We start from the raw sequence: 72089 nt of genomic DNA on the forward strand, positions 1-72089 counted from the left end.
TTTCTTAAATTAATTATCACACTTAGTTAAAGATTAGAACACACCATTCTAACTTTACAAAAGTTTGGTTCAAGTTATTACTTCAATTTTCCAAAGCATTATAAGACATTGAAACAACTTCAGCAGTTATTTACAATTAGGATTAAGCCCATATAAAATCCTAAATCTTAAAAAAAAGAAATCTGAGAGAGAGAGAGAGATTGGCACCCCGACTTTTACTCATTCTCAACCATGGACTTATTTTCTATTTTAATTGGGGTGTAATAAGTAAAAGTTGGGGTGCCAATAGTAGCTCTCTAAAATTATCCTTCCCTTGGGGCTTTCCCAGGTTTCCTCTTTTAAGCTCACTCTAGTCAGTAGTATTCTTTTATTTTAATTATTTCAATCTGCCGTCGATTGTCATCTCTGATTATTCACCTTAGATACCGCACAAATAAGAAAAACTGATACCGTATCCATTATGCTTTATACAAACTTTTAGATACATGTTCTTTTATCTCATAACATAGCATGTACTTGTGGGATTTGAGTTACTGATATAGATTCAAGGATTTCCTTGAAATTGGGTAAGGTTAATCCAAGCCATCTTTTACGGGACTATGACAATGATCTGATCAAAGGTCTAGATAGATTTTCAATATTCCATGCTACCTGCTAATAATAACTTTTGACTGGACGTACCTTGTTATGAACAAGGGGAGAATGGTCAGCAAACCACGTATCCTGTCTCTCAGTTTGGCAATGAGCAAAACATGAATTTATGAATAACCCATTTTGATTAGACCTTGAGAAACCTTTAACGGCTTCGAGCATTTGATTCCTGAAGCCTGCTTCGTAGAAGAAGAAAAAAAGGAAAAAACCCAGACAAATTTTCATAACATATTAGAAGTCAAGGATTCAGAATGGGATTCAAAGCTCAACAAAAAGTACTATTTTTTTTTTACTAGTAAACAAAAGATAACTTTATGAAACCACCTTGCAGAAATTGGATCTGTGATACAGAGCAATGTGCATGATTTAATTTACATTCATGCCAGTAGCCACGTGGATCAGCTGAAGGTGGAGCTAAACTGGCCTGGAGCTGATGGAGGAAGAAATTCCAATAGTCAGTCAATTAGGTAAATCCAAATATTACTACAAATGTGGTGTACCTAATAATGTCCCGCAATATGGAATTTCATGCTTCTCAACCATCCATCATCAATCAAGGTGGCTCACATGCAAGGGGGTGGACCATATAACTGACGTGCCTCACCAGGGAGGATTTCACCAGACACATTTCTCTTCTGAACCATTGGTTTCAAATCTCGGTTTGACATCTAGTCTCGTCCATGGACGAGACCAAGGTGCCTAGGACAAGTCAACTTGTCTTGGACGACATAAATCCTTTAACTCGGTTTACAATTATTTACTCATGTATATTTCTATGAATATAATTATTAAAAAAAATTGTAAAACAAGGTCAATTAGAAGATGTTTAATCATAAAATCATATTTTATTTAGATAATATGTATTTAAATTATAAAAGAAATTAATTATTTTAATTAAAATGTATAAAATCTCTGTTGACTTGGCTGAGTTTACTGATTCGGACGAGATTTTCAAAATCTTGGCCGAGTCATCTTGTTTATCTCGCGAGATTCCACACAATTGAGATGCCTTGTATATCTTTCTCATTAATGGATGATACTGAGATGACTCGCATGAGTCATCTCGGTATCGGATGAGATTTAAAACCATGGATCAAACCCAAGATGTGGCCCACCCATGACTGTTTCAGATTCCTTGCATGTGCAACATGTGGTGCCATGACAGATTGGAGAAACTTAAAAAAAAACTTCCATGTTGCAATCCAATATTATATGCTTGCAGCACATTCACATAATCAGGTGATTCCTAATTGAGGGTTTTAAAACAATAAATTTTACCTGCCATGCATCATAGGCTGCATTCAAAAGAAACATTGGGGTCCTAACGTTGGCAATCAAGTTCTGAGGAAAGAAGCACTGAAAGGAGATAAAAGAAAACAAACAGAATTTTTTAAGTGTGAGATACCGAAAGGATTCATAATTTACGATCCTTCTTTCAACTATTATAATTATGTATTTGTGGAATAGAAATCTAGGGAAGGGAAAAGAATTACCGAAGTTGGATCCAGGTGGTTTCTACATGTCCATGGCAAGTTCTTTTGCACACCCTGCAATAATTTAAATAATAAAAAAAAAATCATCCATGAGAATAAATGAAAGGCGTGTTAGGCAGGCTAAGAAATAAACCCAAAGAAGCAAGGTTCAGAAACCCAAGACTTGACTGGCAGTTGACAAAGCATCTGTTGACTCAAAATGTAGTCAAGGATCAAGTTTTCTTTTTTAGAAAAGCTTATGCCATAACTTACTCACTACTATAATTAAGTATAGAGCATTAAAGAATATTCATGGATAGTCAACCGATTTTCGTCAACAGTTTACGGAAAACCAGTGTTACCTCTTAAGTTACCAATCAAAAAAAGTACCACCCCTAAGTTCACCTAAATCTTGACCGAGGCAAGTTGAACCTGCTCTTCTTTTTTTGCCAAGTTTGCAAACATTGTTTGCTTCTTAACTTGTACAACATTAAATACATAAAAAAATAAAAATAAATAAAAATGCAAGATGACAATTTTCCTGGTGCAAATGTGACCCATCAATGATATGTTCTAGTTTGGAGGAAATATGGAAGCATCAAGAACATGGAACCTTTTACCAATAATGGTGTACCACCACCAATACATGCAGGGTGCATGGAAGGGGTGAGCCCAACTATCCAAAGTGCCCAAGAAAACATACTAATTCAGAAAAGTTGACCTGACCAGGAAAAAATATAATTTTTTAATATATGTAAATGTTTGTGAATGGACAGAGAATGTGAAAAATTTATGAGGAAGATTTCAATGGACCAGATTGGAAGAATCACTGAATTAGGATAGACAAGTAAGAGATCTTGGCAGGACATTCCTTTTTTTTTTTCTTTTATTATAAATGAAAAAAAATTATTAAGAAAGAAGCAAAATACAAGAGGTTGAGAAGGCCGTGCTCAAGCAACAAAAACAAGGAAAAGAGGGGGAGAAGATTGCACAAACAAACAACTAACTAATGACAATGTAACTGTTTACCATCTAAAGGCAAATTCTCTGAGAATTACCCGGGAATTCTTTGAACATCATATTCTTTAGAAATCTTTTGCATCAAAATACATCATATTCTCTATATATCTTTTCTTCAGATTGTTATAGCACGAAAAATGGTAGCTGCCACTGTTTTAGTTCTATCTTATCAAATGAGAGAAGTACTGTACAACAACAAAAACACAATGGAATTACAATTTGATAGAATACCTGTAAGTTTACAACACCTCCAAACATATTTCTTAGGGTATGCCCTCTAGATACGTCAATCCTACAATTTCGAACAGGATTAACACATGTAAACAAATGAACCAAGGGAATATAACTCATAGATGGAAAGTATGTCGTTAAAAATTATTGCATAAAGGGACATCAGTGTTTACGCATCAAGGAATAGTCCACCATCACTCAGGCACTTGACTCTGGTGGTTCTTGGAAATAGTTCCCGAAACTCATCACAGTGCAGGATAGATGCTAGACCCCCAGCAGAGCATCCAGAAAGAAGAGCCTGAAACAGAAAATGATCAATTGATTGCTAGAACAATGAAGACTATGCAGAACAAATTTTAATCCATAGTAATTACAAAACCTGGTTAGCATAACGCATTCCCTTCGACATTAAATCGTCCATGCCAGCTAACCAGATACGTTGTCCTCGAAAATAAAGTTGTGCAGCCTACAAAAGGAACAACAAATGGCACATAACTAGCATAAAGATAAAACTTTTGGAATAAATGATGCTCTATTACCCATTCAAAGACCTGGACAAGTTGATTCAACTAAATCAAATAAGCACCCATTTGAGTAAAACATGCCAATAGAATAACTGTGAATAGCAATAAGTATTCATCTAATTTCTTCATTTTCTTAAGTTTTTTTTGAAAAGTATAATATATTGATAAAGAGAGGAAAAAGTACAAGGGGGCTGAGAAAGCCTCCAAAAGAGAAAGAAAGAAAACTTAAGCTACACTATTCACATAAAGATTGCCATCTAAAAACAAAATCATCAAAAGTTGTCCCCACGAACTGAATGATCTGTTTAGACCACAAGTATAAAAGACCCAAAATCTCCAAGAAGCATGCATGAGAATTACTAGTCTTATTGTTTTTCTTAAGTTTATCACTATATCAACCAAGTTTTTCTTTTAAGTACCAATATATCAACTTATACTCATTTGATAACATGTATCAGCTTTTTTCCTTCTGCTTTTTTGGATAAGTGAGTTTTGAACAATGATATCAGAAAATCAGATGATGCCACCACCAAGGTTTGATGTTCTAACTAAGCAAAATATTTTTAAAAAACTAATCATGTGATAGATCTAGTACAATGGTCTGTAATTGATGATGAATGTGAACTGGAAACAAACTGGGAAGTAAAATAGTATTACTTATTTAGAATTTTTGGCTTGTGATCACACAACTCAATGCGCATTGAGTCATGAAGGAAGAATGTTACAAAAGTAAGATGAAAAAATAATAAATTTTGCCGAGCATACAATAAAAGTCTTTGATAAATTAAGAAAGCAGAGGTGTTTGTGCTTTTATAAGTTGTAGAGTATGTTATTATTTAATTCCACCTGTGTAGTGTTTCTTTTACACTAGTTTCCGGCTCCAAACCCATATTATAAAGGAGCGGGGTTACACCAATTTCGCATCAGGTGTAGAAATTACACCATCTCATAACATGAATCATGACCCTTCATTCAGTCAATCCCATACTTTGGTGTAAGGCCTTGGTGATGATCAGAGGTAGATAATGATTTGGTTAGTCAAAATGGTACAAGTGCTAACAAGTCCAAGAAATAGTATTCTATTTTATTTTAGTTCCTAGGAGATGACATAATCTATCAAAATCACAAAGAAATCCATACCTAGGGGTTTGTTGAGAAAGCCGAAGAAGTACCAACATAAAAGAACCTTATAGACCACAATGTGTATTTCTAGGAGTGTGATGACATTAAGTCATTCGGGAAAGCTAAATCTTCACTAAAAAGATCATATGATAACTAACATAGAAGTAGTTGCCTTCGCATTAATTTAACCCTATTAACATAGAAAAAAGTACAAATGGACAATATTTCCACATACCTTGTCTTGACTATCACCGCTAAAAGATGCACCGTCACAATATCGAAGCTTAACTCTATTCCAATTGAAAAAATCTGCAAGCATTAACATCCCATCCGGAGTAAAGAAATAAGTTACCAAAAATGCTGCAAGGAAACAAGAAGAAGAAAGTAATTGACTTATATCATTGGAGAATGAAGAATGTAGTATGAGAGAAAACCAGGATTTTGTTCAGCTTTATTGCTCAATATTCCCGTAAATGGTATCTGCTTTTCCATATAAATGGATGATCCGCGGCGAGTTTTTTTGCGGTAGACACAATTTCTAATGGTATTACACCAGCCTCCTCCCTGCCATCAACACAATAATGAACTCAAGTTTGCACTCAAGAAAATGCATTTGCGATGGATACAAGCAGCTTAACCGATTCTGGATGTTTTCAGTCTTTAAATTGGTAAATATCATATGGAGAAAACTATTAAATTTATATACTCATACTTTACATGCATAGGAAAAGATGTTGACACGATAATTGACACAATGGAGACAATATGGACGCTAATAACATGCCATTTAGTTTCTCCATTTCACTACAACCAGTACAAGGCCTTTTTTTTTTATAAGCTTACTAGTGCAATGGTAAATTCAAGGCTTACAGAGCTTGAGAACCATGAAGCCACCCAAATTCACATTATAATAGTAAAGATGAATGGCATAAAACAGACCATGAACCATGAGAGAGAGAGAGAGAGAGGTCTCTTTTAATAGGCAAGTCATGGAGAGTACATACAAGACCAAAAATCATTTCTGCTAATAGAAGATCAATGTTACAAAGTACCATAAAGGAGAAAACAGGTTTTCAACATTAACCTGAAACAAGAATGCAACTACAATGCTTTAATTTAAGAGTCCAGCATTTCTTTAGTGTTGCCTCACTCACCTCCAACTGGATGAGCCAACTATTTGCCCCTGATCCATATCCACGATGCAAGTGGTAACCGGGTAGAGTTCCATCCAGACAAACTACATGCATCAGAAGACACAACTAGAAGAATTACAACTCACTATTCTCAAACCACAGATATTATAATTTTAAAACAGCATTTACCACAAATTTCAAGCTCAAAAAAAGATTCACAAAGACAAATAGGAGGTCCATGAAGTTACATTAGATTGAACTAACCACACCACATAGCAAAAGTAACAGTAAAAAGATATAAAGAACAATATCTCACTAAAGAAACAAAAAAAGCAGAAATACGAGAATCAGCTTAAACATCCTAAGCTGACACAGAACTTAGAAAATATATCCTCTGCATTATTATAAAACCATAAAGGGGTGGCAATTGAGGTGCAATTAACACCAATGTCCTAGTATGAAGAGAATGTAAATGAGTGCATATAGAAACATCAGAATGCGGGGAAAGAGAAATGAGAGTAAAATCCAATTAAATTAATTAATTCATCACTATCCAACACAAGTATAACAAAGGCAAGCCTGTTAATAGCAATAATAATCTATTTTCTTATTTTTTTTATTTTTTTTATTTTTTTTTTATAAATATAAATTTTATTAATGAAGAAAAGGAGAAGATGAGACTGAGATAGCCCCCAAACAACAAGACAAGAAAAAACAACAAAGAAAGAAAAAAAGAAAGGGAAAAATACACGCCTGGCAGGGCGCTACGAGTCACAAACGATTTCCCAATTAAATACAAAATCTTGGAAGCACACTCCCTCAAAGTCTTTACTGAACTTTGACCAAAAGAAAAGAAACCCCAAAATCTCTAAAATCACTTTGTGAGACGAGCTCTCCTTGCTATGGAACGCCCTGTTGTTGCGCTCTCTCCAAAGACCCCAAGCAATGGCAAAAGGAAGGATAGCCCAAAGATGCATTTTTCTAGAAGAGAAGATATTCAAACTCCAACCCTCTAAAAGCACAAAAAAAGATAAAGGAAGAACCCAATCCACCTGAAAACGAGATAAGAAGAACATCCAAATAACACGAGAGAAAGAACAATGAATAAGAATGTGGTTGACAGACTCCCCGTCCCTCAAACAAAGATATCAAAAATTTGGGGTGATCCACCCCCGACAGATCAAATTATCCAAGGTGAGGATTCTACCCAAAGAAGCATGCCATAAAAAGAAAGACACCTTAGAAGGAATAAGAGCGGACCAAATGACAGATGGAGAAAAAGAAACCTCGCACAACGGAAGCAAGCAATAATAGAAAGACTTGACAGAGAACTTCTTATCCTTAGCCTTGAACCATTCCCTTTTGTCCTACTCGTTCTCTCTGAATTGGATCGAATTAAGGAGATCTAGAAGATATGTAATCTCCGTCAATTCTCAATCATTGAAATTCCTCATAAATCCCAGATCCCAAGAATCCGTGTTTCCGTCCCGAATCAGACACTGTCTTAGTGAGTTATTTTTTTTCAAAGAACAAGCATACAAGGATGGGAATTGAGTAGACAGAGATGAAGTTCCGCACCAAAAATCTAACCTTGTCCCCCAACCTAACCTTGAATCTAATCTCCTTATCAAACTTATCAACACCCTTCAATATACCTCTCCACAAACTACACCCGTAAGTTCCTCTAGCCTCATCACTATACCAACTAAACCTCTTCTCTCCATATTTAGCCTGAACCACCCTCTTCCACAAGTTGTCTCTTTCTTCCCCGAATCTCCAAAGCCACTTACCCAGGAGAGCTTTATTTGTTAGTCTTAGCCCTCTAATCCCCAAGCCTCCATTCTTCTTTGGAGTGCACACCATCTTCCAATTCACCAAATGATACTTTCTACCACCATTATTATCATTCCACATAAAATTCTTCATGAGTCTTTCAATCTTAACTTCCACCGATTTAGGCAACGAAAATAGGGATAAGAAGAATGAATGAATCAATGGTAAGTTAGTTACAAGAATGGATAAATGTCAAAAAGAAAGAGACACAAACCTGCCACTACATGACTAAAATTAAAATAAATAAAATAAAGAGAGAAAAGCATAGATCGCTTTTGAATCTCTTCGAATGCATTGGGACCTCCAAACCCACTTCGATGGTGGTCAACCTCCTAAGCCAAAGGGAAATTCTTTGTTCATTACAATCTATATTATATATTCAAAATAAACCCTAAAACAATAGGCTTTACATGCCAATGAGAACCCAACCCAAATAGGAAATAAATTTTCTACTAAAAAAATAAGAATGTAGCATCCACCACTCTTGGAATCAAACTTGCCTCCTACCTAGTCCCTTGACATTGTAAACACCAATAGAATTGATTTTCTTTGCAACATTGATAGCAATACTTCCTATTAAGCATTGCTAGCCTCAATTGATTCTCTTCTCAACATTGTAAACATGTTTCTTTTTTTTTAAATAATTGACTCCACCACATAGAATATCTAAAGGAACCTAGATAAAAGAATTGCAGACCAAAACCATATACTTTATAGAATGCCAAATATTTGTTGCGTGTCACAGCCATCAACCAACCACTTAAACCAAAGCCAAATCTTCCTTCATGCCAAACCCAACCAACTCTACTTGCTAATGAGAACCCAACCAAATATAGGAAATTAGAATCCAACAGTAAATAAATAAATGCCCTAGAACCAACCAAGTAAACCAAATTTTCTACTAAAATTTCAAAACTGTAGATTTAAAAAATAAAAACACCAAAAATACAAAAATAAAACCAAAAGTCCAATATATAGAGAAAAGGGTGTGGGTAGAAACATCAAGATGAAGGGGAAAAACATGGGCAATATCTGGATTTAGATAAAGTTATGCCCAAACCACTCAGAAGCAACTAACTACCCTTGCAATGATGAAACAACAACAACTTAAATCTCAATGAAGAAAACAATAAATAAATAAAAATGAGAGCAATAAATATACATATATATATATATATACCTGCTCCTTTTGCAGCAGCTCCTTGAATGAGAGTAAGACCTACCATCAAAGGGCTACTGCCATAACCCTCCAAATAAGAGACTTCTGTTACATTCAAATCCTCAAACCCAGACACCAATCTGCTCAAAACAACCAACCCAAAAGCTAACAAAAGCTTCATTGTTCTCAGCTCCTCTCAAATACCTGCCTCAATCTTCAGTCTTTACTTTCTGCTCTACTCTGACACCTAAATACAAGAATACATAGGCCAAGAAAATAAAAATTAAAAATTAAAACTAAGTGCCTTAAATAATAAATCATGAAATGTTAATCAAATATCATTATCATTAGATAACGTAAATCTCAACGAATGCAAAGAAAATCTTACTGGAGATCTATCTCTCTCCCTCTCACTCTCTCACCCTTTGAGCAAGAAATAGAAGGAACGTAAATTCATAAATACATTCACAGTGCACATTAACACTGTCATTAATTATAAATGGAATCTCCAGCTGATAGTGACACAAATAAAAGTGAGAATTCTTATTTCTTAAATGGCATCATTTGCAAGCAAATACTGTTGTTATCTTACCCATGTGCCACTTTTCTGTTTCGTAAATGTTTCTACTTTCTAGTTTAGTGGATACGTTTCTGCATCAATTTTGAAATTATTTTCCCTTTTTTTTATTTATGGAATTACCATATGACAGTGACACCCGTGAATTACAGCTGTTTCATGGAAACCCATTTAAGATTTCGACAACCCAAATTAAGAACTTGGAAGTATTAATAGCACCGTTTCCACCCCTAACTTTAACTAGTGCGTTTCAAGTGTTTATGTGAATAAATACAAAAATAAAATAAAAAATAGTTATTTTATTACTAAATTAATTTAAAAGATTGTTAAAATTTTTAGATTAATAATATTAATTAAAAATTTTAAATTTTAAATTATGTTCGGAATTTGGATAAATCTTAATGCGCTTAAAAATAATTTATAATAATATAAAATAAATAGTATATCTTTAAACTTCCCTTAATAAATAATAAAATGTGCCACTAAAGTTCATAGTTTTGACGAAACCAACAGATCATCAAGTGAATAGCATATGTCCTTTCTCTAGTTTAATGTTTAATGTAATGGAAACACATTTTGTAATTGAAAAAAAAAAAAAAAAAACCAAACTAATGTATATTTGTGCCAAAAATACTCCATGACAAAAGAATGTAATCCAAAGTTACATCTGCAATATTAAAAAAGAGTAAATCAGTTGCCTTAGGATACACAAGTAAAATATTTATGATTATACATATTCCGAGGCAAATGATCTATGGTTCTGTGATGGGGCGTGTGTTAGATCGAACATTAAAAAATCATTACACATTAAAAAAATTAATAACTAATACAAATTCATATGAACAATACGTATCCTTCTCTCATTATAACAGTGAAGATGAGCGGCCCTGATTGGATTGATAGGTCATCTACAATTTTCATGAGGCTTCAGTATGGATTGTCTATCACCTATTGTTTTGTAATTAATTTAGAAGTGTCAATGGATACCCATTTAATCAAATCAAATAAGAACTAAAATTAAAACCAAAAGTCCCAATTTTGAATCCCTTTTAATTGGAATCAAGTAGAGTCCAATCTTTAAAAAAAATCAATTTTCTCTTTTTTTTATAAATTGAGTATTTGTGGGTATTCGGTTAGAACAAAATACATTTAATAATTTCTCAAAAATCTGAACCAAAACAACACAAGGACTTCATCTTAGAAAACCTTGCCAAATAAAGTATGGGTTAAGCATGAACTTTTGGGGAAAAAATCAAGAAACTCTATAAGGAAAAAAACAAGGGAGAGTCAAAAATTATTTCCATATTGTGAGTCAAAGATGGTGATGTTTTTAGAAAAATTAAGGATTTTTTACAAGAGATTAGAAACAACATATTTTTTACTATATCTTGTTAGATTTTTTTGGTATCTAATCCATCAAAAACTTAGGACTATCTCAAATATAAACCAAAATCCAGAATGTTATCTCAAAATAACTAATAACTAAATACTAAAAGTGAGACCACTGGGAGGTGGTCCTCAAATATGTCCAGATGCTACAATAATATTATAACTTGATAGAACAATTTGTGAACAAAAAGCCTTCCATATCGCTAACCAATTGTGATAAATGGAATTCCCATGGGGGTTGGCTCAATAATAAAACTAGCGATAGGGATTTGCTCCGTCTAGTCAAGTGTTTTAAATTGAGTGGCCTCCTAACTTACTTTGTTGTATGTTGGGATGTCTGTGGGGTTGAAACCTGCGACCATAGGGATTAGTCCCATCCCAAGGGATGTGGGGATACCATGTGATATCAAACGTATAGAATGTGACAAATTGAATTAATAACCAATTGAAATTGGGTCTTTTGCCATTTCTTTTTCTTTTTCTTTTGGTGCCAATTCATTATTTATTAAACCAAGATGTTCATTTTTCTCTTGGGTTGGTTTTATAATGATAAATGTTCGAAGTTGAAGATTTTAATAGGATGAAAATAAGTAGAAACTGAATTAGGATTGTGCGAGAAATTATTGTTTACCCATTCCTCCAGTTTCCTTATATATACTTGGGTGGACAGTTATGAATTGGATCGTTATTGCCTGATTCATGACGGCTCACCCACTAGCCCATGCAAAATTGTGATTAATTGTCTCAAAATTTTGAAGTGGAATTTTATTAGTGTAAAGGTCAAAATTTGGTGTTGAATCGTTTTCTTGAGTCGACTCAGTCGACTTATGTCCTTCAAATTTAGCCCGATAGGATTTGAATGAAGTGTTAGTACATGAATTTGTTTCTCTAACCGATATTTGCCAAATCCAATATAAAAGGATGTGGGTTAATTAATTGGTTTAGTTGAATTCCTTCAAAAGGGTGTCAGCTGTTTGGCTAACATGGCTGAACTCCTACACTTAAAGAGTGTATAAAATGGCTTGTCCGAGCTCCTATGCATAGACTGTAGAGAGTTCAGATGGTTTGGCCTTCAGTGTTCAGCCCGAACTCCTTACATGACAGGGTAAGGTGTTCAGCCCGAACTCCCTATGCAAGGGTGTAGTGAGTTCGACTAGCATGGCCTAACTCAATGTTCGGCTCAAACTCCCTATAAATGAATGGGAGAGATCTCAATTTGATTGGCTGTGGTCGAACAACTTTTAAAAAGTGGGTGCATGGCCGAACTCCCTTCAGAAGGATGTAATGAGGCCGAACTTCCTACGTTGACTTCGGCTAGCTTGTCCAAACTCCCTACACATGGGTGTAGTAAGTTTGGCTAACATGGTCTAAGACTTTAGGCACTCGTGCAGAGGGTTCAGTTATTGATTCTTTGTGGATCCCGATGAATTTAAACATTAAATCTCAATGTTCAAGATGTGGGTCATCTCTTTCTAAGTGCATTAGGGCCCATCTAATAATTGATTTTGATCTCATGCAAAGGCTTGAAGTATCCCAATCGGACGGTTGTTGTCGGATGGCTTTAATTGGCACTCACTTGGATCCCAACTAATAAATTAAATTTCAATGAATGTAACTAAAACGAAAACAACACAAAGAGTGAAAGAAAGAGTACAAGAACAAAATTGTCTATGGGGTTTATCGTGAAATCGCAGTTTGTAGAAAGCTCCAATTACAAATTTTGATCTTCTCCAGTCTTTCATTTTTTGGTCTTACTTCCTCTACCCTCTAACTCCATTTTTTCTTCTCCCTTCTTCTTTTTTACATGCATCCCTCTTTAAATAGAGTATAAAAAAAAACATGTTAAAAGAAATCCTAATTCCTTTAAATTGCAATTATCAAACCCACATACCTACAATTAAGGTAACTAATCAAAGGATTCCTTTCAATTTAGGATTATCATCCTAATCAAACAAGATCCTGATCTTTGCCATGTTGTCGATCCAAATAAGGTAACTACTCCCACACTTGTAAGTTGTAATTGGATCCATATATCCAAATTAATTTCCTAAATTTGTTCAGCATGTATTTTTGTTAATTATAGCAAGTGTATTACTATTTGAAATTTTTTTATCCAACCTCTGATATATATCTATATATATATATATATATATATATATATATATATATGGGTCCCGTTCGGCGTCACTCAATAAATCAGTTGTTTTAACAAACGTTTTCAAAACCGTTGGATATGAAGCAAACGAGCGCTTGAGATTAAAAGTTGCGTGTTTAAGTTATATTTTAAACGATATTTACAGAGACGTCCTCCATCTTTGTAATAATTAGTGCTACCCCCCTATATTCAATTAAAAAAAAAAACAGAGAGTTGAACTCTCTCGCTCTCGTCTCTCACTGAAACCCTTCCTCTCTCTCACCTCTCTCTCTCGCTCTCGCTCCGCTGAAACTCTCCTCTCTTTCCCTGCAACTCCATCGACGAAAACCTCTCTCTCCCTCTCTCTCTCTCTCTCTCTCTCTCTCTCTCGCTCGTTCGTTCCACTGAAACCCTCTAACCTTCCAATACGTTGGCTTAGATGAACCAGACAAACCAATCATCCTCTCATGGATCTCGTCAAACCACACCACCATACTCCCACCTCGTCGAGCCTTAGTTATCACTCGATCCAATAACACAAACCACGAAATCATCGTTGATTTATCGACCCATTCGATCATCTCCGATCAAATCTATCATGGATATGGTTACCCTATGTTCACCTCCGGAGAACAACAATAGCTGCGGCCGAACTACCGCTAACATACGCGCCATTTATAGCGTCCGTTAGCAAAAGAGGGCTTAAGTTAGAAGAAGTTGTTTGTGGTACTTACAGTATTGGCTGGTTTGGAGAGAACAAGGTTAAGAGGGAGGTGGCACTAATAACGCCAAACATGAGGGATGGCGCTGTAAATAGCCCATAACTTATGAGTTAAACGAAACCGACAATCTCGGCCGTCCGATTCAACAATATCCAACGGCCGGGTTACTTTTGTTAAAACTACTGTTAAAACTAATGCATCCGAACGCCTCCCTATATATATATATATATATATATATATATATTATATATGGGTCCCGTTCAGCACCTAAGCTTTACCACACATTTTAACAAACATGTTTTGTCTTACATGGGTTAGAAGTTTTGGAATGGGCTGATTTTTGGTGAGGATGATCTCTATGGTGAGGAGATCATCCTCACCAAAAATCAGCTCATTCCAAAACTTCTAACCCCATCAAAAATGGTTTACAAAAAATGGACGGTCCACGATTTTTCAACGTGTAAACATGGGGCTAAACATTTCAGAATGGGCTGATTTTTGGGGAGGATGATCTTCTAATCATAGAGATCATCCTCACCAAAAATCAGCCCATTCCAAAACTTCTAACCCATGTAGGACAAAAAACGTTTGTTAAAGTGTGTGGTAAAACTTAGGGTGCTGAACATTTCCCTATATATATATATATGGGTAGCGTTCAAGGGCAAACTTTTTAGCAAACTTTTTGGCAAAACATTTTTCAAAACATGGGTTAGAGGTTTTGGAATGGGCTGATTTTTGGTGAGGATGATCTCTACGGTGAGTAGATCATCCTCACCAAAAATCATCCCATTCCAAAACTTCTAACCCATGTTTACCAGTTGAAAAATCGTGGACCGTCCATTTTTTGTAAACTGTTTTTGATGGGATTAGAAGTTTTGGAATGGGCTGATTTTTGGTGATGATGATCTCCTCACTGTAAAGATCATCCTCACCAAAAATCAGCCCATTCCAAAACCTCTAACTCATGTTTTGAAAAATTGTTTTGCCAAAAAGTTTGCTAAAAAGTTGGCCATTGAACGCCCCCTATATATATATATATTGGAACAACTTATGATTTGGCTTACTAGATAATGGCTTTCACATAAAATATAATTATTAGATAAATGGGAATCTTACTTATTTAAAAAAATATATATATTTATAATATTATTAGCATAAGAAAGGTAAATAAGGGCTGATTATAATTCCTGCCGACAAATGGTATGGCAAACCATTCAATTGAGATACTTTACGAAATTAAATAATTTCCAAGTTGAACAACTGTTCCAAAGAACAAAAAGCCTTTCCCTTTCTTTCTTGTTTTCAAACTCTTAGAGCTGTACATTGCTTTTCACATCATTTTCTTTGAAGGTCCCACCCTAACCATTACTATAGGAAAATAACAGAAAAAGGGAAATTACTTAAAGAACCCTCACAAAAATGATGTGCAAAGTAATGTACAGTTCTAAGAGTTTGAAAACAAGAAAGAAAAGACATTTAGTAAAAATTTTCTTTCTTAATGGTCTCTTATACTATCGAGTTCATAATTTTTACCGTCAAACTTGACGATTCTTTATTTAATATCAAGTTCACATTTTTCACTGTCGAACTCACCACTATTTACTTTTGAGTTCACCAATTTGTATTTGATGTCAAACTCGACGCTTTTTTAATTACTATCGAGTTCACCTTTTTAAAAAATAAAAAGTGGTGAATTCGACACTGGTAAAACCCACTCATGTCCAATTTTCAAGTTTCAAGTTTTTTGACTAAAATACATGGAAAGATCAACTAAAAACTTGAGAAAACGATTTGTTTAAATGATTTCGACCCAAACGAACCATTATTGATTGATTTTCATCCAAAAGCTAAGAAAAAGTGAAAAAAAAAAAAAAAAATCCTTAAAAATAGTTTCTTCTTCTTTCTTAAATCCTTTTTGGTGGAATGGAATCTTTAAAACTCAATTGAGATATCAAAAATCCAATTTTTTGATGAAAACGATGAGTCCCAACAATTAAGGCATTCCATTAATCATGAGAAATGTAGGAGATGAGTCCAAGGACCACCTAAAAAAAGTTTACTAAATGTCCTAACAACCAGTGAAAACTTAGGGACTATTTAGAAAAATTTCCCTCAACGAGGGTCCTTTAAGTAATTTTTCCACAAAAAAGAAAGTGAAAATCCTCAATTATATCATCAAAACCATAACATTAGCCTTATACTCTACCATGTGTATGTATACTCATTAACATACTTCTAAAAATGGTAGTTGTAATGACATTTTCTCATGATAATGCCCCGAAGAACTTGTACCATTATTTTATATGTATGGTAAAAACCCATTATCAGTAATTTTTAAATAATACATAACTGATTAAGTAATTTCCTCTATAATTTATGTATTTTCGTGTATATATCTACATGCCACTTATATACTATTGGTTTGCCTGCTAATTTGACTAAATTATATATATATATATATATATATATATATATATAAAGCAATGGTTTTTCAAAATATGGGTTAGAGATTTTGGATTGAGCTGATTTTTTGCGAGAATAATCACTATGATGAGAAGATCATCCTCACAAAAAATCAGCTCAATCTGAAACTTCTAAATCCATCAAAAGTGATTTGCAAATTATTGGCAAAAGTTGGTAAAAAATCAACGGTCCACATTCTAAATCACTTTTAATGGGGTTAGAAGTTTCATATTGGACTGATTTTTTTTTTTCCGGATGATCTTCCCATCATAAAGATCATCCTCACAAAAAATCAGCTCAATCCCAAACTTCTAACCCATATTTTGAAAATTTATTAATGTTACATTATTTTTACATATGTTTTTTGATGTGTCCCTTGATCCGTTCCATATATATATATATATATATATATATATATATATATATATATATATATATAGAGTTCTACTATAGTATTTGAAATGATCAAAATAAATAATTAAACATACTGCAAGAGCCCATAGTTTTGAGTAATCTTTGCCTAGCCGCATGTATCCCTTCTCTAATAAATTTAAAATAATTCATTCCTTTTTCTTTTTTCTTTTTTTTTTTCTACAATATGTGTATTACTGGGCGGTAAATATGTTTGGGTCCAAACTCATGAGGTGAGCCACAATTTTGGAAGAATCATATTGATTACATATCCATCCAACATTTGACTAGTGGTAATTCTTTATTCTTTCATGGGAAAAAAGGTTAAGTATATTGTTTTTTATGTATCGTAAAATGTTTCAGTCTTCTTTATTATTATAATGAGATAAAGCGGAGTAAAGAGGTTCGACACCAAAATATGAGAGACCACAAATGCTCTCATATTTCCATTTAATCTTCGGAAAATTATTTAAAGCATCCTGATGGAGGGATTTTTTATAATTAGTCCCTACATTTTAGGACTTCTCTTTCTAGTCCATTTAATAAAACTCTCTTTTCTAATCCATCCTTCAATCCTGCGCCACACATTTCTTATAATTAAAATGTCGAAATTGCCCTTACCATTCGAATTCACCATTTTCATCCAAAATAAATAATTTTTCGACATCCTAGACGAGTTTCGGAGACTCTATTCCGATGGAAAGAATTTGAAAATGAAGAAGCTTTTTTAAAATTTGTGTAAAGAGTTAGGGTTTTTTTTTTTTTTTATTTTTCCTTTTTGGATGAAAATCAATCAAGGATGGTTCTCTTGGTTTGAAATCATTTACACAAGTCGTTATGTCAAGTTTTTAATCGATCTATCCATGTATTTTAACTAGAAAAATCCGAAAAGACAAAAATCAAGTAAGTTTCACTAGCATCTAGCTCATCACTTTTTATTTCTGGGTTCAATATTTTTGTTGTTGAGTTTGACATTTTTTTTTTAAATTTTCAAAATCAACAAAAAAAAATTGGTGAGTTCACCACTTTAATTTTTTTTTTTTTTTTTTTTGAATCTCAAAAATTCATTCTTCATTGTTTTTTAAATTGTCAAAATTGATCACAATTTACATCTAAATGTTCAAAATTAGAAGTATATTATTTTCATTCGTCATTCACGATAAAAAAAAATTGTAAAAAATGATTGGAATCGCAGTTGAAAAATATAAGTATGTGAAGAAGATGAAAAAAGTACAGTTTAGGTATTTCAAAAATATTATGACCTGAGATGAGGTTGAAGGACCATTAAGAAAAGAAAATTTTACTAAATGAACTATCAAGCAACCATCCAAAACTTAAGGACTAATTAGAAAGAAATCCCTCTTCAAGTAATTTTCCCTTCAATCTTACTATTTATTATCAATGTCATTTTCACGAAAAACTTATGAAATTACAAAAGTATCTCTTTGTTATATTATCTTCAAAATTATCTTAATTAATATTTTAAATTATAACACGACCCTTACAAAAATTAAATTATTCCTAAAAAAAATTCCCTTTTATTTCAACCATATGTTTGATAGCGAGATCGAAAGATGATTTGAGGTTCGCAAAAATCCATCCACTATGGGATGAATTTGCTTCACAATCATGAGGACCCAACATGCTAATTAGTCAACCTGATATTATTTCAATAATAGAGAGAGATTAATAAAGCAAAATTTGATGAGATGAGATATAATTGGACCTACACCCATAAGAACGCACCTTTCAATGCATGGGATGGGCTGTCTGTCACACACTATCTATCACCCAAACCACACCACACCTCACCTTACTATTTCTGCTTTGTCCTCATTTTTATATTATTATTCTAGTCCCTTTAGATACATGTCCCACAAGCTCACTCACTCACTCACTCTCCTTTGCACAATGTGACCCACCAGTCAACATTTGATTTTGACCCTCAGTTGGTGAACCTACACATCACTAACCAGCCTGGTTTGGAATATCTATCCATTTTATTTGGTTTGATATTTATGGACTCCAAGTACACCTCGGGCCCATACATAAAGCCCATGGTATATATGTCCCAACAATCATACTCCTTGATCAATGAACACCAGCACATATAACGTTTTAATGGAATGATATGTAGATATGTGAAGAAAGTAGTCTTGAAACAGGGGAGGGATGTGAAACTAATCTATAGCTATCTATAATAAAAAAATAAAAAAGTCCCAAATATTATTGGTCTAAGATAGGGGTGTCAACAGATCGATTTTGGTTATGTTCCACATATTGCCCAGAACCAATTATGAAAAACTCTTGCAACTAGAACCAACCCTACATATACCTATTACACATCGGGTACTTGTTACCCAATAAGATATAAGATAGACAATTATTTCTTAATGAAAAAAAAAAAATTAACATGTAATTCCTCACTCAAATAGTAGATACCAATGTATAATTCTTCAAAAAAAAAAAAAAAAAAAAAAATTTGGACATCCAAAGGAGACCCAATTCTCAAAAGGACATAAAGATAGACTACCCAAAATAGAACCAAAAATAGTCAGGCTCATGATGGTAGACCCAAAAATTAATAATGATTTCAGATTCATCGGATAATTTGTAATCAGGTAACTGGGTAACCATTGACACCATTAGTCTAAGGTCAATAATTGTATTCCTTGATACAATTGTGAAACACTGCAAAAGGCCACGTGTTGCTAAAATATCACACCGTGAATCATCATGACTCATTGTGTGTGATTTGGAACAAATGACCATATACTAAAGGACCAATATACAGTAAAAAAACATTTGAATAAAGATACCATTATGTGAGTAATCATCTATCGTAAAATTTAATATGTGGGTAGTTAAATTATGAAAATAAAACATTATGTTTCTAAAAAATTTCACACAATTATCTCACACACATATGATAGAGATAAGCTAGGTGCATCATAATAATGTGTATGACATGCACTCTATCAACACACACACACACACACGCACACACACACACACACACACACACACACACACACATTCTCCAATCCATGCTGCAACACCATAAGTCCTTTACAGTGAGAGCACTTTATGTGCCTCAGATACACCAACTCCTTGTTCTTTGTAATAGTACCCCTTATGTCATAGGAGTATCTTGGGAGGCTTCCTTAAAAAAAGGTGATCCATTCAGAGCTTTCTCTTTGAGTTCAGAGTCAGGGATGTCTGTCTTGTACTTGTACCATGAAGCCCAGAATAAATAGTTTGCAAAGTTAAAACAACTAAGAATGGCCAAGAACCAATAAAAGAGATCCAAATTATTCTTGTTCAAGTCTTGCCCATGCAACCACCCTTGTTTGCTTTCGGCAACCCTCTTTGTTATAGAGTTTATGAGGTCAACAAATACACTACTCAAGAAGTAGCCCATTGACACTGATAAATAGGTGAAAGAAGTTGAAAGTGATTTCATGCCTGAGGGAGCTTCCTTGTAGAAAAACTCCAAAAGCCCAACAAGGGTGAACATGTCCGCGATTCCAAAAATGGCATATTGAAACGAGAGCCAAAAGAGACTTATGGGCTTAGTTGGATACTTAATGGCTTGGTTCTTTCTCTTTACTTCTACAATTCCGGCTACACCCATCGAAATGGCTGAGAGAAAGAGCCCAACTCCGACTCGTTGGAGTTGTGTTATGCCAGACGGATGGTTTGTGATTTTCCGAGAAAAAGGGACGAAAATGAATTCGTAGATAGGTATTAGTATGGACATGAACAAGAGAGGAATAACTGGAATGGAAGCCGGGGGAACTTTAAAAGAAGAAAGATGGAGGTCCATGAGGTTTCCTTGTTGTACTGAGAATGTCTGCAGTTGTGCTAAGCATGTGTTTACTAGGATGGTGCTGGCAATGATGGGCAACATCCTTGTTAGGATCTTGACTTCTTCAACTTGGGTCACTGTGCAAGCTTTCCATGGCTCTGGAGTTGATGAGTATTGGCAAGGAATAGCAGCTTTGTCAAGAAATCTGATTCAACAATTGGACCATAATTAGAATTTGACATTCACATACAAGAACATATATCCTGACCAAGTGCCCATAAGCTATATGTGTGTTCAATAAGGTAGTCTATTGTTGAAAACAGAGTATTTTAGTTATGTAGATTGATGGACATGTGGCACATGGTCATCTATCTGGACCACAAGAATGAACGTAACCATCCAATCAAGATCCTTTATATGTATGTGTCACATGTCATTAAGAACACATCTACTTCTCAATTCAAATAACATTACCTAAATTGTTTGGTATGTGGAATTTTTTCTTCATCATTGGTAGTTTCTTCACTGATCTCATACAGATCATTGGGATCCTCTGGTAGAAACAAACTTCGATTTCGAAATGCCACAACTATAACCTGTAAACCAACACAACCGAGTTCTTTCATATGTAATGTAGATTTATTAAATGTGTATATGTGTGTGTGTGTGTGTGTGTGTGAGAGAGAGAGAGAGAGAGAGACCTGTATCACCCTCAAAATGGGACTGTTTCCCGGGGTCTCTATGTAGTAGTAAGGCTTCCCGAGAGCAAAAACGACAAAGCCCACAAATGCAGCTAGTGTGGAGATTAAGAAACCCAAGTCCCAACCCTTGTTCATGCTAATCCACACGATAACCGTCACTCCTATCGTTGATCCAATGGTTGCACTGAGTAAAAGCCAATTGAAATAACTTGCAATAGACTTCCTTCCTTTTTGATCCTTTTGATTGAATTGATCACCACCAAGTGCTGGAAGAGATCCTCTCATTCCACCTGCACCAAATGCTAACAAGCATAGGGAACTATAGAACATAAAAGCTTTACCACCTTTGATACAACGCGAATTGTTACAAGGTTCTGGTTGCAACTCCTGAAAATGAGCTTGAATTGTAACCATGGTCAAAGCCTACAATTAAAAAATATATCTATGGGTTAACTACATGAAGAAATCTTATATAAAGAAGAGAATAATGGTACAATAAGAAGGATTGATGGTGAATATTACCAGAATTTCGACTAATACAAAAGTTAGACCTGTACTGAGTCTAGTTAAGTAAGTGTCCGAGATGAAACCACCGATGAGCGAGAGCAGGTAAGTTGAACCCATGAAGTTCGTTAGAGTGTTTGCAGAGCCAGACAGATCAAAGTGCATAACAAGCATGAAATACAATACCATGCTCACCATGTTAGCTACAAAGCCCATGTTCTCGAGTGCTATCAGGACTGCATATGTAACAGATTTACTAGTCACATTAGCAATGTCAATTAGGATAAAAGGTATGAGGATCAAGGGTATCCTTACCGAAAATAAACGTGGTAGCTCTGAATCCACCTTGTTTTTTGTTACATTGGTTAAGGGACTTGTAGCCTGGTTCACAAGCACTATTGTTTTCCTCCTAAGTGTAATGGATCAAAACAAAGCAATCAGTTTAGTGAATGAGCTACAAAGAAAGAGTGTGTGTACAGAATGTAGAATCAATGGGATTATGAAGATGATATATTGAGACTTACCATAATTGAGTGAGGGAGAGGGATGCCTGTGATTTGTGAAGAGGGTGGCCTTCACTCCTCTATATGTTCAAAGCCATCCTCTTTCTACTACATTAGAAATTAGTATTTTTTTCCTCAAACATGCCCCCACACACACATGTACATTGAATTTTATATAAGCCCAATGGCATCCACACATAGAAGTAAGGTAAAATGTTCTCAAAGCCTGTAATTTAACCTAATAAATTTAGTTTTCCTTGAGTACAATGTAATTGAAGGTCACAAGGATCATAATGAATGGTCCCTAAATGCTTTGAATATCTCAAAGATTATATTCCGTTGAGGTTGTTTCTCAATGTTAATATTCCTTCTCTGATTGCTCTATCTGCTGACTTGATTGATCATTTAATGTGGGGACACTACCATTCATTGAGGTTTGGAACATGGACAATATAGAGTACAAAAACCTCTGACATGGCATGTTATTTAGCGAAAAGTATCTAGTGAAGAAGCTCTAATGGGTCCAACCTTAAATGAATGTGATCTACCTTCTCTTTTCTTTACTTCATTACTAAAAGGGGTTGCATTTTGAAGTAGGGGGGACTGCATCCACCCACTTTGTCCATGATGATAACATAATCCAAACAACTTTTTCTCTGGTTCAATTAGTGTGAACTTTGTTGATTATCCAAAAAGAGGGTACTGAAAACTACTCTTGGGGACCCCACCTCATCAAATAATTTGGCTGTTTAACCTTCTGAACTATTTTTGGTGAGTTAATCTTTTTGACAATAGAGAAGAGTTTAACTTGTTTGAATAATGAGTGAAGCAAGAGTCAATTACTATCCTTTTTTCTTTTTTCTTCTGAATTTGATCTTTAAGGTCAGTTTCTATCTTTCTTTAGAAACTTGTAGATGCTTCTTTTCTTTAGGTAAAAGAACTATAGTGTGATCTTGGGTTTATGTTCCACAGATACAGCTTGAGGCCCACTGTGCTAAAAGTGAGAGAAACACTTATCCTGTTATATTCTTCTTATCAAGTTGAAGGCCTCCCTACCCATCCTCTCATACTTTAGCCTTGAGAAACTTATCTATGAGCTTTTCTTCTCCAAAGTTCCCATGTGATGAGAGGCTTCAAATGGCCTTGTGAGCACAAGCTTTTTGTCCCCACTTTTTCTCTTCAATGCCTTTCTTTTTCCCTTGTGATGGATGTCCTACTTTGAGATCTCTTCTTTATTGATGATTGACAAGTCTTTCTAATATCTATAGATTGGATAGTTAAAGCCACTGAATGAATATTCATGAAATAGTTTTTTGACTGTCCCATTTATGATTTTTTTTTCTTTTACATCCTTTCAAATTATCAATAGAAATATGAGCAACTAAATCAAAAACTTAATTGTTTGGATATTTTGAATATTCCAGCAGATTTGAGTATTTGGATGTAGCCCATCGAAAAACTGATCAATGGACCTAAACCTTGTTAGCCAAGCATAAAGCACATACCAATTGTGTGTGTCATCTTTAGTGTTTCACATGCACTGTTCTCTGTTTTGGTCCACTCCAATCCATTAGTTATTATTATTATTATTTTAAATCCTTTGAAAAGCATTGTGTCTAGTTCTTTTAACAATACATATATTAAAATATTTTTTTTTTCACTAATATAAAAAATCATATTACATTTTCTGAAACTAGATTTCTATGACCAACATAAGATTGATGTTTACAAATGTATACAAAAGTAATACAATTATTCCACCCATTCATTTTTAACTAGTATTTATTAATTATATTTTTTTAAAAAAAACTCGTATTAATAGAAAAATATATATTTATTGATGCTCATTCCATAGTATAAATTTAAGTGCCAATAGCATCCTAGAGGATATTGTATCTACCTTTAGCTACTTACATAATTACATTTTGGGTGATTTTGTGCTCACGGAATTTTTGCTCACAGTGCTCAGACTCCTCAATGCATGCCACATCAAGCATAGTAAGAGTAGTTTTGTAACTAAAAAGGGTAGTTCTGTTAATTGGGGATGCCATTCAATATAGACAGGCTCTTGTGATTGGTGGATCCCGGATTATGTGAGCAAAAAAAAAAATTCGGATTCATTGCTACACAATTTTTATTTTTAATAAATACTACCAGTCTCTATGATCTCATTTTAAAAGATTTTTTAGACATAAAGTAGTGAAGATGAATCCCAACCATTTCATTAGTTGCTTTCTACTTCCATTTCGAAACCCAGATCAGAAAAAATAAAATAATAAAACTAGAGGTGCCAAACACCTGCCAATCCATTTCCCCTAAAAAAAACTGTCTAAGAGAATAAGGTTTTGGCCCCAATTGATCCAGACTTGTCAATTGGTGGGTCATAGCAACGATCACTAAAGCAAAAATGGGGTGGAAATCAGACAATTCAAACAGTCTGATATATGTGCGCATTTCCTGAAGTGGAAACTTTTTCTCTCGACCCATCCAAACTCAAGCTCTACTCTAGAACGCATGATTAAAGTCAGTTGAGCAGTCTGATTATAGATATGCCTTTTATCCAAAAGGTGCCAACAATAATAATAATAATACAATCCAGTCCAGATTAACAAGTCATCAAACCAAATTTAAAAGAGAGCGAGTGTGGAAAATCAAACATTTTTTTTTTAAATATATATATGCCGCCAACAAAAATTTTATAGTTCGGATTGTAAATGAATAACAAGATCACTAATCAATCATTTAACTTCCTATCCGACATGACTTCATTTTTCTGAGATCTGATCTAGCTGGGTGTTGGTGTAATCCTTACATTGACCGATGTAATAAAGAGAAGAAAAACAAATTAATACGTCAGTAAGAATAAGGCCCACCACATCGAACACAAATTTTGGAGCAAATAAACCCCATACCTGCACCAAAATTAATCATCTTTAAATTAAATGCATGTGTTATTTATTTTGTGAGAATTAAACTGTATAATTACCATCAGATGCCGCCTTTGAATAGTGACACAGATTACTGTGAAAGTTGTTGTCATGGCAGTAATGAGTCCATACATCAGAAGTACCTGAAATAAAGAAGATAAAGATCAATCAGTCCATTAAAGGTCAAAGAAAAAGTCAACCATGATTTCTATTTACCCAAACTGTTTGGAATTGAAAGAGAAAAAAAAAACCTACATGATTGATTTCTTCTGAACATACAAGCCAAAAACTACAAAAAAATCACCTGTGATAATTTCACGAAAAGGATTTCCCTTCCTCGGCTACTCGTACGATTTGGATATCCAAAAACAACAAGAAATGGAAGGCTGAGAATGGGAAGGATGTGAGAGACACCAAAGGTATCTATCGAAAGAAGGATTGCTTGGCGAATGAGGTTGAATTCATCAAACCTGAAAATAAATCCAGGGTTTAAAATGTAATCTTAGTCTACTCCAAATCTGCTGAACTATACATAGAACATAATTTAGGGATGAGTATATAAACGGTTAAACCTAGTGATAATCCCATGCATAGGCTCCATTAAAATAATAAGAACATGGAAACTTTAATTCCCACTTACCCAATAAATGCAGCACCATATCGAAGGCCATCAAAAGTGCACCTGTGAAAATTTATCCAGGTTACAAGGAATTAACTAAAAGTGAGTAAACTACTGAGAAGAGATTTTGTACTATTCAAAGTAGAAGTCCTTTAAACATCAAGATGTACAGCTATCACAGAGGTGGACTTCTAAGCAAGTTGAACCAAACTTTAACTAAAATAACAACAAAAGCTTTAGCAAATACTGCAAAGCAATAATAGTATTGATAGAAAATCATTTAAATGGATCAGCTAGACAAATATTGCAGCCACACTAAATTGCTGCGTTGATCAGATGACGAGAACCAGACAGATGCTAAGAAGCTTAAGGACAGAATGAGAACACTAGAATCTCTAACGTAATAAGTTTTCTTTCAGAGACCATAACGATTTGAACATGAAAATGGTTAAGCTGAGGTTCATCTTAAATGACCAACTGAAAAATGGCTCAATCAGTGGAGCAAAAAACCCAAGGTCAAGGTCAAGGTCAAGCTTCTTACCAATGACCAGTGTAGAAAAATAGACATACGGCTAGAAGGCTCCATTGGGCCACAGGAAGAGGATCAGTGGCTAAAACTCCAACAGTTCCATCCTTGGTCTTCAGTTCCAATATCCCCGACCTTATTATGCACCATCCTGTAATAAGTAAATCTCATCAATACCACCAACTCATTTAAATAAGAAAATGCCCACTTTGAAATCCATCAAATTTAATGGCCAAATAAAATATTGTGGAACCAAATAGAATTCCACGAGCGACATGAGTAATATATGAAAATTAACAATAAAATTTTCGATTACAAATTGAATAATTTCAAATTCAAAAATGGAATATATGAACTGGAAAGGGACTGGTAATTTTGCAGATTATTGTAAGCAAAATACAAGACAAACAACTCATAAAAAGTACCTCCAATTACAGATGCTAAGGCAACCAAGGGACCTTGTCTTCCCAATAACATTATGATTGTTGAACTTGATGCAGATAACATGAATACTGTTTTAATAATTATATTTTCTATGTAATTTGATGTCTTCTTCTCTATCAACTGAGCAAATGTTGACAATGCCAGTAGTCCAAATCCAATAGCATAAATTATCCGTGGTACAAAATTTCTTTCAACACCTTCAAACACCGAAGGCACAGCTAGCATTTCACTTTCCAAGGCCCAATGCACTGCAATAAGTACATAACTTAATATCGTTCCAGCAATAACAAAATACTTTAAAACCCTCCAAGAATGATTGCCAGCAGCGCTCTTGTACAACAGGTATGCTAATACAATTAGAGCCAACATTGGTATGATCTCAGGAATAAACATCCAAATGGCATGGTCATTATCAATTCCAAGCATCCTCAGAGGAAATATGTTCATAAATATTGAAGCTTGCTTTGATAGCCCAATATCAGTGATAAATCTGAGAATGGAATTCAACAGAAGAAATGCAACTGCCTGCACACACAAACTAGAAAGACTTAGCATCACAGAGAAGAAAATGTCTCCTCTGTATCACTTTTTCTGTCAGGATAACATATTCAAAGATGTTTAGTTTCCAATAAGATTCTCCAAAAAGAAACATAACAAATAGATGAGGTAATAGAACTAACTTCAATTAACATCTTCTTCCTTGTGATAGAATACCGTAAATTGAGAATACCAGTTGTGCCCAAAAGAAAGTTTGCTACTTTTCCTTCCGCCACTGAAATCAAGAAAACAAAATTATAAGCAGAAAGAAACAAAATGCATTAGAGATGCGTAAAGAATGTACATTAGAGATAACATGAAACAGTGACAGAGAATGAGAACTCACAAATGTAACTATTTGAAAGAAAGCTGCATCCACGTACTGCCACCACAAAAAGCGCAGAAATGAACCTTAAAGAAATCCCATGATCACCAATGGAAGGAAAAGAACTCTGGCATAGCTTGTTTGCCCTCCAAATAGCAACAATATGAATGAAAAGTGAAAGTAGCAAAATACCCAGACCCACACCCATATTAGTTAAATCAAACTCAGTCCATTTGGAGCGGGCAAGCTCAGCAACACTTGCTAGGAAATTTGAATATGCATCAATCTTCTCACGGAGATCAGTTAATGAAGTATTACAGCTTCCACTGGGGAGCTCACTCTCAGATAAGAATAAATTCTTTACGCCATGTGACCAAATATCCTGTGCCTGAGCATACATGTTTTCTACATGCAACATGTCTTCAGAAGGAAACCCAATAACCGATGATGCTGAATAGGCATCAATATATCTTTTTACCTGCAAGAGCAAAATCAGTGTGAACAGAAGGTGATGCATAAAACAGAAAGTTATCGTTAATGAAGCAGGAGTGTTACAATTATAACTGAAATTTCTATCCAAAGTTACTTGACTCTAGTACATTTGCTGAAGTGGATCGTTATAAATTTTGAAGGTGTAAATTAGAATTAGTTCCCAAAAGGCCCAACTCTAGTTCTAAAGTTTTTGATTTTACATATCTCAAAACATTCCAGAGAACAAAATTTGAACAAAGTATTGGAGTTAATTTTGTTATCAAATTCTACAGCTATATGATAATAATAAAAAAAATCTTGTAAATGTAATGTAGTTACTTCTTTCTGTTGGTAAAGTGTGAAAAATTAACGTATGTGTGTCAGTGGTGGTGGTTGGGGGAGGAGGGGGCAGGGGGTTGTTGAACCCAAAAGCTTACGCAGAGAACACTAGTGAGAGAAGGCACTCAGGAGCAACAACAGGGAACAAAATCATTTGCTCAAGGAATCACGATTGTAGCATTTCAATCTGAGTTGAAGTGAGTATAGTCGACCCCTTGAATTATTCTGGCTAGCACACCAAGAGAACACCTCACTGAGTTGATCTTGTCTATCACAAAACCTTCAGTACCTGTCTTCAGATATTCTATTGTTTCTTTATTTCCAAACAACTATTTGCAGAGGGCAACAATCTGCGGGAAGTTGTTTAGGGAAACAAATATGCTATTGTTTCTTTCTTTTGAAACACAGATACCAGTACTACATGCTCTTGTCACTGTTGTTCCAATGCCGGGATGTTAAACCAAGGTAGTCAATGGAATGGGATGTCAGGCCAGGCTTCAGGATTTGGCCCTTTCAAGGGAGTGACTAAGGTTCCATCTATAAGCCCAAAAGCTAGATGTGAACTTTATTTTAGGGGCATTATCTAACTGAGAAACCGAGTGTCATTGGTCATTCTATGAGTGTGCCTCAGATGTGTGCCTTCGCTGCCATAGTAAGTTTGATTACTGAGGCCACTCCCACGATGCTGCTTGAAAGGTACATCAAACAGCCCAACTCTCCAAGGACTACAAATAATTTTATAGGATCTGGAACATTCGCCAGGATTTGTTGGCTATACAATATGTTTAGGTGTGTAGAAGATCAGATTAGGTTTTAGAAAAAAAGAGAAGAAGAAAAGAGTGGAGAAAGTGAGAGGAGTTGAACTTGACAATCTCACAATGAACCGTATAAATAAAATTAGAAAGCAAATGAAATTATACATATGCCCTTATGGCACATATATAAAATACCGATATATCTAACACTCCCCCTCAAATTGGAGAATATAAATCATATAATCCCAGCTTATTACACAGAAACAATGTCTTTGAGACACTTGTCTCAGTGGTGGACGATACGGAGACAACTCGGACTAGATTTCAAACCATGATTGGATCTTGGATTGTGTGTTTTCCATTGAGCCAGTTTTTGTGAGTCAAGAACGCAAGTAAATGTTTCCTCACATATTACCATAATAGCTCCAAAACCAATTCTATATGTCACAAAATAGGATCCTTTTCAAATCAAGCCTATCAAAACCCAAATCCACGATTCAGGCAAATATTTTATAGATCAGAACGGATCATACATTGAGACTGATTAAACCCATAAATAGAGAGCACCAGGTGCAACTTGGGCAAGCCAACCCATACATGAGGGAATACTAAGAATACTAAACATGTTTACAAACACTGTCAAAGTTCGTAGTAGGTAAAGAGAGCGGACATGAGATAGGACAGCTGATGAAATTGATCAACCTGAGAGGTAAATTGAAGATTTCAGAGCTTCAAAATGTGGATAGTGAGAGAGAGAGCACTGTAACTGTATTGAAGAATAAACAATACACTGAGGAGCTGAAATTGGAATGGGATTATGATAATGATGCTATGGATATTGCAATAAGTGGTAGTAGTGTTGAGGAGGAGAAAGAGAGGATGCTTGAAATCCTTGAACCTCACCAAAATCTCAGAATGCTAAGTATCAATGGCTACAATGGTGTAAGATTTCCAAGTTGGATTGGGCATCCATCATTTTCCAAACTGGTGGTCATTAATTTAACTAACTATAGATCATGTGAAACCCAACATCCCCCCCACCTATGCTCGGGCAGCTACTTTCACTCAAGAAACTTCGCATATGGGGAATGGATAAAGTAGGATATGTGGGCCTTGAGTTTTGTGTTGTTGTTGATGGCGTCAAGATTAGCTGTCTAATGAAAAGGTTTACAATTTTTTAAATCTTCTCTTTATTGTCAACCACCCTTCTTGATGGGGGTTCAGTTGCTGAAGATGTGCAAGTAGAGACCAAACTCATATTCTCACACATATGAGACAGTTTCAAATGACACAAATAATAAAATTATGATACTGTGGATCGTGGTGCACCATAGCAAATAGAACATTTTGATTGGATGGTTTGGATTAACTCAATTCTAAAGAGAGTGACTGTACTTTTGACCAGTTGTAACCCCCCCCCCCCCCCCCTCTGCTAAGTCAGCTAAGCCCAAGTCTGATCCTAACAAACTCAAGTCAAGTTCAAATTTATTTTTTGGTTTTATAAAATATTAAATTCATGCAATTTTTGAAAGTGATTGGAGTCGATTGATGCTATTTTTATCAAAATAGGGGTTCAATCTTTATGAAGTAGTAGATCAGTAAAATGACATATAGATAAGATAGGGTTAATAGATTACTTTTACCCATGAAACAAAAAATGTCTAAATAAATTAGCCGTACTGAAAAGTACAACAACGAAGGAACACAGAATCAAGTTCCTGTGATTTATTAGCACAGCTAATCCACCTAAGTATACAGAATCAAGTTCATGTGGTTCATTAGCACAGCTAATCCACCACTTGCACTAGTGGCTATAAATCAGAGTGCAAATCTACTGTCTATGAAACTACTTCAAACTCATGATTTTTAATTACCACCACTACCTCAAGATCACTACCGTCGATCCCGCACTTGAAGTATATGCATCTTCTAGTTGAGCACCAAAGCAGTATATGTCGAAGAGCATCAGATGCTTAAGTCAGATTTCTGATCTAGAAAGTATAAATAAAATCATCTTCTAAATTAATGTTTCCCTTGTTGTTGTTCTATTTTTTTAGATAATGCAAGGTATCACATATCCCCTTTGGTCACACACCCCAACACCACGTAAGTTTCCTTCTTATTTATAAATCTACATTCACTAAACCCTAATCTGGTAGTTTCCTTCACCGTTAATAATTTCAAATTTTACATAGTCAATTATGCACCTGGATCGTCAACCAAGCTAAGAAAATGGAATATTCCAACAAGTGGCTCTGAATCCATCCCATTGCAGATCATATCCTGTTTTTAAGTACCATTTCTATCCCACTCTTAATTTTTCGACATTCTTGGAAGAAATACATCACCCTGGCTTAATTTCGATCTTGAGGTAACGCATAATTTTAAGTACCATTTCTATCCCACCATTACTTTTTCGATGTTCTTCTCTGAATAAAATGTATAGTTTTCTTTGTTTATATTTAACAAATTATCATTTTCAAATGAAATAACAAAACTACTTCAAAAAAATGAGTTTGTAAGATCTAAATTTGAAGAATTTTTTAAAGATGCCATGTCACATATAAGTTTTGGGCCCACTAATATAATCTCTTAGTCCAAGTTTCGATGGACCCACCCATGAGCTCGAGATAAGTGTTTCTATATGAAACTGTCCAATCATGTACCACATTATTTATGGACTGAAGAAATCACACCAAATCTCAATACGGAGCTTTTCTTTTTCTTTTTATAAGAGTGCTGATTTTGTAACTCAACCTGACAGGGTAACTCAAAAATTCACTGACATGACAAGTGTTGGTGCAAGAACTGTAGATTTTTTTCCCTTGGGATACACAACTGCATACATTTTATGGGGATGTGCAGCCGTGTATCCCAAGGGAAAAATCTACGATTCTTGCTTGCACCTGCCCCATCAGTTGAGTTTTTGAGTCACCCTATCAGGTTGAGTTACAAAATCATTATACTTTTGATAATGTAGGGTACCCGACATCCCTTGTGGGACTAGTCCTTAGGTTGTAAGGCTATCACTTCCCAACGACTTGGTAAGCATATCAGCAAGTTGATATTCAGACTTGACATTCGTTGTGCCAATTTCACTACTCAGAAGCTTCTCACAAACAAAATGACATTTCACCTCGATATGCTTCGATCGCTCGTGAAACACAGGATTGGAAACTATATGCATGGCTGCCTGGTTATCACATAGAAAACTCATAGGTGTCTCTACTATGAAACTAATCTCCTAGAGAAAATGTCTCCACTATTGTTTGCCTTTGCTTTGGTTTCCCATGATACAAGAGTATCTATTATGAAGGTGCAATAACCTATGGTAGACCTCCTATCTGAGGGAGAATCGGACTAGCTACATCGTATATCCCTTAATCCGAGTATGATCATTAGGCTTGTACAACAAACCACGTCCTGCAAATCCCTTTAGGTACCTCATAATATGTTGAACAACTACCCAATGTGGCATCCTAGGTGCTTTCATAAACTGAATGACAATGCTAACAACATATGAGATGTATGCTCTTGTGATGGTGAGATAATTCAACATTCTAACAAACCTCCTGTATCTGCTTGTTGTTTAGCTATAAATTTCAACTTTTGATTCATGGGGGTACTCACTGATTTGGACCCAAGTAACCATGTCTCTTCTAACAAATCTATAACATACTTCCTCTGAGAGAGACTAATACCATGACTTGAACAAGACAACGAGGCACCTTAATACTAAGGAAATACCTCAATTTTCCCAAGTCCTTGGTATGAAATTGTTGTTGAAGATAAGACTTCAACCTTTGGATCCTATCAGCATAACTACCAGTCAAAACAATGTCATTAGCATAGACAATTAGCAAGACATACCCCTTTTCAGTTTTCTGATGGAAAACTGAATGATTTGTCTGACACTGTATCATCCCAAATGCAAGAACATCATCACTGAACTTACCAAACTATGTCTGTAGAGATTGCTTCAAACCATAGAGTGCTTTCCGAAGCTTATAAACTTTCCTAGTCTCCCCCTGAGCAATGACCCAAGGTAGTTGCTTCATATATCTTTCCTCATGTAAATCACCATGTCAGAATGCAATTTTAACGACTAATTGATATAATGGCCAATCAGACACAACAATTAATGCAATCAACACTCAAACCGAAGTAATTTTCGCAACTAGAGAGTAAGTCTTAGCATAGTCAACTCCAAAGTATGTGTATCTCTTAGCAACTAGCCGAGCTTTCAATCTGTCAACTATGCCATCGGAATAAAATTTAACAATGTAGACCTACCTACAACCAACAAAATATCCCATGAGGAAGAAAAATCAAAAATCAAATATCATTATGATGTAAAGCATCCATCTCGTCAACCATGGTTGTCCTCAATGAGATAAGGCATCCTGGAGATTCTTAGGAATAAAAACAGAAGACACAGTGGAGATTAAAGAAAACATTAAAGAAGACAACGAAACATAAGAAACAAAATTAGAGATAGGATGTCTAGTAAAACAATAACGGGTACATTTGAGAATAGCGATAAGTAATTCACTAGAAGATGAACATCCATTTCCTAAACAGAAGGAGGTACCAGTATAAGAGGTGGAGATAGATCTTCAGATGACAAATAAGTTGGTGTTGGCAATGCAGTAGTGATCCTCCTAGTAGTCCTCCTATGATAAACTCGAAGTTGTGTAGTAGGAATGAGTTCAGAAATAGGAACATGAACAGGTAAAGGAATATTCTCGAATGTAGCATCAACAGATAACCTAGTAGAGAAATATAGTGTAAACTTGAAAAATGTAACATCAGTTCAAACAAAATGTTTGCATAATGTGGGACCATAATACCAATAACCATTTTGGGTACGAGAGTTTCCAAGAAACACACATTTCAAACTCTTGGGATCTAACTTATCACAACCAAGACCCAAGTGATGAACAAAACAGACACACCAAAAAACACGGGGAAAATGAAAAATAAGACCTTAAGGAAATAAGATTTAATGTAGAGAAGTATCATCAAGGACAGTAGTAGGCATACGGTTGATGAGATAACAAACAATAAGCACAACATTACTCCAATAATATTCGGGAACCTTCATATGAAACATTAAAGCACAAGCAACCTCAATAAGGTGACTGTTTTTACGTTTAGCTACCCATTTTTTTGGAGGGTATGAACAAAAGATGATCAATGGATAATACCGCCAGACTGCAAATAAGTAGTATAATGACGTAGAAAAAATTCTTTTGCATTATCAGAAAGAAAATTGCAAAAAGTACCAAATTGGATTCGAATTTCCATATGAAACTTTTGAAATATATTAAACAACTCAGAACGATCCTTCATTAAAAATAACCAAATCATCCTTGAATAGTCATCCACAAAAATAACAAAATATTTAAAACTTAAATAAGAAGTAGTGGGTAAAGACCCCATACAACATAATGCACCAAACGAAAAGAGTTGGACTCTCTACGACTCACACTAAGTGGAAAACACAGTCGATGGTGTTTGTTAAACTAACACGTTTCACAACTAAGTGTGAAGTATTTATTTAAAGCAAAAAAGTAGATTTTGGAAAACACGAGGAAAAGGATGACCAAGTCGACAATGCCACTAAAAGGTGTTAGAAGATGAATGAAGAATTGCTAAGACAGTAACACTATTGAGAAGATACAAACCATCTACTTCACACCTGCCACCAATCATGTTCTTCGTCTTTAGATCGTAAAACACACAGTGAGAAGGGGAAAATGTTACTAAACAATCCAATTTCTTTGTAAATTGACTCACAGGAAGAAGACGAAATGAAAATTTAGGAACATAAAATACTAAGGGTAAAGAAAGATTAAGGTTGGGTTAGAAGTTCCTAATCCAACAACTTTTGAAAATGATCTAATTTAATGTTTTGACAAAAAGATGGAGAAAGAGATGATAACATGTGAAAATTACTTGTCATGTGATTTGATGCACCAAAATCAATGATTCAGGGCCTCATAGGTGATAATAAACAAGTGAATACCTTACCTGTCTGGGCTAAAGTAGTAGTAGCTGATGAGTTTGAGACTAGTTTATCATACTTCTCTCGAGAAAGGATAATGGATTCCTTCTCTATACTCTGATCAAATGAAATAGTAGGTTACACAACATCCTGAGCTGCACATAATGAGGCCTAAGAGACAACTGGTTTCCCATGAAAATCCTAACAAAAGTCAATAGTGTGCCCATTACTACGATAATGGGTAAACTTTCGGATTCCACAGCCTTCCCCTAAATCTCTACTATCACCTCTATTGGAAATAATCTAGTTGTAGTTGTTATTTAGATATAACTTTTATTTATTTCTGATTTGTAAGGGCATTTTTCTCTTTTGACTAATTTATTAATTTAAATTCATACCAAGCTCTCAAAAAGAGACTTGACAATTATTCTTCTAAAATTCTTCTTAATATCAAAGCCAAAGAATTTTGTCCCCTATCCTTGGTTCCCTTCCTTCTTCCTTGTTTTCTTCTCCTCTTTATTCACTAAACCCTGACCTCAAGTAGCTTCCTTAGACCTTCTCCCCTTCGGGGGTCTTTTATTTCTTTTTCTCTATTTCCTTTTATCGCATATTACGATAAGGATTTAATCACATGCTGTGATAATTTTTCTTCATTGTGTTATTACCCTACGTTAGGGTTTGTTCATCTAATTAAATTGTTTTGGTGTCTTGTGATAGCAACAATTGGACAGATTTCTGCTCTGCAACAACCCTATTGACAGATCTCTAACCTGCAACAGGAATTGGTAGTGTTGTTGGGAGGTATTCTGCCTTGCGACAAACCCCTTAGTAGTTTTTCTGCCCCACGACAGCAGTAGTTGTTGTTTAGGTTAGTCAGACTGCAACTAGGTTACTTTTCTAGGGTTATTATACCCCTGCGACAACAACAGATTTGTCTGACAGCAACTAAGTCAAATTTCTGGGATTGTGTTACCCCTGCGCCAGCAGCAGTGGCTGTGTAGAGACTCTTTTATGACCTAAGACATTGTTTGGGGCAGTGTTTGGTGCTGCCGACAGCAATATAAGTGATTTTTTGGGGTTGTGTTAGCCCTACGATAACTGCAGTTGCTGCAACAGTGTTTGGTGCTATCGATAGCAACTAAGGGTTTTTTCTGGAGTTGTGTTACCCCTATGACAACAACAATTGATGTTTAGGTGTACTACAACAACTAGGTGACTTTTTGGACTTGTGTTAACCTTGTGGCAGCAATTAGGTGGGTCTTTGGTGGTATACGACATTAACAGTCTCAGATTTGTGTTGTTGCCATTAATTTTTGTCTTTGTTGTTGCCTTTTAATAATACTACTACGGGAGATCTCCCTTCGATCCAAAGTTTTGTTGTTTATAGTGCATAATGACGACAACCTACAAGACCAAGGATTCCAACACAACTCTTGGGGCAAATTCTTCAGTCCAGTGCATAACCAATGCCCTACTAGATAGTCGGAATTTTCAGTCCTGGCCTCGGTCTGTACGACTTTACTTGGGTAGTAGAAAAAAATTTTGATGGCTTTTGGGAACCGTTGTTAAACCACTCCTCACTGATCCCAAATTTAAACAATGGGAGATCGATAACTGCACTATTTTTGGATGGCTATTTAATTCAAAGGAGCAGCAAATTTAAACTATGTTTATGTATTATGAAACTGTTCCATCTTTGTGATCAACCCTCACTCAGACATATGCTTATACTAGGAATGACTCGAGGATTTATGAGCTTTACCGAGACGTTACTCAGGCTACACAAGGAACACAGACTGTAGCTGATTATTTGGGTTTTCTTCAGTCCTATTGGGAGGAGCTCTCTCATTATGAGTCTATGGCTGAGTTATTTGCAGAAACAACCAGGTTTGTGGTTAAGAGGATTGCTTGACAACAGATATATCAGTTTCTTATGGATTTACGCCCTGAGTTTGAGGCACATAGGATCTAGATCCTTAATACCACTACTTTACCTCTTTTATTTGAGATAACTGTGACTATTGACAATGATGAGCATCGTTGTCGTATTGTTCCTTCTCAGACTCAGGTCCTTAGAATTCTTTCTACTCCAACTACAAATCAGATGACTTTAACAACCAACTTGAGTTTCTCCAACTCTCGTACCTCAGGATCTGGGAATCGTAATCGTGGCAGCCGTGGTCGTGGTAAAGGGAGTGGCCTTACTTTCAATCATTATGGGAAGGATGGTAATGAGAAGGCCCGTTGCTTTCAACTCTATCCTTATCTATTGTGTTCTCCTGCCACTCCAACTTTTGGACAGTTTACTCATGTGGCTATAATAGAGTCGTCATCCATTCTTCTCATTGATCCTCCTTCTTCACTTGGCACTAATGATTTGCAACTACAAACTCAGATTGCTATTATTGTTTGGGATCAAATTCATCCTCATACTCACTCATCTTCGACTGTAGCCTCAATTACTACGCCTCCAAGTCATCCTCTATTTTCCATATCACTCAGTCTGGCTTTGCTCCTTTGACATGAGTTATTGATTCTGGTGCCTCTAATCACATGACAGGTGAGTCTAGCCATTTTACTTCTTCTACTTTTCCCACCACGCATAAGAAGGTTCACTTTGCTAATGGATCTCTTACACTTATCCATAGCAAGGGTATCATCCATTTATCCTCTGGAATTTTCCTAGATTCTGTGCTTCATGTCCCTCACCCATCTTTTAATCTTTTATTTGTGAGTAATATTACCAAATCTCAAAATTACTCAGTTACCTTTCTTCTTACTCACTGTATTTTTCAAGACCTGACTTCAACGAGGATTTTTGGCAAGGGGTATGAAAGGGATAGGTTGTACTTGTTTGGATCTCAACCTATTATTGTTCCGATTTACGTGCTTCCGTCCTCTAGGAGCCACACGTTTTCATCCTAGACTCTAGATTTATGGCATGCTCGCTTAGGACATGCCAATTTTCAGCACTTATGTTCTTTATTTCCTATTTTAAAATTTTCTTGTAAAAGACACAATTTGCAGTACTCTGTGTGTGAACTTTCTAAACACACATGTACTTATATTCCTCGTATGCATCGATTTAATGCAATATTTCATTTAGTTTATTCTGATGTGTGAGGGTCTTCCTTTGCTGCTGCCTTTAATGGTCATAGATTAAGTTACATTTACAAATAACTATTCTTGTTGCACTTGGGTTTATCTGATGCATTCTCGTTCTAAGATGCTCCCAATTTTTGTTAACTTTCTTAGATGATTCAAACTTAGTACAATATCACTGTTAAATCTCTTAGGTCTAATAATAGGGGGGGGGGGGGAGGGGGAGGGGGAGGGCGGGGGGGAATATATATCTGATGGGATTCGCTCCCAACTCATGAGCATGGTATGCTTCACCAATTGACTTGTCATTCTACTCTTGAGCAAAACGGGATGGCGGAACGTAAGAATCATCATCTTATGAACATTGTTCGTTGTCTTTTTCGCGAAATGCTTGTTCCAAAAGCATATTGAAAAATAACAGTCCTCACTGCAATTTTTCTTATTAACCGTGTTCCGAGTTGCACCTTAGAGGGACAGGTGGCTCTTCATGTCCTTCAACCTGATAGCATTCTCTTCCCTATTACACCTCGAGTCTTTGGGTGCACATGTTTTATTCACGACAGGACTCCCAATCATACAAAATTGGATGACAAAACCATTCGATGCGTTTTCTTGGGTTACTCCTGTATGTCAAAAGGGTATCGGTGTTATGATACAGTTTCTCACCATGTCATACTACCTGGATGTTACTTTCTTTGAAAATATTCCATATTTTCATGTCACATCTACTTTGCAGGACCCGTCTCCAGTTTTTCCTCCATCTTCGCCTGAGCTTAAGGTCTACACTTGTCGCCCTCGTCCTACACTTGTCGCCCTCGTCCCGTTACACCCTTGCCAACCTCCTCATTGGATTCAGGTATATCATCTCTTACCTCCACACATATACCTATTTTTATCCCTTATATTTCTGACTCTCACTTACCTATTACCTTTCGCAAAGATAAGCGAGGGTGTGTTACTGATCATCCTATTACCTAGTTTGTTTCCTATCAGGATCTTTTTCCTCTTATCAGGACTACCTTGCAGCCACTGACTCTATTCGAGTTCCTCAGTTTGTATCAGAGGTTTTGTGAGACCCTCAGTGGATTAAAGTTACGACTTCTGAGATAGATGCTTTGCAAAAAAATAATAGCTAGAAGCTCGTTACTCTCCAATCTGGGGAGCGGACTGTTGGTTGTAAATGGGTTTTCACTATGAAATATCTCGCAGATGGCACTATTGATCAGTATAAGGCACACCTAGTTGCTAAGGGATTTACATAGACTCCAAGAAAAGATTTTGGTGTCACGTTTGCTCCTGCAGACAAACTCTCCACTATTCGACTTTATATCTCTCTAGCTGCGTGTAACTCCTGGCCACTTGAGGTTATTTATATATACCCTCCTCCAAGGTTTCATCTTCAGGAGGAGTATTCTGGGAAGGTATGCCATTTTCTTAAGTCTCTGTATGGCCTGAAGCAGTCCTAGCAAGCTTAATTTCAGCATTTTTCTAAAGTTATTTTATCTATAGAATTTTCTAGATGTCACTCAGATCATACTTGCTTTGTTCGTCGATGAGTGGATGGTATCGTTGCACCATTGTTTTGGTTTATGTAGATGACATTATTGTGATTGAAGATGATGAACAATGTATTGACAGAGTTAAGGTGTTATTGGGTCATGTTTTTTAGGTTAAGGACATAGGTCCATTCAAATACTTCTTAGGGATAGAAGTGATTCGTTCTCTATGTGGTATTTCGTTATCTCAGAGTAAATTCACATTGTACCTTCTTCAGGCTACTGAGATGTTTGGTTGTCGTCCTACTTCCTACCTTATGGATCAGAATCATTGTCTTCATGCTGACTCTGGTGATCTTTATCGGATCCTTCTTATTAGAGACTTGTAAGTCGTTTGATTTATCTAACACTAGACCGGACTTGTCTTTTGCTGTTAGTATGGTCAATCAGTTCATGCATACTCCACGTACCTCTCACTTTGATGTCGTTTATCTTATCCTTCACGACTTAAAGTCGCATCCTGGTCTTGAATTTTCTACTCTTCCACTGCTCAGCCGCATTTGCCTTGTTTTACAGATGCTGATTATGTTGGTTCTCTCACAGATAGGAGATTTACCTCTAGTTTCTGTACTTTTTATGGTGTTAACCTTATCTCGTGAAAAAATAAGAAACATAATGTGATTTCTCGTTTTTCTGCTGAAGCTGAGAATCGTGCTATGGCGCTTGGCACATGTCAGCTAACTTAGCTTCGATCTTTGCTGAAAGAGTTGAGATTTCCTATCTATGATTCTTCTACTTTGTTCTGTGACAACAAGTCTGCTATCATGTTTGCTTCTGACTCAATTCTTCACAAAAGAACTAAGCATATTGAGGTTTATATTCACTTTCTCAATGAGAAAGTTCAATCTGGTGATCTTTAGACAGTCTTAGTACCTTCTTCGGATAAATTTGCTAACATGCTTACGAAGTCTATTGATCCCTCTATCACTAATTCTCACCTTGTCAAGTTAGGTTTAGTTGATATATTTGTCACAACTTGAGGAGTATTGGAAATAATCTAATTATTTTAGCTTTAGTTGTTATTTAGATATAGCTGTTACTTAACTTTTGTTTATTTCTGATTTGTAAAGGCATTTTTGTCTTTTGACTATTTTATTAATATAAATTCCTGTCAAGCTCTCAAAAAGAGACTCGACAATTATTCTTCTCAAATTCTTTTGTGACCACGACCACCATGATCTCCAAGAGTAGCTAAAACAGAGCAATCACTCGTAGGTTAGCCACTATCTGATAAAGTAGCTCTCTTTAGCCTAGAAAAAACATTTATAAACGAAGGGAGATCAGGACTTTCTAAAATCTAAGACTTGACTACATCATACTCTGATCGGAGGGATGAAAGAAGAAGAATAACATTCATATCCTCCATTTGCTTCTACATTTGAATGATATCATTAGAAATAGGTTGATATTGATTCGGTTATTCACGCATACGCATCAATGAAGTGAAGGTTTGATCTAGAGTTTTATTACCTACTGTAAGAAGAAATACTGTTGAGTAATCTTACAAATCCAAGTTATATTGTTAGATCCCGAATACATGTGCCTTACTCATTCCCAAATCACCTTAGAAGTATCCAAAAACATGAAGTTAACACTGATATACGGCTCTATACTGTTCCACAACCAAGTAACAATCTAAGCATCTTCTTGTTGCCAAACCTCAAAGAAAAAATCCTTCAAATAAAGGATTTTAACCACCAAGAGGATAACAGGTATAAATCAAATCAGAAAAATCTGATTTATACCAAGAGAGAAAAGAAAAAGGAAAAAAATGCGGAAGAAAAAGAGGACGAAAATCTGATCACTAGAGAAGCTCTAATACCATACAAAAGATCATATTAAAGTTTAGAGAAGAAGAGAAGAAAAGTAAGAGAAAGTGGTAAGAGTCGAACTTGAATCTCTCACTATGAACCGTGGTATACATAAAACTAGAAAATAAATGAAATTACATGTATGCCCTTATGGCACAAATGTAATACAAATATATCTAACAAGGGGCTAACTGCAACGGAGGGTAAAGGCATCCATGGTGGAAATACTTTCTTAGTAGATACATAGAATTCTCCATGGTCTTCTACTTCAATAAAACCATATTCCCAACGCAACACATGCATGAGCTTTCTCCTTATAGTGAAAAAATGAAGACAAACTTCTTCATGGAAAATATTCAAACAATTTTAAGCTTCCAAAATGGTAATTTATATATAATTGTGTATATCAAATAAAAGACATCACTAAAGATTTAAAACACATGCTTCTAAAAAACACCAACAAGGATGTCATCACTGTATAAGGTATCAATATGCAATCATCATACTTCAAAAGTTATTCTTTACGAATTGGGAAAAAAAGAAGTAAGAAACAGACCAGTAGGAAAAAATTGACAATGAGAGGGACAAAAATCTTGCTTAAATTAAATTGCCTTAAATTAACCAAAACATGCCGCGATTCAATTGTTAAAATCGGTCCAAGATAGTAGAAAGAATACCTGCCAGGAATTGACGCAGAGAACATTAGCATAGTTTTGCATCCATTTCATGTATGAACAACTTTTGCAATTTGGGGTATTTGACCTAGGTTGATTCCACGTACCAGCACTTAAAGCAAATAGTTGAGGATTAACACGTCCAATACTGAAAGAATTATTTCTAGTGAGTGCTATCTCAGAGAAAGGAGAATTATCCTAACATAAGTTGAAATGAAATAACTGTAACAAATAGCATCTAACAGTCATGGCCCATTAAACATTGATTGAGTAGCAAACAGAGGTTCAAAGTTTATATCAAAGAGATAATGTAAAGTGAGAGCAGATATGAACACATTTGAATTAACATAAGGCATGCCTTTAGACAGAATTGAATAGAGGAACAGGATTCATTCAACCAACCCAAATTTTGGGGATTAGGCTTTGATGATGATATAGAGATAGAATTCCATTTGGTGTTGCACGTAAATGAAAATAAGTGGTCAAAATTTAGCAAATGGGAACCTTCCAAGGATAAAACTGCAATAAAAACCAAATACTTGCTATCGTTACAGTGTCCATCAGATGAAAACTTGTCCAATAATTGGTTCTAGGCAAGGCCTTAAATTTTGATTTCGGTGTCTATGCAAAGTCTGGAAATGAAAATATTTCAATCAATATGAAAATTAATACAGTTTTTATGGAAATGCCGGAAATGTTGTGAAAATGACAGAAAAATAGGAGAATTTTCATTGAAACTGTACGTTTGTCAGTAAATATTGAGGAATTTTCCTAGTACCTATTTAGTATCAAACATGTCTAGGAATTGAAAAATTCTGAAGTGGAATTGACACCCTAAGTATTAAGAGTCCTCTGACTACACTGTTGTATATACAAGCTACATTTCTAGCATTCACTAATTTGTAAATAAAATATAGCCATCACCTATAAGAAACACCATAATACAGTAGTGCCGAAAATAGAATAATAATATACAATAAACATCGACAGGAGTGCTTACACTGCACCTTCCAAAAGGAAAAGGAACACCAAGTAGTGCTGTCATTGTTACAGCAAAATCAAGCTGCAAGCAAACAATCAACAAGATGAACATTATATACGGACAAATTATTATTTAAATGATGTGAATCAAAGAATATTCACAAAGGTTACTACCTAGGAAGGAATGTCCTAACCTGTTGTATGGAGCTAATGCAAATCTTCTTTCCATCCTGAAATTTGAAAAGTAAACACAATGTAACAGCCAATGAGAAAAAAATTATATAAGCCAAACCTGAGAAAAAAAGATAAATATAAACAAAAGACCACTGATGCAAGTCATTTTTCTGTCAGCTAAGCAATCCAAGTGTTTTTTTCCAATAGGAAATTACAACAATCAAGTCATCCATAAAAGTATAAAACTGCCTGAACAGTTAAAGAATCATATGGAATGATGTCCAGTCCTTCATTAAAAGAAAGAATAAAAAAGAATACCAAATCTAATTTGCAAGAAGTATCAAGTCCAGATGATAGGGAAGTTGGAGGATTCTTCAAACTCATTGCAAAAAGTGAGGTTTCAACCTGCATAAGATATGCCTCTAATCAGCTTAAGAATAGCTTTCTGATTAGTTAATCAACTTAAGAATTTGAGAACCAAAAAAAAACTACAAGAATGGAATTTCATGAATATCAGACCTCTTCAGCAGTTCCACCACCATGATCACCATTTATGGTTTGTCCATGATCACCCATTACAAGAAGTAAGGTATTTTCATGTAATTCACCAGGACCAGAGTGATTCTTCAGAACTTCCGTAACTTTCTGGAAGAGATAGGGAGGCCAACTCATTGCAGGATATGATTGATGAAGGATAGCAGGAAATTCAAAAAGAAAACTTTAAGCCTCTATGATTGTAAAGTGAAAATCATACACAATATAGAGTGTTACATATATCAGAAACCCTGATTGAAGAGATAGCCCACGATGGAATGGAATAGCAAAATGAGATTTGTATTGCCCTGGGCCCCACACAGCTCAGTGGGCTGACATACGGCAATGCAACTCTGAGGTTGTGGCCTTGTGGATTCAAGTCCAGTTTACCCATAAAAAAAAGGATTTATTTATCCCAAAAAAAGGATGTGTTTCTTATCCCAATAGTTGGATAAGGCATAAGATGATGATATATGTCAAACACCCTCTACACCTTAACCCCACTATTTGGGGTTGGCAATGTTAATCCAATTCTGCCATTCAAGGACTGTTTTTTTTCTATCAAGGCACGTGTCATCAGATTATTTCTTAAGCAATCCACTTCATTTGACACACACAAAAATTCCTCCCATGTTTTGTCATTGTTTTCCGTTGTGTATATATGCCCAAACCATCTCAATTGACTTTCATTTATCTTATATGCCATTCAGGCTATTCCTAAATTGACACAAATGTAATCATTTCTGAGGTAACCATCTTGGCTCATCCCTAAGAGTGTTGGTGCTAAAGTTGCACAGTATACTCTACTTTGATCCTACTTATTTTAAAAACCATAATGTCCAAGGTATCCCTCCATAGTTCTAGTTTTAAATTTACTCTCTCCCGCAACTTATCAACTAATAATACATAAAAAATTTCTAAGCAACAAATAAGGCCTCAAAAGATTTGATATTTTCTCCTTACTGATTCAAAAAACTTTTTTTTCGACACCTGTTATTTGGTCTTCTTCCAGCTCTTAATGCAAACCCATAACTAGTTTAATTATGAAATACTCTTTGCAAATGTAGCATCTAGTCGATGTCTTAGCCGCACTTGCCCATAAGAACTACTTCAGGTGCATCCAAATCACCTTTTGTGGATGCCTTAGCCTCACATGCCCAATAACTACTTGGGGTGTTATGCAGCGGATTGTTTAGGAGGATTCCCTAGCCTAGAACCATGCCTTTTTTTAATTTCCAAAAAGTAACTATTAAGCAAAACAAAGAAAGCAGTGTTAAAAAGCAGCCTCAACCTAAGTATTGAGCTTGATATGAAGGAACTGCAAATTTGAAAATCCACTAATTTATTCAGAGTAGATGAAAAATCAATCCCTTGCACGCACGCATATACACAAAAATGAACTAGTTGCCCAAATAACAACACATTTCAAGAAGCAAAGTAAATGACATAGTTTCAAGAAACTTACCTCTAGAATGGCATTGTACTGCTCTAACTTTTCTATCATGGGAGTAGAATCAACGCCAAATATATGCCCTGCATGATCCTGAATAGATAGAAGATTGTGGGAATCACTTTCGGCTAGCATAAATCTAACAAGAATGCAATAGGGGTTTTTCTTAATAAGCAATAAAGAATGTTATAAGTTGGCAGGAATAAGAAATTGATTACAAATAATGAGAAATCTTAACTGGTGATTGGGGTGAAGTCATTGAAGGAAAAAATAAAATAATAATCTGCCATTTACGAATGTCAAAAGAGAATGAAATGAAGATAAATTGGTGTCCATCAGACATGTTTGTAAGCGAAAATTACACTTCTCAAAATCTAAATCTTAGATATTAACTAGAAACAATAGTTTGCACATTTGATACGACAAAGCTGATAGCAAATTCTCCTTCTTTTAGAACTTCCCACCAGAAGTATTTTTACCTTTATTTGATACATAAAGGGATTTCATTGAACAAGAAATAAAAGAAACAGACAAAGGAGGTCAAGGACCAAGACGACCATCCTACTGTAGACAAAACAAAAACAACATAACAGAACATACAAACAACGAAAAACACCTGACCCACCAAGCATTGTCCTTAGTAGCCAAGTACCACCAGAACAGGAAGCCCTCATATGATAATGCAAATTACCAAAACTGAACTCTTGGTTAAGAAATTTGGATTTAAAGTATAAATCTCTAGGAACGGAGCCTTCTCTAACTCATACCTCAGCTATCTTGTGTTTCATTCTCTTTCCTTTCAAATAATGAAGACTTTCCAAATTCGTCTATCCCCCCTTCTCCCAATAGAGTTGTGCAAACTCCACCCCCTCCAACAACCTACCCACACTCTCTACCTTCCAGTCATTAAATGATCTTTTGAACCTAAAATGTCAAACCCTTCCATTTCCCTCTGATTTGAAAAACTAGGTGTAGAAGAATCCGGAAGTCTAATCTCATAGAATCAAGAAAATAGGATATTCTTCTTGATTATTCTTGATTACTCTTAACTTTCTAGAATATTCCTGTAATCTTCTACAATAGGATAGTTGGTTTATTATTCTAGATTATTCTTGAAGTTCTAGATTATTCTTGTAATAGGATAGTTGGTCTATAAATACCACTATTGGGGCATTTGTAATGTGAATCCAAGAATTCTCAATAAATTCAATTTTTCTACATGGTATCAGAGCACTAGGTTCTGATATAGGGATTACCTATGGCGGGCCAAAATCCGTGGAAGACGGCTTTAACCGGTGCGACCAGCAAGGACTCAGTGGCGTCAGGGGAAAGCACCGCAAGTTCGAACCTGAACTCCTCCATCTCATTTAGTGGTTCGGAAGGGTCCACGAATTCGTTCCAATTAAATATCCACCGTCTAAATGGAAAAAATTACACGGAATGATCGCAAATCGTTCGTTTGATTTTGGAAGGTAAGCCTCAAAACTGGAAGAAGAAGTCTGGTGGAGAGGGGCGTGCACTTCAGGCTAGTGTCTCGGATCAAGAGCAGTAGTCTTCTTCAAGTTCGTTTCCTTTCACCAAGGAGCAGATAGACCAACTGTACAAGTTTCTCGAGTCTCAGAAAAATCCTTCTTGTTCTTTGGCTCAAAAAGGTAATTACCTGAAAACAACCGATCATATGACAGGGTTGTCAAATCTTTTTTCTTCGTATAATCCTTGTGCAGGTAATCAGAAAATTAAGATTGCAGATGGCTCTCTTTCAGCCATTGCAAGAAAAGGTTCTATTATAGTATCTCCATCACTCACTCTTCACGATGTTCTTCACGTTCCCAAACTTTCCTGTAATCTTTTGTCTGTCAGCAAGCTAGCCCGTGATCAAAATTGTCAAACTAATTTTTTCCCAACCCATTGTGTGTTCCAGGATTTGACCTCGGGGAGGATGATTGGCAGTGCTAAACAGAGTGGAGGACTCTACTTCCTTGATGATGGATCTAAATCGAGGCGACAATCTCAACAAATAAGTTCCTGCTTTGAATCTATTTCTGTTTCCAATAATAATATTATGTTATGGCATTTAAGATTAGGTCATCCAAGTTTCAAATATTTAAAACATTTATTTCCTAAGTTGTTTGGCAATAAAGATCCATCTATGTTTCACTGTGAAATATGTGAATTTGCAAAACATCACCGTACATCTTTTCCTTCACAACCATATAAACCATCAAAACCTTTCACTATTATTCACAGTGATGTTTGGGGTCCTAATAAGATAAGTACACCTTCTAATAAGAGATGGTTCATCACATTTACGGATGATCATACTCGACTCTGCTGGGTGTATTTATTGAAAGAAAAATCAGAGGCCGAACGCGTTTTTAAAAATTTTTACAATATGGTGCAGACTCAATTTCAAACTAACATACAAGTTTTCAGGAGTGATAATGGGAAAGAGTATTTTAACATGACCTTGGAAAAAAATTTCTTGAAAAAGGAATAATTCATCACAGTTCTTGCATCGATACACCCCAACAGAATGGTGTTGCAGAAAGAAAAAATAAACATCTGTTGGAGGTGGCTCGTGCGTTACTTTTTGCAACTAAAGTTCCCAAGTATCTATGGGGAGAGGCTATTTTAACTGCTGCGTACTTAATAAACAGAATGCCCTCCAAAGTTTTACAATTTCGAACTCCTTTCCAAGTTTTCACAAATTGTTTTCCAACTACTAGACTTTCTGCTGATCTACCTCTAAAAATATTTGGTTGTACGATTTTTGTTCATGAACATCGAAAAATTGAAAAACTTGAGCCCAGAGATATAAAATGTGTCTTCATTGGTAACTCCCCAACTCAGAAAGGCTATAAATGTTTTGACCCGATATCGAAAAAATGTTTTGTCACAATGGATGTTACATTTTTTGAAAAACAACCATATTTTAAGGATATTCATCTTCAGGGGGAGATTTTTAAGGAAGATTCATTTAACTCGGACAATGTTTATCTCTCAGATGATGTGTTTTTCTCGCAAGAGTCTGAGTCTAGTATCTCTGCACCTACAGTAAATGGCCAAGATTCATTCCTTGAAACTCCTCCTATTATGAGTAATGTTTCCCCTGAACCTAGGCCTACATTTGAAAAACAATCTAAAAATCAGAATTCTGAACAACAATTTTTGGAAATCGAGCCTACTATAATGTCACAACATGATAATAGATTTAAGGATGGTGACCGAACTTGGAAAGGGATTGTTTACTTGAAGAAGAATCATAAGAAAAAGAAAGACGAATTGACTCTACAGCACAGCCATGATTCTGAACCAAGGACGAATCAACAATTTGAGTCTGTTACAGGTAATTCTCTTTCTTTTCCCGACAGCCAGTCTAAGCCTTCTGATTTAGACATTCCTATAGCTCTTCGTAAAGGGGTTAGATCTTATACTAATCATCCACTGTCTAAATTTGTATCATACTCGAAATTGTCTTCATCTCTTGCTGCTTTTACCTCTCAATTGTCCAGTATAGAAATTCCTAACAGTGTACATGAGGCTCTAAAGGTTCCAAAGTGGAAGGAAGCAGTACTTGAAGAGATGAGAGCTTTTGAGAAGAACAATACTTGGAGTGTTGAGGCATTGCCAGCTGGGAAGACCACTGTTGGTTGTAAATGGGCCTTCACTGTGAAGTACAACTCTGATGGTTCAGTGGAAAGATACAAGGCTAGGTTGGTAGCAAAGGGATTCACCCAGACATATGGCATTGATTATTCTGAGACTTTTGCTCCTGTTGCAAAATTAAACACGGTGAGAGTACTTTTATCTATTGCTGCTAATCTGGACTGGCCCTTGCAACAACTAGATGTGAAGAATGCCTTCCTCAATGGTAACTTGGAGGAAGAAGTGTACATGGATAGTCTGCCGGGCTTTGAGGAAAAGTTTGGCTCAAGAATATGCAAACTAAAAAAGTCCCTGTATGGTCTCAAACAGTCTCCAAGGGCTTGGTTTGAGAAGTTCACACAGTCTGTCAGAAAACAAGGATATTCTCAAGGACAAGCTGATCATACCTTGTTTTTCAAGTTCTCTCATGAAGGAAAGGTTGCTGTGCTAATAGTTTATGTTGATGATATTATTCTCACAGGTGATGATGTGATCGAAATAGAGAGACTGAAGAAGAGCCTTGCTTTAGAATTCGAGATCAAGGATTTGGGAGCGCTAAGATATTTCCTTGGCATGGAAGTTGCTCGTTCAAGGAAAGGAATCGTTGTCTCTCAACGAAAGTATATTCTTGATCTTTTGAAGGAAACCGGGTTAAGTGGTTGCAGACTGGCTGAGACTCCCATGGATCCCAATGTAAAGCTTTGGGAAGAGGGAAGTGTTCCTGTTGATACTGGTAGATACCAGAGATTGGTTGGAAAACTAATATATTTATCTCATACTCGACCGGATATTGCCTTCTCTGTCAGTGTTGTTAGTCAATTTATGCACACACCTTATGAAGAACACCTCGAGGCGGTCTACCGAATTTTAAGATATTTAAAGTCTACTCCTGGAAAAGGTCTGTTTTTCAAAAAGACAAATCAAAGGAGTGTTGAGGTATTTACTGATGCAGATTGGGCAGGTTCGGTGAATGACAGGAGATCTACTTCAGGGTATTGCACCTTTGTGTGGGGAAACTTGGTTACCTGGCGAAGCAAGAAGCAAAATGTTGTTGCCAGAAGTAGCGCAGAGGCTGAGTTTAGAGCAATGGCTCAAGGGATTTGTGAGGTATTATGGATATACAGAATCCTCGAAGAACTCAAGATGACTGTGGAACTTCCTCTGAAGCTGTACTGCGACAACAAGGCTGCAATAAGTATTGCTCACAATCCTGTCCAGCATGATAGGACGAAGCACATTGAGATTGATCGACATTTCATTAAGGAAAAAATTGAAGTTGGAATTGTTTGCTTGCCGTTTGTGCCTTCTAGTCAGCAAACAGCCGACATCTTGACTAAGGGGCTTGCTAGACCTAACTTTGAACATCTGATAAGCAAGTTGGGCATGATTGACATCTATGCACCAACTTGAGGGGGAGTGTAGAAGAATCCAGAAATCTAATCTCATAGAATCAAGAAAATAGGATATTCTTCTTGATTATTCTTGATTACTCTTAACTTTCTAGAATATTCCTGTAATCTTCTACAATAGGATAGTTGGTTTATTATTCTAGATTATTCTTGAAGTTCTAGATTATTCTTGTAATAGGATAGTTGGTCTATAAATACCACTATTGAGGCATTTGTAATGTGAATCCAAGAATTCTCAATAAATTCAATTTTCTACACTAGGAAATAACCTTTCCTTGCTTTAGCGACATATCACATCTCTGTAGTATAGGCGAGCACCTTAGTGTGCCTCAAGTGCGCCTCAAGTGCACCTCAAGGCGGGGTGCACCAAAAGCGTCTTATTACATGCGACATGAGGCAATGTAAGTGAGGTGCACCAAGGCACGTGCCTTGACTGAGCCTCAGTCGAGGCACACCAAGCACATGCCTCACTAAAAAAAGCATTTTGTCAAATAACGCACCAATTCATATTAGATTAACATCTTTACATTAAAAAAATATTTTCTTCAACAATTATAATTTTTTCCATCATTGAAAATGTTAGATTTTATAATTTCTCATTTTTATTGGCTTGAACCTATTAAGACCGAGTTATGGCTTAATCAACTTAAGCATGATAGGGATATAGAGCTGGTATAAGGTAGAGCATGCCTTAGGTCCAGGTTAGGGCTCAACCAAGCTCGACCCGTACCCGCCCATTGATGACCCTAGTCATGGTTCAAACATTGAAATATATCTATCGATATACATCAGTATCGACAAAGACCAATAACAAACATTGAACCCCCAAGCGTTGAATGTTTTGAGAATGTATCAATTGATACAATATTAATTTTTTCCTTGACAAAAACAATACTCTAATATGACATTTTAAACCTAGACCCTAGTTGTTGTATCATAGCAGAAACAACACATGTTGGCTAGCTTCTAATTTCTTTTTTCCATTATTATTCTACTTCCTCACTAATTTTTTTTGCTATTGTTGATTGTTCTTCTTCTTCTTGAAGTGTTGAATACACCAATTTGTTTATAAAACTCATATATATCCATATTATAATTGTAATATATCTAAAATCTATCTTTCATTATTTAATTTATTTAATTTATTAACTTTAAGAATTTTAAAAATATATTAAGCTTTGCTTCACTCAGGCATGTGCCACGCCTTGCGTCTCAGGCACTAGAAAGCCTTTGTGCCTTTCGCCTTAACTACATTGTATCATATAACTTTGGGAATTGGTCCTTAAGAGGCCTATCTCCACACCAACAGTCTTCTCTAAATCTAACTTTATTTTCCTTTCCCACCTTAAACTTTACCTTCTTACAAAAAAGTAGCAATCTCTTGAGGATTCCTTTCACACCGCAATTGTACATACTTTGACCACACCTTTCATGAATACCAAACCTCTCAATGATGACTTTACTCCACAATTCCCCTTCTTCCTCCTCAAAACGCCACAACAATTTTCCTAGCAAAGCTGAATTCATCAAACCAATCCTTTTGAAGCCCAACCCACCCAAATTCTTTGCAGAGCACACCTTGTGCCAACTTACCATATGATACTTCTATTTCTCATCCTTGTTGTGCCAAAAAAAATCACGACACAATCTATTGAGCTTAACCTCTACACTTCTCGACATAAAGAATAAAGACATAAAATAGATTAGAATGCTAGCAATGGAGCTTTTGATTAGAATCATCTTTCTTCCTTTCGACAAGAACTTAGCCTTCCAAGAACTAAGTCTTCTCCCACCAGATCTAAAGATGGATCTAACATCCCTTTACCATTGTAGGCTGCCCACAATAGTAAACTCAAATAGGATTTCGGCAACATACCCATATGAAATCCAACTGAAGCCACCAATATCCCAATCCTAGAAGTATCACCCATAGACAAGATCTTGCTTTTACGAAGATTAAAAGGAATGCCCGAAATCACCTCAATGCAACAAAGCACACCATTAAGGAAGTTCACTTGTCTCTTTGAGAAATCCACAAACACCAAAGTATTGTCGACAAAGCAACTTTGACATGTTGCAAATCAACTTTGAGGTCGTGGGTTCAAGTCCAGCTTACCTATCCAAAAAAAAAATTTGTAAGTGAGAATTCAAAGAACCATTTGGCCCCACCCTGACTCCAGACAAATCACCATGAACTACCCTTGCCAACATCCTCCCCAAGGTTTCGACCACTACTATGAAAAGAAGGGGAGATAATGGGTCACCCTATCTCAAACCCCTCGAACACTTAAAGAATTCAGTCAGAGATCCATTCACCATAATAGAGAACGAAGGAATGAACACACACTCCATTACCTACCTAATCCATCTGGAACCAAAACTCATCCACTGCAACAAGTAACCCAAGAAGTTCCAATTTACATGATCATAAACTTTTTGTAGGTCAACCTTACAAACTAAACCTGACTCCTTCAGCTTTCTTCTAAATTCAATGCACTCATTTGCAATGAGAACCCCATCCAAAATTAGCCTCCCCTTCACAAATCAACCCTGAACCTTTCACAATTAGACAATTTCAATTTCTTTCTTTCACAAGATTGAAAATAATATTGTTAAATTTATTGTGAGTGCTTAAAACACACACTATTGCAAAACTTTGGTCATACATTATAACCAATTGGCATTATAGGAACTTATCCAATAAACAATAAAACCCTTTGAGCCTAAAACCTTTTCTTGAAACCTTTGATTGAACTCAAAAAAAAATCCTAATTGATATTGGATTGAGACCCTAAGCTAGTTGAAAGTTTTATCTTTCTTAGGATCCCTAGAAATAATATTTGGGAGTAACCTTGTAAAATTGTGACTTAGCTTACAAACATTTTTAATTGCTTCTTAGATTTTTCTTATTACTTTATGGTAGCATTAGATTATTTTATCATTTTTATTCCTATTAATTAATCTTGATCTCAGATTCATCATTCTAAGTTAGCCATCATTGTCCTGTATCACATAGAGGAAAAAAAACAATTTATTATATTTAATATTTTCCTGTTATACTCGCACTTAAGAATGCATAACCAAAGGTTTTCTTAAGCTGGCCTAGGAGATGTAATAGATTGTCAAATATCCAAATGAGATATCTCATTGTGGAAAATATATCAATCCAATATATCCAAATACATTCCTTAGATGAAAATTAAGAACGAGGTAAAGGTACGTACCACACCAAGGAAATGTGCAATAAGAACATCCCAATCTCCCTCATATAGAGAAGGAAACAAGTGTTGAACACAACCATCGTCTACCTACAAGAGAAATCTCATAACATTTAATTGCATGAGAAAAAATAAAGTTTTCTCCAAACTCTTAGGAAAAAGAATGTATTGAGTTGAGTAGATTAAAATACAAATAATAATAGTAATTTGTAGGGCATACCGTGTGAAGATCTTTAACATTAAAGGAAGGGAAGGGAAAAGATTTTTCAAAATGATCTGGAAATAACTGCACCCAAGTATCATCCCCCATCATCAATACTCGCTTTCCATTTCGAACCAGCTATAGATCGCAAGAAAATATATATATAGTGCTCATATAAGATCAACTAAATAATAAGAAATGGTAATTAAGCTGGTGAACTTCAAAAAAATGATTAAAAGAAAAATAAGTGAACAAAAGAAAAGATGAAGTAAGAAAGGATTGCCTGATATATCAAATTATCTTCAAGGATTGCAGGAGCCCCAAAACTATTCCCTACATCAATAAATGTTGGGAGTCCACCAGTTGTCAAACCCTACAATAAGTCCAAGGGAAACAGGACATTTTCAGACAAGAATTTGTAAGCCATCAATAATACATGTGTTAATCAGATGAAAAACGAAGAACCAAAAATTAGATATATAACTTTCCTCCACTAAGAACACTTCTTTTATTTAGAGGTGAACCAATATATATCTCTCAATACTAATGAGAGAACATCATCATCATCCACTATGCCTTGACCCAACTATTCACAATCAGCAACATGAATTTGATTTTACCATTCCCCATATCTTGAGCTATTCCTCCTATTCATGTAATTTTTTACTACCTCAGCTTTATTCTCACCCATTTGCACTGAGGCACTCCCCATTGATGATATCATTAGTCATAAATGCCTAAACCATCCCCATTGACTTTCCTTCATTTTTATCTTCTAAATGTACCATTTATGATTTTAACTTTCCTAGTTTTTCCACTCAATATCAATGAGAACAAAACCTATTATTTAATTTTATATATTATATCACCTGTCAAACTGGAAGATCAAAGCAAGCTACTAAAGAATTTAATGACATAATGGAAAGCATTCTCAATTACATTACACAATTTGGAGTAGAGTCAATTTCTTTTTCACCTTTAGACGTTGCAAACTAGTCGTAGGTGGATCTGCAATAGCTTTGAAAATCCTAGCTGATGACCCCTCATCGGCAGCCAGCTTCTGCAGCACTTTTAACTTATCCATCCATGGTTTTTTCTCTATAAGAAAGTATGTAGGTGATCATCTCCATTTTCTATAACTATAAGAGATTCTTAAGATATAAAAATGTATGTCTTACCTTTAACTGACTAATCACACACAATATACATATTAATTAGAATTAGAAACTATAGTCTTTGAGAAATGAGAAGAAAATGCTACCTTGAAAGAAAGTACTCGGTGCAACAAAATCGATCCTGTGTATGCCAAACAAAACAAAAACAAAAACAAAAAGATTCAATTTTTTAGAACTTACAATTCCAGTAAGAGTAAATTCACCACTAAATAAATGATAATACATTAAGCAAAATAAATGAATAAAATTAAAATTAAAAAACATGGATGGATAAGTTACCTCAATGCATCGAGAACAATGATGACGAGACGATCGATGGCAGGTTTGGTCCAACAACCTGATCGATTATCAATGGTTGAATTGAGATTTTGATCAAAACAGGGAGATTGGGAGATGTCAGAGCAGTGACTGAAAGTTGAGAGTTCAGTTCGAGTGAGGAGAAAACCTCGAGTGAAGAATAAAATGGCGACGCAGTGAAGTATGAGAATAAAAAAGAAGGGCCATATGAGTCTCCATTTATTATTACAGGATTTCCAAGATCCAGTAGCCATTCCTTCTTCAGACCAACTAATAGAGATTAATTAAGAAGCAAAGGACATCCAATCCAGATTCCAGAGACTCTAGGGAGGGGCGATCCGCGATCGAGAACGAATTTGAAGCGACCCAGTCGCCTGCCCGCTTCAAAATTATATTTATTTAGAACGAACCTATTTTTTTTTTTTTTATAACGCCGCCGTTTCGTTTTAAAATTGGAGCGATGATCATCCACCTTCCACCACCCTAAAAAGAAGAAAGTTGATTAACATCCCACCCTCCATTTTTCCACCTCATAAATGTCATTCCCGACTCCCAACTACGATATCCACCAAGTCAATTCAACATCTAATAGGACTATCAACGGATACTAATTGGTTCGGATAGAGCTATATCCGAATTCAAATCCAACAAATACCTAAAGCAGTAATCGAATTTGAATCCAATTTTGTTATTGAATAACCAATAATATCTGATTAATAAAAAAATTACCATTACACTACATGAAAAGGGTTTTGTAAAATAAAAGATTTCTTGAACAAGAATCCAAAATCATGAACCAAACCTGATGAGACTCAATAGAGTCATCACCACTCGTTGAGTGTGTGTTGAGTGTGTGTGTGTGTGTGTGTGTGTGAGAGAGAGAAAGAGTGAGAGAGAGATTCATTAACGGCAGATAAATATGTAAGAGATAGAATTATGCTAACTTGGAGGATCTTCGAAGTAATCATTGCTTGATCTTGGAGAAGATAAATGGGTTGAGCAAATCACAATTTCTAAGTCCTAATTGATGAATGATGATTGTTGAGTTGCCAAATAAAGAAGATGAAGGGGTTAACTATTGATTTCCAAGCCATGATCATGGTGTTGACTATGGAGGAGATGAAGGTTTGAGTTGAATCTTGATTTTCAAGCCATAATCGATGGTGTCTCTTATGGAAGAGATAAAGGGGCTGAGTTTAGTCTTGCTTTCTAAACCTTTCTTGATGAACGTGTTGATTGAGGAAGGAGAAGAAGGGTTAAAAGTTAAAACTTAAAAGAAATTTTATTATTCGCATTTAATTATATATATTATATATTATTGTGTGGTCAGAATCCGATGAACGGATACGATGAACCTAACCGCACTGATACAAAGTCGTTTACCTACCAAAAACATTCTGATGCTAAAGTTAGAGAAGCCGATGCTAAAGTTAGAGAATCCGAGGAATCGTCCTTAGTACTGGTTAGACTCTAATCTCCCCAGAAAAGATCCTTCTCTATAGTACTTACTGTGTTTTTTGTCCCCCCTGACTATCCCTAGGGTTTCCTCTTCTATAGGCAGCAATCATGAGATTTCCACTAACTCTGCGAAGTTATTCACCTAATCGGGATCTTCTGGATCAATTATACTTACCTGCAGAGATCTTATCTACGATCTCCGGGATTGACATGCACGCAACAGTTTTACAGTTTTCCTAAGATTTGGCATACCCTGCTTGGTAAGTCTGATCTGGCTTATTGCTATGCTGCCCTGCTAACCAAACTAGGGAGGTATTTGCTCTAATCTACCCTGCCAGCATGACTGCACTTCCGTATACTGTTTTGTGCCTGGTACCACTTAGTCAATTCGGACACGTGTACTATCTAGATTTAACATGCAATTATTTCTCTCTACAATTACCCCCTCTCAAGGAGGCGCAAGGTCTCTTTATCTCCTTAAAACACAATTACATTTTTTGATTGGCTGCCTGGCTCTTTCATAATTGCATCGACTGTTTTCGAATTGACGCATTCAATGCGACATCGTTTCGAATCTTTTCTGACGGCCTAGATGGATTGCTCTTCATCTGTACCCGTCCACATGTCCTGATGTTTTTCGTACTATCCCCAATCTTGCAACACTTCAACTAGGCTCAGGTTGTCTTCTCAGGCGTACGTACTCCTTTGCCCTTTTCTATAAATAGGAGGCTTAGTGCATTTTTCGCTTATTATCGTGCTAAAACTTTGCAAACTCGTCTCTATGCTTTTTTGCGAAGGCTCTGTCTACTTCTCTTTCTACTTCGCTGCTTCAATTACCTCTTTTACAACGAGGTAATTTTTTCTTTATCTGTTTAATTTATTTTTCATACTTAACTTTTCCATGGCTATCATTATGGTCCAACTTCGACGAAGTTTGTATATTCCTGCCTCTATACATATTCGGGTTGACGGAGACTCTGACACCCATGGCGAATGCCGCCAAAGAGAAATCCTTATCTTCACCGGCCAAATTAAAGTTGGTCTTAGCTTCCCTCTCTCTACCTTCCTTAAATATGTACTAAGTAAGATAAACCGGACCCTTGGCCAAATGTCTGGGAACTTCTATCGTCTGGTGGAGGTTGCGGAGCAGATGGGCATTACCCACAGCAACATCTTTTCCCTGTACAACCTGAAAGCCATCCCCCAACGGCCAGGATACTATTCGATGTCCTCCAAGAGTGTAGTGGTGGCCTTGATTCCATTTCTTCCTAGTTCTAATAAAAGGTAGCATAGAGACCCCCTCTACATTTCTGGGGACTGGGAATTCATCCCGAGCACTCCTTACGAAGGATTCAGAGTCTTTTAGACCTTCCAGGGTAATGTTGTCTAGCTGTGTTCTACTTTCCACCCTGCTCGGAATTTGTTCTGCTTTTTTAACAGCTTATTTTCTTCTTTCACAGATTCTTCTACTCTCGTGGCTACTGAGGCTACAGAACATCCAAATATCGAAGGCAGTGCCAGTGGATCTCTGAACCAGGGTTGCAAAGAAAGCAGTAGTGGAAGATCTCCTAGGTGACGTTCCGCGACCACTTACACAACGAGTTTCTTATAGTCAAGCTAAGCGTACCGTGGAAGATCTTGATCCATTCCATCCCACCTCTGCTTCCACTCTCCATGACGACGAGATCCCAATCATTCGACTCCTCCCTCTGGCGGGCAAGGTCTAGATCGTTTAATCCATTATAAGTCACATTTTTCCCCTTCTAGGTTTTTGCCAAGGTCCTCCAATGTGATGGACATCAATCTCTCGGAGTTCCCGCTCTCATGTTCCCTTGCCACAAGGGTTGTTCCTCCAACTGTCCTAGCCAAGAAGCAGAAAAAGAAGAGAAGTCAGACTTCTCGTCGTTCCAGCCTTTCTGGAGAGGCTGGTCAGTTGGTTGTGGTGCCTGGAGAACCTGCTGCCCCTTGCTTTGCCTTTGCTTTTGTTTTTGTTGCAGGTGTTATTGATGCTACTATTAGTACTGCAGTTGTTTCTATGGGGCTTCCTGCGGAGACTCAGATGTAGGCAGGGTAGAGTTTTGCCACCCCTAGGGAGGACAGCCCTACTCCTGATCTCCAACTGCGGAAGAGACGCCGACTAGTCAGGAAGAGTTTGAGAAGTCCTTCCCCTCAAGAGGAATCTGACCACGAGGGCCCTTCACTTCGTAAGACTCTTCTGGAGGCAGCTACTTTCGCCTGGATGGATCGCGGGGCCTTCCTCAGGAATGGAAATGAGAGTAACATTTTTCGACCCCTTGCCACGTCTATAATAAATGTTGCGAGGAGAAAAACCTAGTAACCGCAGCTTCCCTGGTTTCCCAATCTATCTTTCCTATGGACTGGGATGTTGTTGACCAGGCTAACGCTAACCTGGGCTTTAGTCGTTTTACCCATGATCTTCACCAGGTAACTTCTGTTCTTCCTGATCTACTATCTATTTCATAACTTCTATGTTCTAAACTTCTTCTCTTGCTTCGTAGGCTCACATCTATGGAACTCTGGCCTTCTTGAAGTGGTGTGAGGTTAAGAACCAGGTAGCTATCCTAGCCCAATAACAAGGAGAGAAAATAATTGCATTCCAAGCTGAGCTAGCCTTTTCTAACCAATTTTCCCAGGAGGCTAAAGAGGATATAGAGGTTAATCTAACCCAATTTTTCAAAGCCAACCTAGCCTTGGAGGCCTATTATAGGAAACTGATAAATCTTCAGGGTGTCCTTCAACTGGAGCTAACCAACTACAAAGAGAGAGTACAACAGAAAAACGTAGAGCTAGCGGAACTCCAAGAGAAGGTGCAACAATAGAAGCTTGAACTGAGCTCTCTGAGAACATGTGTCGATTCAGCCAGGGTTGCCCAGGCTAAAGAAGATGAGACTGAAACCAGGAAGCTTCTGGGGAAACTACAAGCCTAGTATTCTCTGTTAGTAAAGGAGGTTTTTACAAAAACCTACCACAAAGGCTTTGAAACTGCTCGACTTTAGTATGAAGAGGAGAAAAAGGAAGGGGATAACGAAGAGGACTTGGACGATGCTCTTTTGGTGTCTCCTGTCAGGAATATTCCTTGGACCGGACACATCTGGCATATTCCCCCCTTCTAGTTGGATGAGAGTGGAAACCCCATTGTTATCCTTGATCAGACTTCCGGCAATCTCCTAGAGGCTAGTGCTACATTAGAATCGAATCCTACTCTAACCATAGAATCTTCAGCCCAAGCCAGTAATCCACCCCCTGCTCTTCCTTCCAGTCTGCCATCCATCCCTGGCGAAGATCAGAATGAAGTAGCTGACCCTTCAATTACTACTGCTGAAGCTGATCCCCCAGTTGTTATTTCTCAGACTCCTCCATTGGCTTATCAATCTTCCCGTACTGATTAATGACTTGTTCTCAACTGCTAAGCTACCGCTCTTTCTATTATCCCAACTTTGGGATTTCTTCTTTGTATTTTTCCCTTTACTATTAGTAGAAAAATGTTGCATTTACATATTTACTATTACATTTGCAATTCTTTCTTGCCTTTTCTCTTACCACTTTTACGTTGCCTACACACACACATTCTACTTTTATGTTGCATACACATTTTACCGCTCTGCTTTCTATCTTAGCATACTTTACATTATGCCCTTCCTGCTGCTGCTCTACTTACGTTGGTTAAATGGCTTCCTGTGTGCCACTTATGCCTGTCACATTTGCAATTCTTTATTGTCTTTTCTCTTACCACTTTTACGTTGCCCACATACACACATTCTACTTTTACGCTGCATACACATTCTACCATTCTGCTTTCTATCTTAGCATATTTTACATTATGTCCTTTTTGCTGCTGTTCTACTTACGCTGGTTAAATGGCTCCCTACGTTCCATTTATGCCTGTATTGCTGCTCTGTTTTTACAATCAGTTGATTATATGTTAACAATCGACACATTATTATTTTTTACTTTCACCTTTTCCCCCCAGGTTCTACTTAAAAGTACTTTTTACTTTCAGTGGAACCTACGCTTAGATAACTCTACAAATAGTTATGCGAGTCACTATCCTTGAAGAAGGCTCTGACTCTGCTTGCATTCTCAGTTATATCATTCAGCTAACTTTTCGATTAATGAACTCCTGATAAAATAGGACCCCGACCAGCTTCTTACTCTGCCAACGAGGGCAGAGAAGACCCACGTAGGTCCGGATCCCGACTGGATCCACACAGTGCTTTTGTTACTCATATTAGAGTTGGGCCCCAACCAGCTTTTTGTTCTGCCAATGAAGGCAGAGAAAACTCACGTAGGTCTGGATCCTGGCTAGACCCCATTTAAAGCTTTGTAAAACTCATGATAGAGTAGGACCCCAACTACCATCTTACCCTACCAATGAAGGTAGAAAAGACCCACGTAAGCCTATATCCCGGCAGGATCCACACAGTACTTTTGTTACTTGTGTTAGAGTTGGGCTTCGACCAACTTTTTACTCTGCCAATAAAGGCAGAGAAGATCCACATAGGCCCGGATCCTAGTTGGATCCCTGTCTTCAGCTATTCCCTATATAGAAATTTAGAACATTTAAGGAATATATTTATTGAAAATATCTTTTTAAATTACATGCATTCCATGATTTAGGCCGCTCCTAACCGGATATTGTGACTAAGTAATAAGTTCCCTTTTGACCCACTTTTGTCACTATATATGGCATTTTTCAATTTGCATCCAACTTGCCACTATTTTGTTCTTCAGTGTTTTGAAATACACGTCATAACACTAAATCTCCTTGAAATTGTCGAGGACGGACCTTCTTGTTGAAGTAACTTTGCAATCTTCTGTGATAATGCTCCATCTTGACTAGCACTACATCTCATTTTTCATTTAAAATTTCTAGTTCTGCGACTAACTACTGGTCGTTTCTGTCGGTCTACACTACTCTTGACCTTGCTGTAGGGAAATTGTTCTCTATAGGGATGACCGCTTCCACCTCGTAGGCCATAACAAACAGAGACATCCCTGTAGAAGTTTTGATGGTTGTTTTATAAGTCCATAAGATTCCGTATAAGACTGCTGTCCATCTGCCTTTCGCCTCCCCTAACCTCTTCTTCAAGGTATCTATCAATACCTTGTTTGTAGCCTCAGCTTGGTCATTATCCTATGGGTACTATGGTGTGGAAAATAATTATTTTATCCCATGCTCGCTACAGAATTTTCTAATCTGCTTTCCGGTAAACTATCTTCCATTGTCGGAAATTATAATATATGGCAAGCCAAACCTACAAATGATATTCTCCCAGAGGAACTTCTAGACTTTTTCTGTCGGATTCTGACCAAGGAGCACTTCTGCCCACTTTGTGAAATAATTCGTTGTTACCAGCAAAAATATTAGATTGCCTTGCGCTCTAGGCAATGGGCCTACTAAGTAGATCCCCCATTGCACGAAGGGTCATGGGCTGACAAGTGAGTTGAGCTGGACTGTTGGCTATCAGATTATCCTCCCATACCTTTGGCATCTATCATAGTGCTTGACGTGTAATGCGACATCCTTCTGTAAATAGGGTCAGAAATAGTCCTGTGAGAGTACCTTATGCGCCAGATGTTCACAATCTCCCTCATGTATTTCGCTTAGCACCTCTTTTGTTTTTTCTAGAAGTAAACAATACAAGAATGGTCCTCTTACAAACTTCCTGTATAAAACCCCATCCAGGATAGTATATCTCCCTGCTCGGTTCCTAATCCGTCTGGCCTCCTTCGAATTTCTAGGTAGCTCCCCTTGCAGAAGGAAGGTTAGGATTGGACTCATCCACCCTTGGTCTCTCACAACTGTTACCATACTGACCGACCCGGGCTCATCTATTGTCGGACGCTCTTGATAACCTAATGGCAACTTTCTCATGTCCTACCCGGCCAGCATTGAGGTGATGTAGGTTAGAGCATCTGCATGTCTATTATCTATTCGGGGTATATGCATGGCAGATCTTATTTTCTCTAAGTATAACTGCATTCTAGGATCTCGAGCCTCGAATGTCCCGTTGATGTGATTTACCACCAATTGAGAGTTACTATAGACTGTGGCCTCAGACACCCCCAGTCCTGTTAAAGATTCAAGATCAAGCATCATCACCTCATACTTTACCTCATTATTTGACGTTCTGAACCCCAATCTCACCACCTTCTCTATTCTCATCCCATCTGGAGTAACCAAGATTACTTCGATACCTGATCAATTGAAGTTGGACGACCCATCCACATAGGCAATCCATTTTGGACCACTCTGCAACTCTTGCTCACCATCCGCCTGTTCCAACTCTTCTACTAGTAGATTTGTTTTCTCTTCCACTGGGAATTCTGCCAAGAAATCAGTTACCACTTGGCCTTTCAATGAAACTCTAGATTTGAATTCAAGCGCAAACTCTATCAACTGCATCGCCTATTTATCCATTCTACCTTACCCTTCTACCCTTCCCAATACAGATTTCAAGGGAAACTCGATGATGACTTGTACCCGATGTGCTTAGATGTACGGTCGTAGGCAAAACGCTGTATAAACTAAGGCTAACCCTACCTTCTCGAGTATGGAATAGCGCATTTCCCTATCAGTGAAAGTTTTACTTAGGAAGTAAATGGGCTGCTTAGTTGCTGCCCCAGTCTTAACTAAGATTGAGCTGAGCGCATGGTCTAAAATGGCCAAATACAACCCTCCTCTCTTATCTCCGGGCTAGAGAGTATTGGTAGCTATCCAAGGTATCTCTTCAACTCCAAAAAAGCTCGCTCACACTCATCTATCTATTCGAACCTAGAGTTCTTCCGTAGCAACTGGTACAATAGTCGACACTTATTAGAAGATCTGATGATAAAATGGTTTAACGCAACTATTTTTCCTGCAAGTTTTTGCACCTACTTCTGAGTTCTTGGGGAATACATTTCCAATAGTGTTATAATCTGGTTTGAATTGGATTCAATTCCTTTCTTCGTGACCAGGTAACCTAGGAATTTCCTTGAAGTCAAAGCGAATGTGCACTTTTCCAAGTTGAGCTTCATCCCTACTTTTTTCACTCGGGTAAAGAATTTTTCCAGACATGGTCTTTTCTCCTCTTTTTTTTACTAGTAGACCATTTATGTACACCTCTACTATTCTGCCCAATAAGTCTCTTAAGATCTCCGTTACCAAAAATCTGATACGTGGCTCCTATATTTTTTAGGCCAAAGGGCATTATTTTATAATAGTAAATCCCCTACTCAGTTATGAATGCTATCTTCTCCTGATCTTCTGGGCTAAGCTGGATCTGATTTTATCTAGAGTAGCTATTCATGAAGGATAGCCTCTCGTGACCAAAAATTGTATCTACCAATTGGTCTATCCGTGGCATCGAAAAATTATCCTTAGGACAGGCCTTGTTCAAGTTTGTGAAGTCTATACAGATTCTAACCTTCCAATTCTTCTTAGGGATTGCTACAATGTTCACTATCCACTCTGGGAATTGCACCTCCCGTATAAACCCAACTTTGATAAACTTACTCACTTATTCATTTACCGCCTCCCTGAACTGCGATGCTAACCTCCTTGATTTTTGCTTGACTGGCTTGAAGGTTGGCTCTACATTTAGGTGGTGACAAATCACCTCCGAGCTGATTCCTAGCATCTCCTCGATGGACTAAGCAAAGACATCCCCATTCCTCCTTAAACATTCATCTAACTCCTTTAACTCATCCAGTTCCAATTCTGCCCCCACTCCTATTTGCTTTCCTTCGCCCATATCCACCATCTGAACGCCTTCTAAGCAGGGGGGTCCAATGAACTTAGCCTCCCCCCACTATAATTGTTATTGTTGTACCTTAGCCTCAGATGACTCTTTCCTACCAATGTGCACACTTGAGCTACAACTTGGTCGCCTCACACATCCCACATCCCTTGCGGTATGGGCAATCAGAGGACATAGTAGTACGTAGATGGGACTGCTCACATCTCATATGTCCATTATCTTCCCAAGATGGCATTATACGATGAACTCATTTCGACAACTATGAACTTGATCATTAAAGTTATTGGTTCCGCTTGCACCGGCAATACTATTTCTCCCCAAGGCTGATTGGATTTTCCATCGAACCCGATCAATGGCACTCCCGTTGGGGAGAACACCTTCCTACTAAGGCCTATCTTCAAGAAAGTCGAAACGTACGGAATATCTATTGAATTTCCACAGTCAATTAGTACTCTTTTGAGTGTAAAAGTGCCTACTCGGAGTGTTACTATCAGCGCGTCATAATGGGTTCTCGCTACCCCTTCCAAGTCTTTCTTGGTGAACGCCACCGTCTACTCTCCGTAGGGCCCTGTTTGCTTGGTAGGTCCACCCCTAGCTGTAAAGACGTGGGCCAGATGCTCAACCCTCATTCTCTTTGTCATTTCGCTAACTTCAACTTACTCTGACTTTCTGCTATCTTTCCTAAAGACGACATGTATCACCGTCACCCTTCTCTCCAACTCTTCACCAGGTGGTCGGTCAGGCCTATGGTCCCTGTCTCAGGGTAGGTCTTCTCTTTGTCTTTTGGGCAGGTCGTTCAATTTTCCCTACTCTGCCAACCTCTACAAGAATCTTCTCAAGGCCTGGCATCTGTTAGTGGTGTGCGCCCACACCTTGTGATACTCACAATATCTCTCATTATAGTTAATTTGATCTCGAGGAAGAGGCACTGGCCACTTGAAATACGATTCATACGCGATGAGAGGCAAGATCTCACTAGGTGGCATAGCAAAATAGGTTTCCCCCCTTCCTCTCTTCCCATCTTGTTCGAACAGCCTTTTTCTGCCCTACTGTTATGGTTGATGCTATTTATTGGGCTTTTCTACAACATGTATAACATTATTCTTCCCTACGAAACTCCAAGGGTCGTCTTCTAAGTAGATGTACTTCTCTACTCCTTTAAATAACTTGCCCAAAATTTCTGGCATCTTCTTCTCTAGGGACCTGTACAACCCTGGTCTGGATGTAAAGAATTTTTGAACGCCACCACGACTGTTCTCTTATCATAGCTCTTTAGGAACATCGCTTCCTCTCTGAATCTCCTTGTGAACTCTCTAAGGCTCTCCTCATATTCCAATCTCATGCTAACCAACGCATCGACATCTCCTTTGGTCTTCCTATTGTCGATGTATCGTGCTATAAAAATAGTGTAAAGTTCTTCGAACGAAGCGATAGATCCACACGATAACTTGTGGAACCAAGTCAATGTGTTCCCCTACAAGCTCGAAGGGAATAATCTACACATCAACCCTTCATTCTCCTCCCACAATGCAAGCATCTATTAGAAGTAGAAAAGATGCTTCACCGGATCATTCGTACCTGAATAAGGGGTGAAACACGATGGTATGAATTTCTTCAAAATCTTTTTGGCTAAAATTTCTGGCGTAAAAGAAGACTTCTAAATCCTCCGAACGGCTTGCACTACCACCGTGCCCACGTCAGCGTTCTTCATCATCTCTTTCTCCTTCCTGATCATCTTTCTAACCTCTTCTCTAGTCAAATCCATTACAAACTTAGTCCGGGCGATCGTAGAAGCAACCTCTGTTTCACATTCTCCTGTAGGGATCAACAGTGGTGTACTTCCTTTTATACTGGAAGTATGACCAACTTTGCTTGCAGATGAAGCATCTCCTAGTAAATTATCTTGCCTCGCTGGTCGTTGATTCTAGAGGCGCTGGCTCAAGTTTCGGTTCTACTCAACTAGATCATCCATTTTCTTCTACATCTCCTCCTGTTGTTTTCTCATGGCATCCAACATTATCAAAAGTTGTGCATCTACTGGTGGAACCGCTGGTGGGGGTGCATTAACTTCGTTTGTTCTTATGGATCTCACCATTGTTTCAACCGAAATCAATCTGCTTCTAGTATTCCTACGAACGGTGCCAGATCTGTGTGGTTAGAATCAGGTGAACGGCTACTATGAACCCAACCGCACTAATACAAAGTCGTTCCTAGCACCTCCTTCCTTGCGACAGCGTGATACCTGCCAAAATCACTCTGACACTCAAGTTAAAAAAGTCGAGGAATAGTCCTTAGTACTGGTTAGACTCTAATCTCCCTAGAAAAGATCATTATTTATAGTGCTTACTGTACTATTTATCCCTCCTCATTGTCCCTAAGGTTTCCTCCTCCATAGACAACAATCATGGGATTTTCATTAACTCTGCGGAGTTGTTCACCTAATCGAGATCATTTGGATCAATTATACTTAATTGTAGAGATCTCCTCCGCAATCTCTAGGATTGACGTGCACGCAACAGTTTTATGGTTTTCCTAAGATCTGGCCTACCTTACTTGGCAGGTTTGATCTGGTTTATTGTTATGCTACCCTGCTAGCCAGGCTAGGGAGGTCTTTGCTCTGACCTGCCCTACCGGCAGGGTTGTGCTTTTGTATATTATTTTGCGCCTGGTACCACTTAGTCGATTCATATACGTGTACAATCCAGATTTAACATGTAATTATTTCCCTCTATAATTATAATTGTAGAAGGTAACATTGGTACATTATCTAGACTGCACATGTGTCTTAGTAGAGTAAGTGGTACCTGGAGTGAGTTGGTTTTATTTAGGAATAGAGCAGACCAAGTTAGTAATGTCTGGTCTGACTAATGGGACAAGACAGCATAAGGAGAAATCTAATCTGCTTAGTAGGGCAGGCCTAGTCCAAATATCTACGTGATTCTAGATCACGCATATCAAGTTCGGAGATCTCCTGAGAATCCTACACTCAATCTCAGATATCCCAATTCCTTTTAGGAGCCTCGCAGTCAAGGGATCACCGTGATCACATCCCGATTAAGGGGGGAAACCCTGATTTAAAGGGAGAACCTATAAATAAAGGAATCAACAAAGGCAATGAAATCTTTTTGGGCAAGGAAAACAAAATCTGAAACGATTGTTTGTTTGAAATATTATTTTTCTTTGCAATTCTTACTCGAATTTCGAAGGATTACTGGCATGTACCACATCGATGCTTATAGGAGGGACTGAGGAGCTACTTTGGATCAGTAGGGTAGGGTTGATCAATGTAACACTCGATTCCATCTCTACAAATTTGGCATTATTTATGGGATTCACTACAAAAAATTGATTTCAATCGAAATAATGGTGAGAACCACTATATCAACCTAGGGAAATGTTCATCTTTCGCGTAAGGTGCCTACTATGGAAGCTACACTATTGAATTAACTAGAAGCCATGAGAAGATAACAAGAGGAGATGTAGAAGAAAATGGATGACTTAGCCAAATAGAACCGGGTCTTGAATCAGTGCATAGAAAATCAACAGAAGGAAAGACAAGACCTCCCACCTCCTAACGGAGATGTTCACAATTCAATTATAGAAAGAAGTTCTCAATCACAAGACCCAAGTGGGAAGGACAACACTGAAGCTGCAACCATCACAATAACTCAAGTTGAGTCCATGATGGGTTTGACACAAGAAGAGGTAAGAGATATGATTCGGAAAGAAAATGAGATGGTAAAAAACACGGATATCTGCTTGGTGGCTACACAAGATGTTAGGAGAATTCAGAAATCACCCTTCATGAAGAAGATCATGTCTGAAGAGATCCTAAAGAAGTTTGCACCACCACGTTTTACCTCCTATTTAGGAACAAAGGATCCCATTATGCATTTCTTCCACCTTTGACAGATGCTTACTTTGTAAAAGAGGAATAAAGTTTTGATGTGCAGGCTATTTCCTTTTAGCCTGGAGGAAAATGCCCTGACCTTCCACAAGCTGTCGAGTAGATCAATAGCTTATTTTGAGGAGCTTTACACTATTTTTGGGGTACGCTACATCGGCAACAAGAAAGTTGGTAGAGATGTGGATGCTTTGCTTAGCATGTGGATGAAGCAGGGCGAAAACCTCAAAGATTTCATGAGAAGATTCATAAAAGATGCCATAGTTTTGGAAAGCTACAATGAGAGAATTGTAGTGGTGGCGTTTAGAAACTCTTTGCCATTTAGTTCGGGGTTATATAGATCACTGGTGAAGAAGAGGCCATAAATTTTGAGTGAGTTGTTCGAAAGAGTGGAAAAATACATCTGACTAGAGAATGATCCTCGAAATTTGATCGAAAAAGGTAAAGTAATACACACAGCAACCAAGCCTAGCAAGCAGCAACAGCACAATCGAAGAAAATGAGGGTGTAGTCTGAGCAGGACAAGAGACGAAAGAAAGAAGGGATGTACTTCCCCATGCCCCCTAGAGAAATATTGTCCCTTATTGTAAATGAGTTTTACTTTGAGTAGTCAATGCCACTCCCACAAGATCAGATAAAGCAAGATGAAAGATACTATGCATTTCATAAGGCGCGAGCTCATGTTACCAATAAATGTCAAGCTTTAAGAAGTCTATTGAATTGATTGACAGAGCAGGACTTCTTGAGAGACCTAACGAGAAGAGAAAGATTAAACCTTCCTCAAGTAAGAAATCAAAAACTAGAGCAGCCTCTTGCGGAAGGTCGATATGGGAGGGTTGCAGTGACTCACGTAATCTTGAAGCAAGAGCCCAAGAAGTCAGGGCAAAACAAGAACTACAGAAGAAGAAATAGATGACGGGTAAAATATTTCATGTACGTCTACACAACTAGAAGTGAACCTACAAATTAGATTGAGACATATGATGAATAAACAATGGCCTTCACTGAAAATGACTTGGAAGGTGTGGTAAAACCACATTATTACGCTCTAGTGGTAACCCTTCAGATTGGTACCTTCACTCTTAAAAGAGTATTGATCAACAGTAGTAACTCAGTCGACATCTTATACACCTTGATTTTTTAGAAGGTGGGGCTAAACAAGAGTGTACTGATCCAAATGGGAGTCCCTTTGATTGGATTTGATAAAAAAAAGTGAACCAGCCTTGGGGGAAGATTGTTCTATCTGTGCAGGCAGGACCTATAACCATAATAACTAGATTTATGTTTGTAGAAACAAGCTCACCATGTAACACCATCCTTAGGAGATGGTAGACGCATGAGATGAAGGTTGTCCCATCAATGTACTATCAGGTCCTTCCAAACATATCAAGGAATATGGGACATCAAGATCTGACAAACTGCTTGAAGAGAAACAAGGACGTATTCACTTGGTTGATAGAGGAGATGTCAAGAATCAGTCATGAAGTGAATTGCTATCACTTAAATGTCAAGCCAGGCGTAAGTCTTGTAAAACAAAAGTCAAGGAGGTTAGCATCGCACTTGAGGGAACTTGTAAATGAAGAGGTAAACAAATTGATTAGAGCAAGATTCATCAGGGAAGTACAATTTTTTGAATGAATAGCTAACAGTGTGGCAGTATCGAAGAAGAATGGTAAGCCCAAGGTGTGTATCGACTTTACAAACCTAAATAAAGCTTGCCCAAATGACAGCTTCGTAATATCTTGAATTGACCAGCTAGTAGATGCCACATCAGGCCATGAGAGATTGTCTTTTATGGACAGCTACTTTGCCTATAATCATATTCAACTTTGCACTGAGGATCAAGAGAAGACAACCTTCATGATTAAATAGGGACTCTATTGTTATAAAGTTGTACCTTTTGAGCTAAAAAATACAGGAACAACATACCAGAAGTTAGTGATAGAGCTTTTAGAAACCTATTAGGGAAAATTATAGAAGTCTACATCGATGATTTGTTGGTGAAAATTAAAAAGAAGAAAAATCACACTGCAGACTTGTAGGAAGTATTCTCATGAGTGAGGAAGGTTGGGATGATTCTTAACTTGGAGAAGTGCACTTTTGTGTTGACATCGGGGAAATTCTTATGTTACTTGATCACGAAAAGGGGGATAGAAGCTAATCCAGACCAGATCAGAGCACTATTCGAGATGCCTTTTTAAAAAATCCAGAAGCAGGTCCAAAAACTTGCTGAAAGGGTAGCAACTCTAAATAGGTTCATATTTAAATCTTCGGACAAGTGCAAACCTTTGTATTAGTTGTTGCGGAAGAACATGAAATTTGAATGAACAAAGGAATGTGAACGAGACTTTTGCTGAGCTGAAGAAATACTTAGGACGACCAACAATCCTCTCAAAGCCAGAAGTTGGGGAGGAGCTTGGACTAGACGTTATCATTTTATAATATGCAATCAGCTTAGTCTTGGTCAGAGTAGGGATAATAGTAGAGCAATTCATCTATTTCTTTAGTAAGACCTTCATAGATGCGGAAACTAGGTAATCAAAAATTGAAAATATAGGCCTGGCTTTAGTCTACATAGCTTTTCAACTAAGGCCTTATTTTCAAGCACATAAAGTTTAGGTAGTTACTTAGTGCCCGTTGAAGTTGGTATTGGGAAAGATAGAAGGGTCGGGTAGAATGGCAAAGTGGGCGGTTCAACTGGTTAAGTTTAAGCTTGAATACAATCCTAGAGTATCATTGAAGAGACAAATGGTTGTCGATTTCTTAGCTGACTTCCCAATAGAAAAAAAGGCAGACCTACAGATATAAGAGTTGGAGAATGTAGACAAATGGGAAGAATCAATCGATCAACTAGGGTAGAAGCTCTACATGTATGGATCTTCAAACATGGAAGGCTCTAGAATTGGAGTAGTGGTACTCACCCTAGACGGTACCAAACTCGAAAAGACAGTCAAACTAGGGTTCAGAGTATCAAACAACGAAATAGAATATGAGGCAATGTTGTTCAAGCTAAACACGTTGACAGGATTGGAAGTAAAGGAAGCTACAGTTTACAGTGACTCACAGATTCATTGCTATCCAAAATTGATATCGAAATACATTTGGATATTAAAACTTATCTGAATCTGATATCCAAATTTTTTGAATAATATCCGATTTTTGAATTTGAATTTGAATTATCTATTGACAACCCCATAACAAAAATAGAGTCGCGTTATTCGTGCCCACCGTATACATTCTCAGCATCATTTACTCATTGCACCACCAAAGTTTTCATAATACTCTTTTACACCCACTTAAAAGTCATCAAACAACCTTCGGTAGGTTCAAAATCTAACTTGTTTTAATTGATTCGTTAGGTACCTATCGAAAATTACAAATCCAATTCGTTATGTACCAACATACCAAACACGAGAAAGTTTTGTACGA

The 72089-nt window shown here is 36.8% G+C and overlaps 3 protein-coding genes across 7 annotated transcripts in view; all 3 read right to left on the reverse strand.

The window, feature by feature from the left end:
• The window catches only part of LOC147396272 (pectin acetylesterase 10-like), a 10305-nt gene extending 617 nt beyond the window's left edge, over nt 1–9688 (reverse strand). The window contains exons 1-12 of one of the 2 annotated variants that reach the window (XM_086450275.1): nt 9534–9688; nt 9167–9392; nt 6175–6257; nt 5455–5584; nt 5256–5329; nt 3754–3840; nt 3548–3672; nt 3375–3435; nt 2145–2198; nt 1930–2007; nt 976–1081; nt 682–827 (exon numbers count right to left, since the gene is read on the reverse strand). In XM_086450275.1, coding sequence (XP_086306401.1) covers nt 682–827; nt 976–1081; nt 1930–2007; nt 2145–2198; nt 3375–3435; nt 3548–3672; nt 3754–3840; nt 5256–5329; nt 5455–5584; nt 6175–6257; nt 9167–9326 — 1104 coding nt within the window. In that variant the 5' untranslated portion in view covers nt 9327–9392; nt 9534–9688. The remainder of the gene's footprint in view (nt 1–681; nt 828–975; nt 1082–1929; nt 2008–2144; nt 2199–3374; nt 3436–3547; nt 3673–3753; nt 3841–5255; nt 5330–5454; nt 5585–6174; nt 6258–9166; nt 9393–9533) is intronic. The other variant, XM_086450276.1, reaches the window with a different exon arrangement.
• A 10017-nt stretch (nt 9689–19705) lies between these two features.
• LOC147396273 (protein NRT1/ PTR FAMILY 4.5-like) lies at nt 19706–22671 on the reverse strand. Its single transcript, XM_086451624.1, has 6 exons — nt 22379–22671; nt 22170–22263; nt 21873–22090; nt 21351–21773; nt 21124–21245; nt 19706–20854 (listed from the first exon to the last, which is right to left on the reverse strand). Exons 1-6 carry the CDS (start codon nt 22379–22381, stop codon nt 19975–19977), a joined length of 1740 nt encoding a protein of 579 aa, XP_086307750.1. The 5' UTR covers nt 22382–22671; the 3' UTR covers nt 19706–19974.
• A 2330-nt stretch (nt 22672–25001) lies between these two features.
• LOC147396274 (Alkaline-phosphatase-like family protein) lies at nt 25002–55999 on the reverse strand. Of its 4 annotated transcripts, XM_086452491.1 has the most exons (21): nt 55684–55999; nt 55518–55575; nt 55325–55359; nt 55040–55161; nt 54347–54436; nt 54082–54201; nt 53868–53951; nt 45605–45682; nt 44125–44250; nt 43924–44010; nt 43626–43661; nt 43458–43513; nt 42454–42598; nt 27757–28213; nt 27554–27645; nt 26855–27398; nt 26445–26580; nt 25925–25966; nt 25589–25754; nt 25344–25427; nt 25002–25269 (listed from the first exon to the last, which is right to left on the reverse strand). In XM_086452491.1, the coding sequence occupies exons 1-21, from the start codon at nt 55787–55789 to the stop codon at nt 25123–25125; spliced, it is 2811 nt and encodes a 936-aa protein (XP_086308617.1). In that variant the 5' UTR covers nt 55790–55999; the 3' UTR covers nt 25002–25122. The 4 variants fall into 4 exon arrangements, with proteins under 4 accessions (XP_086308617.1, XP_086308616.1, XP_086308615.1 ...); XM_086452490.1 differs by having other exon boundaries at nt 54082–54147; nt 55518–55999; XM_086452489.1 differs by having other exon boundaries at nt 55518–55998.
• Between the last annotated feature and the right edge of the window lie 16090 nt (nt 56000–72089).

The sequence above is a fragment of the Akebia trifoliata genome, chromosome 8, assembly GCF_017979445.1.
Source record: "Akebia trifoliata isolate Shusen 1 chromosome 8, ASM1797944v1, whole genome shotgun sequence".
In the NCBI taxonomy this organism is placed as follows: domain Eukaryota; kingdom Viridiplantae; phylum Streptophyta; class Magnoliopsida; order Ranunculales; family Lardizabalaceae; genus Akebia; species Akebia trifoliata.

What these genes read in the sequence shown, in the direction of transcription:
- LOC147396273 (XM_086451624.1), bottom strand. An exon ending in AGCTACCACGTTTATTTTCG is followed by an intron (nt 22,091 to 22,169) that starts GTAAGGATACCC and finishes TTACATATGCAG; the next exon opens with TCCTGATAGCACTCGAGAAC. An exon ending in CCACATACCAAACAATTTAG is followed by an intron (nt 20,855 to 21,123) that starts GTAATGTTATTT and finishes TTGTTGAATCAG; the next exon opens with ATTTCTTGACAAAGCTGCTA.
- LOC147396274 (XM_086452489.1), bottom strand. Translation starts at nt 55,789, where the DNA reads ATGGCTACTGGATCTTGGAAATCCTGTAATAATAAATGGAGACTCATA. An exon ending in CTTCTTGCAAATTAGATTTG is followed by an intron (nt 43,662 to 43,923) that starts GTATTCTTTTTT and finishes TTCAAATTTCAG; the next exon opens with GATGGAAAGAAGATTTGCAT. An exon ending in GTTCCTTTTCCTTTTGGAAG is followed by an intron (nt 42,599 to 43,457) that starts GTGCAGTGTAAG and finishes TAATTCTTTCAG; the next exon opens with TATTGGACGTGTTAATCCTC.